This window comes from Castor canadensis, chromosome 10 (genome assembly GCF_047511655.1).
Source record: "Castor canadensis chromosome 10, mCasCan1.hap1v2, whole genome shotgun sequence".
In the NCBI taxonomy this organism is placed as follows: Eukaryota; Metazoa; Chordata; class Mammalia; order Rodentia; family Castoridae; genus Castor; species Castor canadensis.
Genome location: NC_133395.1, coordinates 139426318 through 139498406, shown reverse-complemented (window position 1 = coordinate 139498406; position 72089 = coordinate 139426318).

Sequence of the window (72089 nt, the reverse complement as noted above, 5' to 3'; positions counted from 1 at the left end):
CACCAGTGTTGTTGGGAACACTCTATCTTGGGAAGGCTTCAAATAGAACAAAAAGGTGGCTGAAGGGTGAAATTTCTCTCTTCCTGAGCTGGGACGTTAATCTTCTCAGGTCCTTGAAGGCTGGAACTCCCAGTTCTTCAGCCTTTGGACTCCAGGATTTACATCAGTGGTGCCCTACCCCACCAGCATTTTCAGGACTTCAGTCTTGGACTGGAGTCATTCCAACAGCTCCTCTGATTCTTAGGGCTTTGAACCTGGGGTCTTTAAGAAGGGCCACATGGGCTACTCTTCCTTAATGATATTAAGGATTTTGTAAAAGAACCTTCAGGCACCATTCAGCTGGCTTTTCCTCTTGCTCTTCTTCCTTTTGCCATGTGAGCATGTTACTGGGCCCAGGTGTGGCTATTTGTTACATGATAGGCCAATTAAATACAAGGTGTTGAGGCGAGGAAGGTGACTACTCAAAAAGCTGGCTGAAGGAGAAGATGGAGGTCTCATGTCCAAAGTCTATCTCACTCCCCAGGACCAACAAGAGATTTTTTAAGAGAAGTTTTAAGAAAGTGGGCACAAAGAACTTATTTTTGAACTATGGGCCACAGATGCCATGGGAGTTGGTTGTCTCCAGCTGGACCTCTAGAGGTTTCTGTAACTCAGTTTTCTTGTTAGTGTAGATGGCCTTCTTAAGCTATATTAATATACCATATGGTTCCTGATGCCTGTGTGCAAGAATGCAGTTACTTAAAGGCTATGTATGTGTTCACTCTGTGTTTGTAACATCAGTCAGGAGCTAGTAAATTTTAGCAAGCCTCTGTCTTCTGGACTGGCAATTGTTTCTCACTATGGAGTTAATGCTGCTACAAGGACACAACAAGAAATCTCACCCCACATGAAATGCTGGCATCTCGATCTTGGACTTCCCAGTGTCCAGAACTGAACTGTGAGTAATGTGTTTCCATTCTTCATAAGTCACCCAGTCTGTGGTATTCTACTACAGTAGCACAAAAAAGGGTATGACATAAACTGTTACTAGAAACAAGAATGTTGCTATAAGAAATATCTAAAAATGTGGAAGCAGTTGTGGGACTGGCTTATGGTGGTGAAGTGAAGGTCAGAAAAATCTTGTATTGCTAGGAAGGAAGCATTCAGGGTGATTCCAGACAGAGCTCAGAAGAGAAGAGTTAGAAAGCTTGAATCTTCTTGGAGATAACCTAAGAACATCTTGTTGAGAACAAAATATGAAAATATAGACAGTAAAAGCCATTCTTAGGCAATCATGGATGGAGAGAGGAACTGTGTATTGGAACCAGGGTAAAGGTGAGCCTGGTTTTGAAGTGGCTGAGAACTTGGCTGAGTTACTTCTACTTCCTGGAACTTTATGGAAGGTAGAAGTTAAGGGTGATGTTTTAGAGCCAGGTGCAGTAGCTCATGCCTGTAATCCTAGATACTTGGGAGACTGAGATTAGGAGGTTCGTGGTTACAGCCTGTGCAAAAATGTTTGTAAGCCCGCATCTCAACAGAAAAACTTGGGCACAGTGGTGCACATCTGTCATCTCAGCTACTGCAGGAAACATGACTAAGAGGATTTCGATCCCTTTGCATCCAGGCAAAAAGCTAGATGACATCTCAAAAACAGCCAGAGCAAAAAAGGGGATGGGGGCAGTTCTTAAGTCATACAATGCCTGCTTAACTAGTGAGTTCCTGAGTTCAAACCCTAATACTGCCAAAAAAAAAAAATTGGCAATCTAGGCTATTTAGTAGAAGAAATCTCTAATGAAAGTGTTTAGAATGATACATGGCTTCTCTTAACTTCTTATAGTTAAATTTGAAACGAGAAAATTAATTTAAAATTGGAATTTATAATTAAAGACAAAACAGAACAAAAACATTTAGAAAAGTCTCAGGTTGGCCATATAAAGAATAAAAAATAAAAAGGAAAAATGTTTAGGACAGAAAACAAATGGTGTGGCCGAGGGACCATTCCATAGGGTGATTAGCATAGGTATAAGGAAGCCAGGTGTACTCAGGGAGACCGTGGGAAAATGGTCAAAAGTCTTTGAGGCTTCTCCTCCCATCATAAATCCAGAATGCTTTGACCTTGAGGGAAGAATGGCCTAAAGTGGAGCTCCACAGCACCTATGGGTCAGTGTCTCCTTAGGTCCCTTTTTCCTGAATTTCAGTGCAGGACTCCTCAGCCCCTGTCCCTAGCCATGGCTCAAGCATGCCCTTGTACACCTTGGGCTGCTGACCTGGAGGGCACCATCAGTGAGTTTTTGTAGCATCCCTGTGGTGTTAATTCTGCCACTGAAGATACACCGCTACCTCCATCTAGATTTTAGAGCATATCTATGAGAGCCTGGGGTCTCAGACAGAGATCTGCCATGATTGGGCTGCCTCAGAGAGTCCCACTAAGGCTTTGCATAGTGCAGACATAGGAGGAGGAATTCCCCGGAGACCTCCGATCAGTAGAGCCACCAGCATGTAGTTCCCACCTAGCAAAGCTGCAGCAATGTGCTTTTGATGCAAGAGTGATGAAGTGTTACTCAATTCTATCTACTCCCTACTCAGAAGCCAGTACTCAGGTGTGAGAGTTGGTGGAAGGAAATTGGGTTAATTCAAGGGCCAGCACCCTGAGAAGGTGTGGAGGGTGGTGGAGAGGAGTAGTGATTCAGCGCTGTTCCTCCACATCAAAAGACCATCTTAGGGAACTCAGGTATGCAAGAGGGTTTAAATAGTGCGAGAGAAGGAGGTTTGGGGGAAGACCACCTGTTAGGGGTCTTTATAATCCAGGGCATGTATCTTCCTTTATTTATTTATTTATTTTTCTGGCCAGAACATTATAGTTGACTTTGGCCTGCTGGAGCTAGTTCTTAAAATTCTTTAGACAAACTTGCTACTTTTCTGCAAGTTAACATCCAGCAATTTGTGTGTTGTGTGTTCAGGCACAGGGCTAGAGTAAGAGGTTGTTACACATTCTAATATTATTTAAGGGTCACCAGATGTCCTGGGGTTTGTAATCTAAAGAAAGATTACTTAGCAATTAATGTCTTAATCATTCAGGCACAACTTTTCTTTAGAATTTAGAATGCCAGGCAAAGGGAGGGAAAGTCAAAGAACATCTTGAAAAATGGCACCCACTGTTAAAAAAGCAAAACTGGAGGTGTGTGACTGGCAGGGATTTGAGGATCCAACAGTCTTGTTGCAATTTGGGATTACCTGGGATCTGTTACCTTTCTTCTTCTTTTGTAGTGGTTTTTTTTGAATGGGAATTTCAGTGCTTGTCCCCACCATTGTATTTTGGAAGCACATAACTTGTTTGATTTCTCAGGTTCACAGCTGGAGAGCAATTTGCCTCAGGCTAAAACATCCTGTGAGCTTCATCCATATGGTGTTCCAATAAGACTTTGGACTTTAGACTTTAAAGTTGGTGCTAAAATGAGGTAAGGCTTCTTGGAGTTATGGGAATGAATGAGTGTATTTTGTATGTGAGAAGGTCATGCATTTGAGGGGCTGGGGAAAATTCTGTGGATTGAATGTGTACCCTCTAGAATTTAGGTGTGGTCATTGTGATAATGTTCAGAGGTGGGACCTTGAAGAGATGAGTAGACCATGAGGCTTCTCCCTGGGAAATGGGATGAGTCCCTTTTTAAAGAGGCTTTGTGTGGCATTAGCTAGCTTGCCCTTCCACTTTCTTTGAGGATAAGAATGCTCTCACTGGACCAAATGCTTGTGCCTTAATCTGGGACGCTTTAGCCTCTAAAGCTGTGAAAAATGTATTTATCTTCTTTATAAACTCCAAAGCCTGAGGTATTGGGTTATAGTAGTACAAGAGAGTATAAGACACACCCGACACTGTCCTCTCTGCCTAGGGTTATGTTCCACCTGTACATTGGTTCTGACATCAATGAGAAGTTCTTGTCTTGTTTGAAGATTGACATCTTCAAATATAGTTTCTCAAAGTGTGGTCCACTACATGCATATGCCAGGGGGGAGAATGGAGTTATTAAAATGTGTAACCCATGGTCCTTACGGAGTCATTGAACAGAATCTCTGGGGCTCAGCGTTGCAATCTGCATTTTACATTCCATACTCTGGTGTTTAATTGTAATAGGATGTCTCAAAACTGTGGTGTTCAGGTGCCTCTTTTTCCCTAATCATCTAGCTGGAACTTTCTAGAGTTAGCTTATGAAAATCTGTCCTTCAAAGACTTGGGTTATAGGATTTACCTCTCTTTTCCTGAACCATTTGCAATAAATTCCCTCAAGAACATATACAAATTCTTTTAAGTTACAGAATATAAACTTTCATGATTTAAAAAAAGTCAGCCACTCTGTTGTGACTGATTGGTGATGTGCTTGTTGAGGGTGTAAAAGAGCCCCCTTCAATAATAACTGAGCTCCATTTCTTTCTCAGTATTGGCTATTAATGAATAAAAATAATTACATGGTATGGTCTAAAATCAGGGTGATCTGTAATTGTATAACGAGAGACAATTAACACCAACCTTGGAAACCATTATTATAATGAGCATTTGATATGAAAGGATTATTATATTTTAAAAGGTACAGGAGGAAAAGTCTTAATATGCCAGTTGGTTTCTGAGGACAAGCTAAATGGCTTAATTATCACTGTTAGAAATCACATTTTGAAACTGAAGTACAAATTGCTGATAACTGAACTTTGTGTGGAGATAGGTGTCATCAGAGAAAAAGAATTAATAGACATCCTGCTATCTGCTTTTCCTATTTCATCTCATTGAATTCACATAACAGCTCCATTGTGGGATGGAAACAGGAACAGACAGTATTCAGACACTAATGACAATGGCATGGGGTCCTGTGTAATGAGGGATACTCACAAGTTCTTCTGTAGATGTACTTGGTGATGGGCAAGAGACAGGGACCCCTCTGAGAGCTTTCTGTACTTTCACCAAGCCCCACCACTTCTTTGGAGAGGTTGTCTCATTGTCATCCTCCACAGCCCACTCCTTATTTCTGGTCACCTTCCTGATCTTCCCCGAGCTTGAATTTCCTGCCTTGGCTCTTTTACTCCTTTAAATCCTAACTAGTCCTCATGAATCCACTTGAGTTACTTCTTCCCCAGGATGATGTCTGGTAGAATCCTCACCCACTGTGGAGTCCTGTACCATTTCAGTCAGTCATGACTGTAGTACCTGACCTTAGTTATTCATGGATGTTTTCCTCATACAAGCTCTGCCACTTTAACTTAGAAGCACAATACTTTTCATATCAAGAACTAATTTAGGGAAAAGTGGATCAGGCTGTATTATCAGTTGGGATGTGGCTCAGTCAAGAGTGACAGAAAACTCAAAATGATAGTGGTATGCAAAAGGAGACATTTGCTTCTCTTTCATGTATACATACTCAGACTAGGGTTGATATAGTGCTTTATATTTGTTGGCAATCCAGGCTCCTTCTGTCTTATTGCTTGCCATCCTTAATACATGGATTCTATTACTAGTTTCAAGAGTTGAATTTACTCAAAAATAACTCATATTTATAGAGCAACTCCCATATTCCTGTATCTTACTCCCCTCTCCCCCTCCTCCAAAGGTAAAGTAAAATAAGACAAAAGCTTCCATATAAGTAGTTTACTTGGGAATGTGGTATTAAGGAGCCAGGAGTGAGGTACAGGTAGAGTATACCATCAGAGGGAAAACAAGTACACACAGGCTGCTGGTATATAATACCTTGGGACATTTCAAGGAACTGTTTTTTTTATTATTATTATTCATATGTGCATACAAGGCTTGGTTCATTTCTCCCCCCTGCCCCAACCCCCTCCCTTACCACCCACTCCGCCCCCTCTCTCTCTCCCCCACCCCCTCAATACCCAGCAGACACTATTTTGCCCTTATTTCTAATTTTGTTGTAGAGAGAGTATAAGCCATAATAGTAAGGAACAAGGGTTTTTGCTAGTTGAGATAAGGATAGCTATACAGGAAGTTGACTCACATTAATTTCCTGTGTGTGGGTGTTACCTTCTAGGTTAATTCATTTTGATCTCACCTTTTCTCTAGTTCCTGGTCCCCTTTTCCTATTGGCCTCAGTTGCTTTAAGGTATCTGCTTTAGTTTTGCTGCATTAAGGGCAACAAATGCTAGCTAATTTTTTTAGGTGTCTTACCTATCCTCACCCCTCCCTTGTGTGCTCTTGCTTTTATCATGTGCTCATAGTCTAATCCCATTGTTGTGTTTGCCCTTGATCTAATGTCCACATATGAGGGAGAACATATGATTTTTGGTCTTTTCGGCCAGGCTAACCTCACTCAGAATGATGTTCTCCAATTCCATCCATTTACCAGCGAATGATAACATTTCGTTCTTCTTCATGGCTGCATAAAATTCCACTGTGTATAGATACCACATTTTCTTAATCCATTCGTCAGTGGTGGGGCATCTTGGCTGTTTCCATAACTTGGCTATTGTGAATAGTGCCGCAATAAACATGGGTGTGCAGGTGCCTCTGGAGTAACCTGTGTCACAGTCTTTTGGGTATATCACCAAGAGTGGTACTGCTGGATCATATGGTAGATCAATGTTTAGATTTTTAAGTAGCCTCCAAATTTTTTTCCAGAGTGGTTGTACTAGTCTACATCCCCACCAACAGTGTAAGAGGGTTCCTTTTTCCCCGCATCCTCGCCAACACCTGTTGTTGGTGGTGTTGCTGATGATGGCTATTCTAACAGGGGTGAGGTGGAATCTTAGTGTGGTTTTAATTTGCATTTCCTTTATTGCTAGAGATGGTGAGCATTTTTTCATGTGTTTTTTGGCCATTTGAATTTCTTCTTTTGAGAAAGTTCTGTTTAGTTCACTTGCCCATTTCTTTATTGGTTCATTAGTTTTGGGAGAATTTAGTTTTTTAAGTTCCCTATATATTCTGGTTATCAGTCCTTTGTCTGATGTATAGCTGGTAAATATTTTCTCCCACTCTGTGGGTGTTCTCTTCAGTTTAGAGACCATTTCTTTTGATGAACAGAAGCTTTTTAGTTTTCTGAGGTCCCATTTATCTATGCTATCTCTTAGTTGCTGTGCTGCTGGGGTTTCATTGAGAAAGTTCTTACCTATACCTACTAACTCCAGAGTATTTCCTACTCTTTCCTGTATCAACTTTAGAGTTTGTGGTCTGATATTAAGATCCTTGATCCATTTTGAGTTAATCTTGGTATAGGGTGATATACATGCATCTAGTTTCAGTTTTTTGCAGACTGCTAACCAGTTTTCCCAGCAGTTTTTGTGGAAGAGGCTGCTATTTCTCCATTGTATATTTTTAGCTCCTTTGTCAAAGACAAGTTGGTTATAGTTGTGTGGCTTCATATCTGGGTCCTCTATTCTGTTCCAGTGGTCTTCATGTCTGTTTTTGTGCCAGTGCCATGCTGTTGTTATCGTTATTGCTTTGTAATATAGTTTGAAGTCAGGTATTGTGATACCTCCAGCGTTGTTCTTTTGACTGAGTATTGCCTTGGCTATTCGTGGCCTCTTGTGTTTCCATATAAATTTAACAGTAGATTTTTCAATCTCTTTAATGAATGTCATTGGAATTTTGATGGGAATTGCATTAAACATGTAGATTACTTTTGGGAGTATCGACATTTTTACTATGTTGATTCTACCAATCCATGAGCATGGGAGATCTCTCCACTTTCTATAGTCTTCCTCAATCTCTTTCTTCAGAAGTGTATAGTTTTCCTTGTAGAGGTCTTTCACATCTTTTGTTAGGTTTACACCTAGGTATTTGACTTTTTTTGAGGCTATTGTAAATGGAATTGTTTTCATACATTCTTTGTCAGTTTGTTCATTGTTAGTGTATAGAAATGCTAATGATTTTCTATGTTGATTTTGTATCCTGCTACTTTGCTATAGCTATTGATGGTATCTAGGACCTTTTGAGTAGAGTCTTTTGGGTCTTTGAGGTATAGGATCATGACATCTGCAAATAGGGATATTTTGACAGTTTCTTTACCTATTTGTATTCCTTTTATTCCTTCTTCTTGCCTAATTGCTCTGGCTAGGTATTTCAGTACTATGGTGAAGAGGAGTGGAGATAGTGGGCATCCTTGTCTGTTTCCTGAGTTTAGAGGGAATGGTTTCAGTTTTTCTCCAATAAGTATAATGCTGGCTGTAGGTTTGTCATATATAGCTTTTATAACATTGAGGTACTTTCCTTCTATTCCTAGTTTTCTTAGAGCTTTTATCATGAAATGGTGTTGGATCTTATCAAAGGCTTTTTCTGCATCTATTGAGATGATCAAGCGGTTTTTGTCTTTGCTTTTGTTAATGTGGTTTATTACATTTATTGAATTTCGTATGTTGAACCACCCCTGCATCCCTGGGATGAAGCCTACTTGGTCATGGTGAATAATCTTTTTGATGTGTTGTTGAATTCGATTTGCCATTATTTTGTTGAGGATTTTTGCATCAATGTTCATTAAGGAGATTGGCCTATAGTTCTCCTTTTTGGAGGTGTCTTTGCCTGGTTTTGGGATAAGTGTAATACTGGCTTCATAAAAGGTGTTTGGCAGTTTTCCTTCCCTTTCTATTTCGTGGAATAGTTTAAGGAGGGTTGGTATCAGTTCTTCTTTAAAGGTCTGATAGAATTCAGCAGAGAATCCATCAGGTCCTGGACTTTTCTTTTTGGGGAGACTCTTGATTGCTGCTTCAATTTCATTTTGTGCTATAGATCTATTCAAGTGATTAATTTCCTCTTGGTTCAGTTTTGGATGATCATATGTATCTAGAAATCTGTCCATTTCTTTAAGATTTTCAAATTTATTTGAATATAGGTCCACAAAGTAGTCTCTGATGATTTCCTGGACTTCCATGGTGTTTGTTGTTATCTCCCCTTTTGCATTCCTGATTCTACTAATTTGGGTTTTTTTCTCTCCTCATTTTAGTCAGGTTTGCCAGGGGTCTATCGATCTTGTTTATTTTTTCAAAGAACCAACTTTTTGTTTCATTAATTTTTTGTATGGCTTTTTTGGTTTCTATTTCATTGATTTCAGCTCTTATTTTTATTATTTTTCTCCTTCTATTTGTTTTGGAATTTGCTTGTTCTTGTTTTTCTAGGAGTTTGAGATGTATCATTAGGTCATTGATTTGGGATCTTTCAGTCTTTTTAATATATGCACTCATGGCTATAAACTTTCCTCTCAGGACTGCCTTAGCTGCATCCCATAGGTTCCTGTAGGTTGTGTTTTCATTTTCATTGACTTCCAGGAACTTTTTAATTTCCCCTTTTATTTCATCAATGATCCATTGTTCATTAAGTAATGAGTTATTTAGTTTCCAGCTGTTTGCATGGTTTTTGTCTTTACTTTTGTTGTTGAGTTCTAGTTTTACTGCATTGTGATCAGATATTATGCACGGTATAATTTCTGTTTTCTTATATTTGCTGAGACTTGCTTTGTGCCCTAGGATATGATCTATTTTGGAGAAGGTTCCATGGGCTGCTGAGAAGAATGTATATTGTGTAGAGGTTGGATGAAATGTTCTGTAGACATCAACTAGGGCCATTTGATCTATTGCATATTTTAGATCTTGGATTTCTTTATTGAGTTTTTGTTTGGATGACCTATCTATTGATGATAATGGGATGTTGAAGTCTCTTACAACCACTGTGTTGGAATTAATATATGCTTTTAGGTCTTTCAGGGTATGTTTGATGAAATTGGGTGCGTTGACATTGGGTGCATACAGGTTGGTGATTATTATTTCCTTTTGGTCTATTTCCCCTTTTATTAGTATGGAATGTCCTTCTTTATCTCATTTGATCAATGTAGGTTTGAAGTCTACTTTGTCAGAGATAAGTATTGCTACTCCTGCCTGTTTTGGGGGGCCATTGGCTTGGTAAATCTTCTTCCAGCCTTTCATCCTAAGCATATGCTTATTTCTGTCAGTGAGATGGGTCTCCTGTAAGCAACAAATTGTTGGATCTTCCCTTTTCATCTATTTCGTCAAGCGGTGCCTTTTGATGGGTGAATTAAGTCCGTTAACATTAAGTGTTAGTACTGATAGGTATGTGGTGATTCCTGTCATTTAGTTGTCTTAGTTGTTTGAAGGTTTGATTGTGTGTACCTAACTTGATGTTACTCTCCACTGTCTTGCTTTTTCTTATCCTGTGGTTTGGTGCTGCCTGTCTTTTCATGGTTAAGTTGGGTTTCACTTTCTGTGTGCAGAATCCCTTGAAGAATCTTTTGTAGTGGTGGCTTTGTGGTCACAAATTGTTTTAGTTTCTGCTTATCATGGAAGACTTTTATTGCTCCATCTATTTTGAATGATAGTTTTGCTGGGTAGAGTATCCTGGGGTTGAAGTTATTTTCATTCAGTGCCCGGAAGATCTCACCCCATGCTCTTCTTGCTTTTAATGTTTCTGTTGAGAAGTCTGCTGTGATTTTGATGCGTTTACCTTTGTATGTTTCTTGTTTTTTCTCTCTTACAACCTTCAATATTCTTTCCCTAGTTTCTGTACTTCTTGTTTTAATGATGATATGGTGTGGGGGTAATTCTATTTTGATCTGGTCTGTTTGGTGTTCTGGAGGCCTCTTGCATCTGTATGGGAATATTTTTCTCTAGATTTGGGAAATTTTCCGTTATTATTTTGTTGAATATATTACGCATTCCCTTCGCTTGCACTTCTCCTTCTTCGATGCCCATGATTCTCAAGTTTGGTCTTTTGATGGAGTCAGTGAGTTCTTGCATTTTCTTTTCACAGATCTTGAGTTGTTTAATTAATAGTTTTTTGGTTTTCCTTTAATTACCATTTCATCTTCAAGTTCTGAGATTCTGCCTTCTGTTTGTTCTATTCTGCAGGATTGGCTTTCCATTTTGTTTGGCATTTCTGTTTCGTTTTTTTTTCTGAGGTTTTCCATATCCTGGGTGGTTTCCTCTTTAATGTTGTCTGTTTTTGTCCTGAGTTCATTTATCTGTTTATTCATCGTGTTCTGTGTTTCACTTTGGTGTTCAAACAGTGCTTCTATGGTTTCCTTTATTTCTTCTTTTGCTTTTTCAAATTCTCTATTTTTGTTGTCTTGGAATTTCTTGAGTGTCTCCTGTACATTTTGGTTGACCCTATCCAGTATCATCTCTATAAAATTCTCATTGAGTACCTGTAGTATGTCTTCTTTTAAAGTATTCTTGTGGGCTTCATTGGGTCCTTTGGCATAGTTTATCTTCATTTTGTTGGAGTCTGGATCTGAGTTTCTGTTTTCTTCATTCCCCTCTGGTTCCTGTACTAATATTTTGCTGTGGGGAAACTGTTTTCCCTGTCTTTCCGTCATTGTTTTTGGTGTTGTTACTGTCCCTGTACTGTGTGCAATAAAGTATTTTCTAGCTTGTAATAATAACAATTGTAATATTTAGAATGGAAGGGTGAGCAGAGATGGAAAGCAAGAAGTTAAAGGAAGGGGAAAAGCAAATACACAGACTGGAAGAAGAAAACAAAACAACGTATCAGACAAGAAAGTTTCAAAGGTATAAACAGGGAGTGTTAGTGTACTAATCGACAGTAAGCTGAACAGGCATTAGAGAGACAGAGAGAGGATTGAAAATCAAAAATAAAAAAATAAAGATAAGAATAAAAATAAAAAATAAGTAAATGAAAGAAATATATATATAAATAAAATAAAATAAAATGAAAAATAGAAAATTTAAAAAAAACCCAAAAAACCAAAAAACCTCCAAGTTCAAATGCAATGAAGTTTCAGTCTTAATAATTTGGGTGTCCGTCTCAATCTCCAATCCTGGAGATGGTGCCTCAGATGTTGTTCTGTAGTTGTCTCATCAAAGGAGACGCATAAAGTAGAACAAAACTACACACACACACGCACAAAAAAAAACCCCACCAAGTGTCCCAAGTTCAAATGCAATACAGTTTCAGTAAGTTTTTCCACTTGCAGGTGTAATTTGGTTGTTCTCTCATCAAAGGTAGGGAGAAGAAGAAAAAAAAAAGAGTCTGGAGACAGTTCTGAGAATGGTATCTGCGGCTGTGGCTTGCCTGCCCTCTGCTGTCAGCCTGCTGTTGCTGGAGGCATTATTTATGCAGATCTCTGGGGTGAGCTTAGCACTCACCTGGCCCTGCAGGCTTTGATTACTCAGATTTCTCCTGTGCGTGAGCCTCTGCTACAAGCTTTCCCCTTTCCAAGCACACTGGGAAAGGTGACACTGCACCTGCGTTGTCAGGCCTGTGTGTTTATTTACAGTTCATGTGGGAGGTGGGTCTTCCCCACTCTCCTGTGCAGTTTTCCTCCCACCTCCACTTTTACAAGCTTTCCTGCTCCTGATTACTCGGCAGTGCTGCTGCTCCTGCCAGCCGCCATGTTTGTTTACAGTTCACATGGAAAGTGGGTCTTCCCTCCTCTCCTGTGGAGTTTTCCTCCCTCCGCCACTCTCATAAGCTTTCCGGCTCCTGGTTGCTGGGCGTGCGCCCCCGCTCCCGCCAGAGCCTCTCCTGCCCGCCCGGCTTGTTTATTTACAGTCCCGGGAAGGATTCCCTTCCCCCAATCTTTGGCACTCAGTGTGCCCCACCCTCTTTCCCATGTGTCTTTATTGTTCTTATTGCTTATTACTCAGTTTCTCTTTTTTCCCCAGGTGGAGGTCGTTCTGTCCAGGGGGCTATGCTGCTCTGGCCCAGGCTTGTCTGTGGGAGTTCCATAGTACCATGAAGCTCACCTTGTCCGTGTCTTCCCAAGCCACCTGGGCACGGGCGACTGGAGGCCCAGGGGCCCTCTCAAGGAAGTGTTAAAAGATAATTTTGCAAGTAGGGTAAATTCATGACTCTGGTACAAATATAAAACTGAGTATATGTTAAATATTTAACTTATAATTGGTGAGGAATCTAGACAGATAGTTTATCTACTTCAAAAGAGAATCCAAAGACCACATGCATTTATAGATCAGGAATTTTGAAGTGAATTTTCAAATAAATGAAAGCAAAACTAGTTTTTACCATAGCAGAAAAGGGACTCTTTTTGGATAGAACAGAATTTTTACCTATAGACAACAATTCTTTGACATTGTGGTCAGTCATCTATAATTTAGAGAGTTAATAACCCAGAGGGGTGTCCAGCAGTGTCTACACAATGTATAGTTTTCTACAGAAGCATTTCTTTCTCTGTTCAGAGCCTAAGGAAATGCTCACAACTCTTCTATCCCCATCCTCAGTCAAGGGCTTTTCACAACTTTAGGTTGGGCCCGTGTGAGTCCCAGTTGTTTCCACAGGTATCACTTATTGTGGGCAGTGAATTCTGGGAGCAGGAAGCTAGAGGGACATTGACTGCACATTAAGTTGCATCTCCACACAGCTGGCCTGAGTCCACAAGGACCTGTTTGCCGTAGTAATGGCTGTTACAGCTTGAATGTTCTCCATAGGCCCATATGCTGAACGTTTAGTAACTGTATTAATTAGACTTTTTGTTGCGGTAACAAATACCTGAGAAAATCAACTTAAGAGAAGAATTTGTTTTTCAGTCCTTGGTAGACTGGCTCCATTACTGTGGGGCTGAGGTGAGGCAGAACATCATGGCAGTAGAAGAGGAGGTTATTCATCTAATAGTGGCCAGGAAGCAGAGAGAGACAGGAAGGAACTATGGATGAGATACCACCAAGGACCTGTCCCTAAGTGACCTACTTCCTTCAGCTAGTTCCCACCTTCTGCAGTTTCCAGCACCTCCCAAATTAGCACCACAAGCTCCAAACTACAATGGTCACCAACATACTATTGCGAGGTAGTGGGTGGGGCCTAGTGGAAGGAAGCTAGGTCAAGGGGATATTGAGATATTGGTCCCTTCCTGTCTCTCTTTGCCTCTCAGCTGCCATGAGGTAAGCAGTTTCCTCAGCCCTGTACTTCTGTCACGATATTCTTTCTACCTTGCCATAGGCCCAAAAGCATCAGAGTCACCTGCCAATGGACAGAAAGTTTTGGAACCGTAGACTAAAAGTAAACCTTTCCTACCTAAAAGTTGCTTATTTTAAGTATCTTATCACAGTGTCAAAAAGCTAACACTGTGGATAGAATAAAATGTGCTAAGGGAATTTGTATTGGTGTCCTTTCCTTGTGGATACCAGTACCACAAATAATCCTATCATGCAGATGGGAAAACCGAGGCTCTGAGAGGTTGAGTTCAGTTGCCTAAGGTCACACAGCTACTTCACTAGGGGATTCAGGTTTCAATCTGCAGTCTGAATCCCCAGTCCCACACCTGACTCTCACATTCTCCTTACTAGGTTCCTTTTTATTTGTGAGACCAGGTTTAAAATACAGTCACTGCTTTGGGTAAGATGTGTCATTCCCTCATCATTGCCAGAGGAGAATAGCTAGACATATCTGAAAGAAAAATATAAACTCCCATGGAAACCCTGTTGTAATATCAATGGCTTAGCTCGAATAGTACATGATTGTGTCTTTGTGATTACTGTGGCCTGATCTCAGAATCCTGCAAGGGTCCCCATCCCTACTTGACCTTTACTGAAACAGCTGTAACCATTCTCCCATTTTTCTTCAAAGCTGGAAGGTACTGTAGAAGTGAGAAGGGAGTCATTTGGAAAAGGAGATGATGTCGCCTTAAACAAAATTGCTTCATCCATTTAGGAGGTCTTGGTTAAAGAGAAACAAGAAAGCAGCTTGTCTCTCACTGTCACCATCTGTAAAAATTATCATTCCCAGTTTTTATGGGGTGGAGCTGGAATGGAGGGCATGGATGCGTAGAGAGCAATTGGACGTGTAATCACAGCTGTCTGGGGACTTACTGCTAGGCCAAAGGAAGCAGGTAAGCCTGGTTATTTCTGTGGTGTATATTTGAGGAAGATTATACATAAAATGCAGTCCTTTACTGTGATTTTTCTTCTATGGAGATATTCTAAGTCTAAGACTCCTTTTAATGCCCCAGTGGAAAAGCCTCGTGTGGTTGCCCTCAGCCAGGCTCCTCTGACAATAAGAAATCAAGCAACATTTGTGAGTGTCTCCCACTTAGGCTTTGCTGTGAGTAAATATCAGTGAATTTAGAATTTGTCTGGAAGAAGAAAGGCACCATCCCTGTGGGGGAATTTTGTAAAATGTAGTGCTCTAATCCCTTATGTGGTGCTCTCTGACCTTGGACAGGTTGCTGAGATGTTGGTATGGCCATGGTTACAGATGTTCAGTAGAGTGGGCAATCCTTACCTCACTCAGAGGGGCTGGGGGAATGCAGAGGGTGGAGGACGCATTGGATACACCTTTAAACCCTTAAGCATCGTGCTGCTTAGGACTTAATACATGCTACCATCCCCCACCACCATGCTTAAAGAAAGAAGAGCTGAGACTGAATTACTGCTCTAACTCAACCAAGGCCGTAACTGTAGCTTATGTTACCCAGGCCCAAGAGGACTATGTCTTGCTGCTTGTCTTTGAGACACAGCACATGGTAATAAAATCGTATTGGTATCTGTCATATGATAGTGTGGCAGGTTTCTCTGGTGCTTTCTGTTCTTTATTCAACTGGGCCTCAGTGTCCATGGAGTCAATTGACCGTGGATAGAAACTAGTTTTTAAAGACTGCATGTGTACTAAGTATGTACAGCTCCTTGCATTATTCATTCCCTAGACACTACAGCAAAACAACTGTCTACATAGCATTACAGTACATTAGGTGTTACAAGTAGTCGAGACATGATTTCAGTATTGGGAGCATGTACTCCCCCCACTCTATGTAAGGAACCTGAGGATTTTATTGTGAGCAGGAGTGCTGGAGCCCATCCTGCCTGGATAGTGAGGGACAGCTGTATAAGCTTTGTTCACTTTTACTCTGTTTAAAATAATACCTGGAATAGTACAGTTGACAGATAATGTGTTAGCAATATCATTAAGGAGGAATTGTAAGTTTGGGTATACTTCTTTAACTGTTTCTGAATCTCTTCATGAAAAGAGAGAACAGACTTTGAACTTTTGCAGTCAAGAATATTTACCAGGATTATTTATTTTTTTTTTGCAGTGCTGGATGGAGCTCTGGGTCTCCTGCATACTAAGCAGGCACTCTACCTCACAGCCCTTTAGCAAGAGTGAAAAATAATGAACTTTGTTATTGTGTTTATCTTCACACCTGTGTATGTGTGACAACAGATTCCTGTGTTCCACTAATTGATAGGTAAGGTTTCCTTTTTTAAAGTAAGTTTAAGTAAGGGGTTAAAATAGAGACGGAGGGTATAATAGCACAGATGGGGCCAGACTCACAAAGGTAGTGCACAAATGACAAGCATTTGGAGAGATGCTAGTATAGGTGGCAAAGGGATTCCTGAGTGGGAAGGTGAGAGTCTAGCGGGGAGAGGGATACCTGCACAGATGAGCCTTCCAGAGAACGTCTATCTGCTTTCTGGCTATGGCCCACCCAGCTGTTTGGGAGGGAAGTTTATGTGAGTGCACGCATTGTGCTCCATTGTTAGTCACTCAGAGGATTTCAATTCCTTCATCTCATTTTCACTATTGGATTATAAAGAACAGACATGGAAGAGAAGTTCTCAGTTTGTTTGTTTAAGTTCTTGTCTTCCCTTCATGACCACGAACATTCTCTCTGCCTTCATTCCTGACCAACAGCAAGGCTAAAACAACACATGTCTCATTCCACAAAACACCACTCTTCACTGATTTCCAAGTTCATCCTTTTCAGCACTGCTGCTGTATCCTGCCAAGATGTTCTTCCTTGTGACATCCCAAGGACAGAAATGTGGTCAAAATCTTTGCATGTCTATGAAGGCTGCTCAGACCCATAAAGATGATTTAGTGTAAGCCGGAGGCTAAATGCCCCTCTGAGTGCTGCCAGTGACTGTTAGACACACTTCTAAACTCAAGGTGAAGAAATAAATGCTTTTCATGAAATAACTCTTAAACATTGTTTATATGCCTCATTGTTTTGTACTCCATCTCTCATTCTTTCTTGAGATAGCCGAAAAAATCCAGTGGGTGAGGGGTTGTTTAGGGTAGAAAGGAATCTGATGCAGTGATGGGATAGTGAGTCAGATGCCAGTGGGCTGGGGTGGCATCCACACTGCTGCAGCAAGTGCTTGCGAGAGGAGAGGTGAGGACTCGGATTCCTCGACTCACAGATGCTGGGGTGCCTCACCTATGTCTCCTAGCCGTCATCTTTGGGATGTCATTGGATTCTTATTTATTACAAACATCTGCATCTCTGCCTAGCACGTCTCTGACTGAGAGACGTGATGAGCCTGCAGGTGAGCAGGTGGAATTGCCTGGGGGTGGAGAGGAACACTCTAAGGAGCTATCCCTTCATCTATGATAGGGAGAGCTGGTGGGTAAATAGCCCAGCTTTGTCACTCTTCGTGGGATAGCTCTGAGGAGCGAGCCACACATTCCCAGCAGTTGTAAGTGGGCAGAAGGATTAAGTCCATTGACCACATTTACTAACCTGCTCATTAACACGCCTCTCCTGTCTTCCTGTTCTTCCCTGAGTCCCTTTTCCATTTTTTTTCTTCCCAAAGAAGCTTCCTGTGCTCAAACCCTTGTCTTAGATTCTGAAATATGGGACTAATAATACCTTCAGTGACTGCCTCATGCATGGGTTTTTCATGAGGAGCCACAGGAATATTGGGAAAATATTTCTGTATGGTTTTATGGTTAGAGAATATATAGTATGAGTGACAGCGTTAAAGTGCAAAGGATGGCCAGACCAGGAGTCACAGCCTTCATGCCCATGGTAGTAATTCTGCAGCTGTCCATGGTATAAAAATGGAGCATAGCCCTCCAGTTCTTCACAGACCTCACCCACTGCTTTGTGTTATGCCTGCTACTGCTAGTCACCACACCCTCTGTCTTTCCCTTAAAGACTTTTAACCCACATGTTCCGCCAGAAGTAAGTATGAGAGTTCTTTATAATTTTGATTTATTTACTTATTTTGGAGGGATTTTTTGTTTGTTTGTTTGAGATACAGTATTACTGTGTAACCCAGGCTGGCTTTGAACTCACAACCTTTCTTGCCTCTGCCTCCTGGGTTCTGGGATTACTGTTATGAGCCACCATACTTGGCTCCTTTATAATTTATATCACCAAGGTCTTGATGCTGATCTACCCAGGAGCAAAGTGATCAATTCAGAATGAATTCTGTCTACCCAGGAACACCTGGATTGATTTGTTCATTTTTGTGAACATTAAATTAAGCATCTATTTGATGCTAACTGTTACACCACCTGTGCTACTTAAAACACAGGGCTTAAAAATGTCTGCTCTGTTGCAATCATGTTGCAACATGGGGAGGCTATAAAGAATACCTAGACTTACCTAATGGGTTCCTATTTTCCATGGGAAAGACAGGAAACTGAATGAGACCATTCAAAAAAAAAAAAAAAAAAGTACAAATGACAGTGAAGGCAATTCAAAAAACTTCAGCCTTTCCCCACCAAAAGGAGGACATTTGATCCAGTAGCCTCCATTATCACGAGAAAATGAGAATTGTGAAGAAGTTAATAAGAATAAATATACGAGTGCTGAAAGGTCAAAGTGTTAGTCACTTTGCTGTCACTGTAATCAATACCTGAGACAATCAATTTATAAGAGGATTGGGAGGTTTCAGTCTTTGATTAGTTGCCCATTGCTTTGAGGCTATAGCAGTACCTCATGGTGGCAGTGCATAGCAGAGCAAAACCACTCACACAATAGCCAGGAAGCAAAAATGAAGAAGAAAACAGGGACTTACAGTCCATAATGACCCAAAGACCTCTCAAGTGACCCTACTTCTAGGTTCCACCACCTCAGGGTAGTGCCAAGCTGGGACTAAGCCTTCACCACATGGACCTTTGGGGACATTCCAGATCCTGACTGTAGCATCTGGTCACTGGCCAAGTTTGCCACTTTATAGGGCACAACTCCTTTGCTGTGCCCTGGAGTGGCATATAGCAAACAGGATGGTTCAGAGGAAAAGTCTGATTACTAAACAATCTTATGCCACATATTCTATAGAGTGTGATAGAGATAGACACACATATATACATAACTTTCATTCTCAGAGAATAAAATTCCTTTCTCTCCTTCCATCCTTTCTTATTCTTCTCCAATTTCTGTCTTTGCCCTGTATTTTTTATGAGTTTTGACAAATGTATAATGACACATACCACCAGTATAGTGACTTGTAGGTAGTTTCACTGCCCTAAAAATCCCATGCTTCACCTTCCCACACCCCTTCCCTTTCAACCCCTGGCATCATCTGCTCTCTTTATTATCTCTATAATTTTAAGGATTATTTTTATTAGTCCCATCTCCCAGAGAAGGAAACTGAGCCATGAAGAATTATTTGACTTCCTTAGGAGCATGTAGTTGGTGACTGAGAAAGGGGGCATTTTAACCCATGTCTGTCCAGTTCACCAGATGGAACCCTAGCATTCTGTCTCCAAACAAGAGCAACGAGCTGCCAACACAAATGTCCCAAGGTCCTTGCACTAAATCTGATGCAAAAGGAGAGCCTGGCCTTCCATTGATTTCCTATAAATAGTTGGCTTCTGTTTTATTCAGTAGCATGAGCAAAGTAGGGCGTGGATGGAAGGAGGAACAATCAGAAAGCAGACCCTGGTGATGGAAAACAACGCAGAACTTCTCTGCACTTATCTATTCAGCCAAAATTTGTGGAGCCCCTGTTGTGTGCCAGGCACTCTACTAAGTAAACATATATCTTAGTGTTTGCTACTGAGACCAAGGTATGACCACATATGGCAACTCAAAGAGATGCAGCTGGGAGGCTAAATGGTAGGTAAATCCTGGAATTGACATATGTTTTCTACCCTACCATGCCCTTAGCTTTGCAAATCAAAACCCAAGCCAAGGGCTTGGAACTGCCTAAAGATGGATCCTCAGAGGTTGCTAAAAGCTTCTAAGTGAATGTTCCCACTTTCCATCTGTCTCTCTAATCACAACCCCTGCTCTCCTTTAGTCACAGCAAGCTCCCACATGATGGGTGTGGGAGCAGACAGGACCCATTCCTGCCAGCTTTGTGTTAAATTCCAGCCTTCTCTGAAGGCTCCTCTCCAACCTCCAAAGGAACTAGGATTTGCTGGCTTAGGATCAAGTTCCCAACAGTATCTCAACGATGTCATGTGGTCTGTACTAATTAGACCCGCCAAATCCATTACAAGAGCCAGAGTGCTTAGGCAATTAGTGATGATTTGGCCAGTGTCCACCATCACCAGATGGCCTCTGCAAGTCCCCCATGTTCTCAGGGAAATAACACATGGAGGCAAAGCTGATGTCCTGTAAAGGCATGGACAGGATGTACATTCTAGGTGTGTAGCGGGAAGAAAAGATGATACCAGCAGGTCTTAATCATAAACATAGGTACTGTTGGTTCAGTAGTAGGTATGTGCCAGGCTCAGGACTAGACATCTGACACATTTTTAATTCAGTGCTAACGTCAACTCTGTGGAATAGATGCTAAGATTTCCCCCATTTTACTGAAAAGAAAGCCAAGACCTTCATAAACTGTCCAAGGTCACTGAATGAGAACATTTGAAGCCAGGATTCAAACAGATCTGTCCAGCTATAAAGCACATTCTGAAATCAAATTTTGTGATAACTTGATAGGAAAATCCTACTCACATGTCACTTCCTTAGCTTAAATCATGCCCTTCCTACACACATGGCACACACTAGGTTTTTATTTGTAGCCATAACTATCATATTTTTAATTTCTCTTTTCCCCCATTGTACAAAGTTCAATGAAGGCAGGACTTCATTGTTTTCTGTACTACTTTATTCCTAACACTTTGCATTATGCCTAGCATGAAAAAAAGTGGTCAGCAACTGCTTGCTTAGTGAATTTACTCTTTGTAAACAAACAGACAATAAAAAGAGAGTGAAGAAAAGAAGACAGGATTCATAGGAGTAGGGAGAAATCACCGGGTTTCATACTTACAAATATGTAGCAGTGGTGTGCTGGGAAGCCAGTCCTGCAGGAACAAATGCACCCTCATTTGTGGTGTTTGCCATTTCCACGTTGTGCGTCCTCCCTCCACAACTATCAAATGGTAGCAGTGAATGCAGACCTAGGGGAAGAGGCACAGTTCTGTCTCTTGCCAGCTCGAGCTCCACTTACTCAGGTTTTATTGGAGTCTAGGGAAAGCCATTCTCCTCTCTAACTTCATTCTTGTCCATCTTTAGGATTAGAGGTTTCCACATTCTCTCAACTCTGACACTCTGTGAACTTATATATTATGTCTTTCACTATTTTTCCCTTCACTAAATTGAGGTGATAGGGAGCAGGAAGTAGGGTAGAAGATGGGGAACTGAATCCCAAAAAGATCAAGTGAGGGGCACAGATATGGGCATAGCACATTTGCTCTCTTCTTGCCTTTCTCCTAAATGTCTTCTGGTGCTTTCAAAATAGGCCATGTTTTTACATGCAACTGAAGGAACCCACCTGTTTGCATCCCAAGTAAAATACATCTCACCAATTTCAAAAGTGAAGCCTTGCCAATGGATTTTGGAAAGCTAATATTTCTCATTAGAAAATAGCTAAAGACAAAGCATCTTTTACAATGTATTAAGTAGGAATAGAGAGACTCCAGGATTTTGTATTTGGGAAAGACAAATTGGTGTTATGAAGTAAGGTGACATCTCTCTTGCAGGCCGCTGTGCTCACTTGACCATCTTCTCCCCCTTTTCACCATTTTCTTTCTAGTCCATGGACTCTCCATTCCACTTAGGATGGCACAAAACACCCCTGGGAGAGTGAGAGACTTACTGTGACTGTAAGCTGTGAGAGCTGTATTTCTATCTCAGCACTATTTTCTTTTTTTTTTCATTTTAACTTTTTTATTCATATGTGCACACAATGCTTGGGTCATTTCTCCCCCCTGCCCCCACCCCCTCCCTTACCACCCACCCTGCCCCCTACCTCTCCCCCCCACCCCCTCAATACCTGGCAGAAACTATTTTGCCCTTATCTCTAATTTTGTTGAAGAGAGAGTATAAGCAATAATAGGAAGGACCAAGGGCTTTTGCTAGTTGAGATAAGGATAGCTATAGAGGGAGTTGACTCACATTAATTTCCTGTGCATGTGTTAACCTTCTAGGTTAATTTTTTTTGATCTCACCTTTTCTCTAGTTCCTGGTCCCCTTTTCCTATTGGCCTCATTGCTTTTAAGGTGTCTGCTTTAGTTTCTCTGCGTTCAGGGCAACAAATCTAACTAATTTTTTAGGTGTCTTACCTATCCTCATTTCTCCCTTGTCAGCACTATTTTCAATGGGTCTTAACATCTTAGTATCACAGGGCTGCTAAGCCACCAGTCTGAGTGTTCATCCTGCAGAAAACTGAAAAACATAGGTTTCTAGAAATGGACAGTTATTTTCAGGGAGTCACTATAATTTGCATAGTTCTGCATAGAAAGAAAGCCTATTTCAAGAGGTTGAGGGATTTGAAGGTAGAGAAGGAGCTATAAATGTTTGCCCTCTCATGAAACTCAATGAAAATGAATCATTTCAGAGTGCTGACAGTCACCTACACAGTCAGGCTCATTGCCTTGAAGTTTTCTCCACCCTTCGTCCATATGCACAATACATTCATTTCAAATGCAGAAATGAACCACCAGTATTTGCTAGGCATATTGGGGTGTTAGGTGAAGAAAATCTTTCCTCCAGGAGTTCTCAGCATGGTACCACAGTACAGATGTAAAGAAAATATCAAGCAGCAAGGTGATAGGAATGAAAACAGAACTATGTGGGAGAAACGCAGGGCTTCAGGGCATGCAGATAGGATAGAAGACTCTGGAGTCAGACCAAGTTTATTTACTGGCTGTAGGACTTGAAAGAGGGTACTTTATCCCTTTGAGATCAGTTTTCCAGTATATAAAATGGAATCACAATAAGCATATCTATCAGGTTATTTTGAGGATTAAGTGAGACAGTGCATCGGAAGTAGCCTCTGACAGGAAACACTCAATACCAATTATTAGTTCTTCGTCTTCAGACCAACATTTGGAGTGAGATAAATGGGCGTGGTTATGGATGGGGAGTGTAGGGATGGGGAAGTCCACTGAGGGTAAAGTGATGAAGATGAAGATGGGAAAGTGTGAAAGAACAAAGGTAGGTGTATAATGTTTAATGGGCCAAATTGGTTCAATTAGTACTGAGTGATAAAGGATGGTTTTGGAAAAAGATTGGAGCAAGCTTGAAAAGTATTAGTAGACCTGGTAAAGATAGTGACCTCAGCAAGAAGGCAAAGGAGACATCCTGGCATTTTAAAGACAGTGGTAAGAATTGTGTCTTCTAAAATTTGCATAAGCAGCATAATGACCTGGATGGGACCAGAGTTTAAAGGCAAGATTCCTGTTACAGGGCTTTGTGTAGAGATGCATGTTAGGAAGTGTTGATGTTGGGAGTAGTTGACATCCTGAAGGTGGGGAAGGACTCCCATCACAAAGATAGACTGAGGAAATCCGTGATGAAGACTTAGAGAATCCCACATTTCAGGTATGAACAGAAGTTAGTACTGACAATAACAAAAGATGCATGGGAAGGAGGGCAATTGAGGAAGAGAAAGATAGGCTAGCTTCATGAAAAAAAGGGAAAAAGATGTTCTTGGGAGGATGGAAGACAGAGACTTGAAAAGACACCAAAAACTAACACAATTAGTGGTTCATTGATGGGCTAATTAAAGCAATTTTATTGGAGTTTTCCATTATAGCTGAAAAGGAATGCATAAGGAAACAAGTAGTAGGTGTACACAACCCTTTTAGAAACTGAGATATAAGGAGCAAAGAGATAAAGCCAGTAACCTAAGGTTGATGGCAGTAAAAAAATTTAAGTTAAATAGCTTTAAAACATTGGGATATTACAATGGTTTTGAAGGGTAAGGGCCTGGTTGAGGACAAGGAATTAAAGACAGAAGGAGATGTGTGCAGAGCCTAGAAGAGAAGATCTAAAACAAATAGATAACTTGGTTTCAGTAGACAGACCCTCTTCACTTGGGTAAAGAGGGAATAAAATAAAAGTCCACAGAAGAATAGCTGAAATGGGAAGGGTACACTGACCTGTATTTTATTTCTATGGACTAGATAGAGTTGTTTCTTGAGTGGAAGAAGATAGAGAAGGAGACCTTTGGGGCAGCTCCTAGGGATAATGAGAAAGAATGTGGACCAAGGTCAAGGAGAAGATTTGAAAACCTCACTCAGAGCCCTGTTGAGAGCCCAAAACATGATGCAGCAAAGATGGCATAGTAGTGATTTTCTCCAGTCCATGTGGGAAGGCTGGTAGTAGTTGTAGAGAAAACATGAAGAGTGGATTCAGGGTTGTTGATTGGCAGGAAGCTAATAGCAGATGGAGCTATGGAGGATCTGCAAAGACTCAGTATTGACATGGCTGTAAGTGGGGACCAGACTGCCAGAGTAAGGGAGTTATATAGCAGGGCAATAGGAAGTTACTGAAATACAAGAATGTGTTCCTTGTTTTTCTATAATTCTCTCAGAATAACCCCATACCACCTGTGTCTGTCTTTCCCACTGTCAATGAACATAAATGATCAAAGATAACCAATAACACTCTAGAGCATTCTATACTAATGGAGGTGACAAAAATTATTAATTGAATAGTATCTACAGTGTCTATTGGAATGGTTAGAGATTTTTAGGTGACATGAAGTTTCTAAGAGAAGAGAAAAATCCCAGCTTTATCTTATGATTTTTTACTAGCTTTGGATGGATTGTCTCTGAATTTTTGCTCTTCAATTCTTCCCAATATTAGAAGGCTAAACACAAATTCTTGTAAGGAAAATATTCCAATTAGGTGCCTCAAGCATGGTTAAGGTAGGGATTTACCTCACAACCAGGAAGATACCATGCATATCTTACAACTGATCACAGAAATTTCTCCAAGAGTAGGTTCCATTTAAAGGTGAGGTTATTATCTTCTTGCTCTTCAATGTTAGATACAGATGGGTGGAGTTATGCATTATCTCAGTGTGGATGAGTTCACTAGATAACAGAGGAATCTGAGGATTACGTTCTTTAAATTATTTGACTACCTCTCATTAAAGACACATAATTATATTCAACAGACTGGAGAAGAAAATAATCTTAACAAAATACTTCAGTGCTATTGAACTTGTCATTGTTGGCAAGATGAGAAGTACTAGACAGACTACCTAAGAGGGACAGAAGTAGCTAGGTGCTGGTGGCTCATATCTGTAACTCTAGCTACTTGGGAGGCTGAGATCAGGGAGGATCATGGTTCAAGGCCAGCTCAGGCAAATAGTTCATGAGTCCCCATCTCCAAAATAACCAGAGTAAAGTGGACTGTAGGTGTGGTTCAAGAGGTAGAGCACCTGCTTTGCAAGAGCTAAGTCCTGAGTTCAAGACTTGAAATCTCAGTCCTCCCCCCCACCCCAAAAAAAGGGTAGAAGTCTTACTAAAGTTTAAATCCACACATGGTCTAGTTTTGTGATTAATGTTTATTATTTAATTATCGTGTTTTATGTGATCTCTAAGGAATACAACCTTTGACCACAGGTTGCTAGTCACAAAACTTTAAAACATGTAATTGTTATTGGATGATGCATTTGTTCATATAAACTGAAACATGATTGGGAAATTTAAATTTTCTCTTAGGCTGTAAATGAACTCACAATTTCTGTGGTGATTAATTTAGTCATTCTAAGAATAAACCCAATAAAGTATATTAATCGATCCTCCTCCACTGTGTGTGTACATATATATATAGATAGATAGATAGATAGATAGATAGATAGATAGATATAGATATATAAACATCTCTCCCTCCTCCTGGGAGGAGTAATGCATGTTCCTCAGAGAAGAGTGGGTGTTGAAAACTGAGAAAGGAGTCCAACTTTTCTTTCTATGCATTTCCTTAGACCTGGTAAGAGAAGCAAGTGTTTGGGGGAGAATATTGAATTGTGCACATCTGAACCCATTCTTCTGTCCTAAAATTTCTTTAGTAGCTTCCCATTCATTTTGGTTGTGTGATCTTGCCCTGACTTATTTCTGCAATCGTCTTTGCTCACCATGTTCTAGTCATACTATCCTTCAGCCCCTCACATATCTCCTTGTTTTCCTACCTTCAGGACCTGGACCTTCCTAAAGTGCTTTTTCATCTACTTCAAAATTTCTCATTTCTCTTCCTTGATTTTCAATTCAGATGCCAGGCCTTCAGGATTGCCTTCCCTGACCTTCTTCTGTTATTATTATCTCACTGAAATCCCTATTTGATATCTTCATAGCACCTATTGCAAATAAGGATTGTTTTATTTGTCTGTTAGCCTGATGGTAGGAACTTGGCCTACTTGTTTCCTTCTCATCATTGTTTTCCCCTAACTGAAGCTTTGTACACTATAGCATTTAAAAAATATTTGGTGAATAAATGAAATAATAATAAAAATAGCAACAACCTTTTATTGCACTATTTCTAGGTTCTAGGGCAACTTGTTAAGTATAATACATATGCTTAGGTCAAGCATTTCCATCGGCAATTCCTCAGGGAATGGTATTGATATTCTTATTATATAGATTATTACATAGTTGTAGGGAAATTAAGTGATTAAGTACTTTACCCGGTGATCTTTTCTTTCTTCCTCCTTCTTCCCCTTCCTTCCTCCTCCCCTTCCTTCCTCCCTCCCTCCTCTCCTTTCTCCCTTCCTCCCTTCCTTCTTCCTTCCTTCAATGGGGATTGAACCCAGGGCCTTATGCATGCTAAATACATGTTCTACCACTGAGTTATATTCCCAGTCTATCCAAAGATATGCTAAGTGGCTAATCTGGGAGTTAAATTCTGACTATTGTGTTGTAAATCTGCACTAGCCAAAATACTTTACATCTCTCACCATGTTTTCAAAATACAGTATGTTAGGCATCTAAATTCAAATTTCCCAGAATTCTATTCAGATATGATAATCTGCCAAATTCATAAAACCCTGCAGTTTGTTCCTCAGCTTTCCCAAGTCTGTACCTACCTCATTTTGGTGGCATTTTGAGCTGGTCTCAGTACTGAGTTTAATTATTCAGAATGTTTCTTAAGGCATCTTTTTCCCTCTGCTTCACATCCCATCTCCCTGTGGCCCCCATTAAAGCAGTGCTGAGATGCAAACAATCATTGTGAAATATGTATTTTAATAGCTATTTCAGCTGCATGGAAAATGTGCAGAATTGGAGGAAAGCAGAATCTCATCCTCTGCAAAAGCTAGCCAAAATGGTATTTTATCAGCCTGGATTTTTATTCCTTCCCAAGTACTCTCCGTCCCTGGAGCTGTTGTAATCTTGACTCATTAAAAGTTAATATAATTTGGATTGGTGCTATTAATTTCGTTTCTGGCCACTTCATTTACCCAGCTCAGTCTGGATTTCTATGCACCGAGCCTTTGTGAACACAGATCTATCCACCTTACCTTCATTTGAGATTCAGAAGGGAACAATCAACAGCTGATTGTTGATAAATGATAATCATTACAAAGAATACGGATTCAAATGTCAGCCACAGAATAGCTGTCAGCTATGTGTTGTTGGGTAATTCAGGCATGTCAGGAGGTAACAAAGAGAGATTGCTGTGTTGCCATCATTACGAAGCCCAAGGGAGGAGGGTTAAACATTAATACTTGAGCTGTGCAAGCATCAGAAACTTGACCACCAGGCAACTTTGGAGGAATGTTTAGCAAACTCAAATTTCTCAAGCATGTAAAGCTTGAGAAGAACTCAAAGCTACAAAGAACCACCAATGTCCAGAATCCCCACCAAAAGGTTAGGTTTGTCTTCTGTGGCACCTACAGGACTGACATGGGGTAGAATTTTGTTCTTCAGAATTATGATCCTTGAATGGAGGAATGGGGTGGGTTTTGGAAGGGAAGGGAACAGCAAAAGTAGGATTTTTAAATTAAAGAATGATATTAAGTCATACTGTGGACAGGTTTGATTCATTACTACCTTTTTCTTTCAGACTCATAAACACTTTGTTTATGTATTTTTTATTTCATTTATTTATCCATAATGATTTGCAGAGTTCCTCTTATATTCAGACCCTTGCTCCAATAGGAATGTAAAAATACATAAAAATTATATTTCATACAACAATTATATATTTCATACAAAATTATTGTATTTCCTACAATAAGTATATTGTATGAAAGTGAAAGAAAGATCAGAGCAATGGTTGTTAAATTATAATGGGCTTACTTCTGTGGCAGAAGTTCATGGGGTTGTCACAACCTAACCGGGAGTGTGTTAGGTGAGTGAGAGGGAGGGGGAAGAAAATGTCCAGATCTTGGATGATGAGACCTTCATTATTTGCCAGTTGGAAAAGGTAGACTGGGTTTTAGGAAACATGAAACTGCTAAGGCTGTCTGGGAAAGAGTGAATAGGTTCATTTGCTTGAAAAACAATGGTGTGTGAGCTGACACAGTGGTGCTGAAATCGACTTAAGCAAGGGAGCAGTACTGGACAGTCTGTTTTCTCTTGCTCATAACAGAGCACACAGAAGGCTACGGGTCATTTATAAGCAAAAGAAATTTATTTCTAATAGTTGAGGAGTCTGCAAAGTCCAAGGTTGAGGGACTTCATGTTGTGAGCTTCTGGAGAGGGTCTTCTCACAGCACCACAACATACAGAGGTCATCATGGGGTGAGAAGACCTGAGTGTCCGGGCTCAGGACTCCTAACCTTATTATAAAGCCATAGTTTATTGGATTAGGTCCCACCATGATAACCTCATTTAACCTGATTTACCTCCCAAAGCCCTCATTTACAAATGCTATAGTTGGATTAAGTTTCTTCTCTCTTAATAGGTCACATGAGAAGTTAAATCTCAACATGTGTGTGGTTGGCTCATGCAAGCCATAGCAAGTGTCATGCTGAGACGTGCTCTTTTTTTTGTGTTTAGGATTAGTGCTTCTTACAGGTTGTTTTACTTTGTTTTATGACAGGGTCTTACTATGTAGCCCAGGCTATTCTTTTTGGGGTCCAAGGTTGGGCACCCCTCAGAGGAACAAAAAGACACTCACGATAATGTAAGCCACAAAGTGAGGTTTATTTCCAGCCAGCTGGGGTCCGGGTATCCGCCCGACGCAGTGGGTTTCAACACGGACCCCGAATACAAAATTCAGGCTGCTTTTATATTTTTTTAGACATTAGTCACGGTCACACAGCAATTTTTATGGTCCCTGGGGTCACATATTTCTGATATCACCCACATCCTGGTGGTGGGGCAAGATTACTTGAAGATTATTTATCAGGAATTTGGTAAACACCAGGTGTTTCAACTCATTGACTCACATACCATTTTAGCAAGATTAACCAGAAACAGCCCCTGTTCCCAGAAACCATCCCACCTCCCTTAGTTCCAGTAAGTGGTGGCTTAGGTCATGTTAGCCATGGCCGGTTTCAGGCTGAGTGGGCTGCAAGCCTCAAAGGTACCCTAACATTTGTACCCTAACATCCTCAAATTTGTAATCGTCATGCCACAGCCTTCTGAGTGATATCACTACAGGTATGCACCACCATTGTTGCAGGTCTTCAAAAATGGCAGTAATCTCTTTATGCCATGTTTTATATAAGCACCCTATTGGAGTATTTGGTGGATAGGTGGTATGGAAGAAATATTCAGGTCTTTGAAGCTGGGACTTTGGTAAGAGACCAGCTAAGAGATATTGAGGGCCAATATTTTTGTTATCTTCTGAGATGGAGATTATAAAGCAAGAATAGGGGTAAGGAGGTTAAGTTGAGTTTGGAAAGGTTGAGTGTGAGCTCTATATGCGTCTACTGAGGGTGGTAGAGATATTTTGAAATATGGGGTTAAAAGTTAGTAGAGATGTCAAGGAAGAAATAGAGTCTTGAGTAATTATGTAATATGTGTCCTGATAGTTAATAGATTTATGGAGGTAAGAAAGCCTTGATCGGTGAGAAGAAAAAAAGATAAAAGCATGATGAGTACATACCTACTGAGGTGAACAGAAGAGGGCATGCCTATAAACTAGATCAGAGTGGCCTGGAAGGTTTGAGGACAATCCTGATGTAAATTCAAAGGAAGGGCTTTTGTCTCTCAACTATTTCAGCAAAAGTTCCAATAAAGAAAAGTCTAAGTTGATTCTTACAGTAAATATATTTCATTTTATATCTGGGTTTACAATTTACAGTAATTGCCTATATTGAATTTTAGTTGTACATCTACTTTATGCTATTGGAAAATAATGAGCTCTCACTGTGGTGATACTAGTGGTTATTTTAGAAAAATATAGGATGTTGGAAGGTCAGGATGGGAAAACCTGCAATCATCAGTATCTGAGTTTTTCGCACGCTATCTCCTCTTTCACTGGAGGCTTCATGTGGCGGGAATTCCAAGGGGAACTCAACTGTGACTGAGGTTGGATTGGAGAGCATGTGATCTCAGCAGAAGCTTCTGTCATCAGGGCTGTCTCCTTTGTAACTCTTCCATGTTGGCTCTCATGCTCAGCGGCTGGTAGACCCCAGGAGCTCATAGAAGCCCTGCTAGTGTTCTCAGTCTCTTTCATATGTGCAGCAGCTCTTCTGGTCCTCTCTGCTGGACAGTTCTTCATCTTCTTTTAAGTGACATTGTCTAATAGGTTGCCAGACTGGCCTCAAACTCCTGGGCTCAAGAATCCTCATGCTTCTACCTCTCAAGTGGCTGGAGCTACAGGCATGTGCCATCTTTAAAAACCCTAGAGAAAGAACAGCTTCCGGCAGGCCTACAATGGTGCCTTCTAACTACTGATCCCTGGTTAACAAGCTTTTCAGACTGCTAGCATTTATGTCTTAAGCTAGTTTAAAAATTATAGCAATGGAGGAGGGGATTCAAAATAATTCTTCTCCCATACACTTTCCCTCAAGTTCAACCCAATCCCTAGAAGGAACTACCTTTAACAGTTTATTTTGTATTTTTTCACGTATGCATGACGAAAAGACAGAGACCCAGTCTCTACCCTGGCAGTACACAAATGGCTTGTCAGTCTTCGTATTGGGATATATGCTGTACTGTTTTTGTCTCAGCCTCTCCAGAAGTTCTCCAGGTATTCCCCCATATATTATCAGGCTAACAGAGCAAAGTATGTCCTACTGAGGACCCTAGAACAGCAATAGATTGTGAAATAAAAGTCTTTGTTAGGAAACCCAAGACTCGAAAGAGAAGGATCTGCCAAAAATGTGTAACTTTTCATGTGGCAAAGTTAACTCTAATATTGTCTAATTCCAGAAGAAATGACATCACTGTTTGCTTTGTGCTTCTGGTTCTCACAAAACCTTCTCACATTCCTAGGTGCTTAGCCCTATCTCTGAATACCATGGTCAGGCTAGGTTTCTACCATCTTACAACCTCATAGTGGGGATTAAACTCTAACATGAGTTTTAGAGGCAACAAATCATATTCAAACCATAGCAGTTAGTTTGATACCAGAATATAGTCTGGTGTCACGAAGTGAACCTGTACTGAATTCATATGAATCTCCAGTTCAATGTTCTATGTGCTTTTTATCAATTTCTTCACCTTCACCTTGGTCCTTCCTATCATTTCTTATACTCTCTCTTCAACAAAATTAGAGATAAGGGCAAAAAAGTTTCTGCCTGGTAGCCAGGGGGTGGGGGGGAGAGGGAGGGAGTTGGGGGAAGGGGGGAGAAATGACCCAAACAATGTATGCACATATGAATAAAAGAAAAAAAAATTTTTTTAAATTCCTGCTTTTCTATTAAATTTATTTTACATAATTAATTATATAAATTAATGGATCAATAATTATTAATATATTTAATTGATAGTATATTATTATCAATTAATAATAATAATTCCTCACTGAACTTCTTAATTCAATGAAGGAAACCTATAAAGAATTTAGGACAGGGTTTTTGTAAGACTATTGTGCCAGGTGCCTGTGGCTCATGCCTGTAATCATAGCTACTCAGGAGGCAGAGGCAGAAGGATCGTGGTTCAAAGCCAGCCTGGGAAGATAGTTTGTGAGACCCTATCTTGAAAAGCTCTTCATAAAAATAGGGCTGGTGGAGTGGGTCAAGGTGAAGGCTCTGAGTTCAAGCTTCGGTACCACACAAAAAAAGGAGAGAATATTCTGTATATAGTTTATAATCTAGATCAATGTTACCAATAGTATGGAATAACCACAAATTTGAACCACCCATGTAACTTTAAATTTTCTAGTGGTGGCATACCAAAATGTAAGACATAGTCAAAATTAACTGTAAGAATGTATTTTATTTCTGGTCCAAACTATGATCAATTGAACATGAACTCAACATAACGATTGCTAATGAGAATATTACTGTTTTGATACTATGTACCTGAAAACTGGTGTGTACCTTAACACTGGGAATGCAGCTTCAAATGCTCAATAACCACACATGGCTGGTGAAGTGAATAGCACAATTCTAGAATAGTTTTGATTTTATCTCCATTGTAATCCTTCAAATATTAAATTGTCACATGAAACATAAAAGACCAACCTGGCATGAAGTGAGAGGGAGGGAGTACCTTGGCCGAGCTTACTTCCTGTCACTTTAATGCTCCTTGGTATGAAAGCCAAAGAGGATTGCAGTGAACATCCTAGGAAGATAATTGGTAAGAACATAAATGCCGTTAATTTAGAGTATTTTCCCCAGAAATGTGGTAATTCAAGATTATAAGTATAAAGTGGTACCCTTTATCAAAAGTCTTATGAAAGTTAAAAAATTTAATTCTCAGGTGAAGGGAAGGGAAATTTAAAAAAATTAAAAAGTGAATGTGAGTATAAGAGGATTCCAAGATGTCCTGTAGAGGTTGCCAGGATTAATAAAATACTATCTGTGCTCTTCAGAGGGAGACACTGAGGAATTTAAAAAGTTATTAAGAATTAAAGAAGTATTTTCATGATAAAGAAGGAACGCCAGCCTATCATGCAGACACTCAGCAGATCAATGGTTCTTGAATATCTACTAAAAGTATGAAAAATGCACATTTATTGATGGTTGGCCATGTGTCACCCATTAGCACATGAACCAAACAATCCATATTGTAGATGTGATTATACTCCCCATGTAACATACAAGGAAACTGACGTACATAGAAGTTAAGCAACAAGCTCAGGTTGCACACCCAGAGTGAGATATCTATAGCATTATCTATGGCAGTCTGATTCTACATCTGTACCCGGAAGCCCCCCTGGCCATGTGGGAAACAAAGATGAATCACAGGTTTTCTTTTTAAACTAGAGGCCCAAAGACAGAGATATGGTAAGCATATAGCTGATAAAATACAGAGAATGAAAAATATACGAGGATAGGAAAATTTCCAGTGGGTTTTGGTAGTAGCTGGTGGAAATATTTAGGGTCTCTCTCCTGGCATGGATTCACTTGTCATGACTATAGCTATCACGAGTGCTTGGTGCCGTGATTGCCCCTGAATCACTGGCTGGTCTTCCTGCATAGTTTTTCAGCACATTGTAAATAGACAAAAATATTAAAGTGGCATAGCTTTAGGAGCAGGCCTTGCAGCCAGCAATGTGCCTGACATCTTGATGTTTAGGGTGAGAAAAACCACCAACATTCCAGCTAGGATAAAGTCACTTTTGTCCTAACCCATACTTGTGTGCCTCTTTCTAACCCAAACTGTGGAGATCCAACTGGTCTTGCTGCCACCTAGGATCAAGCTTCTGTCAATAAGTCTCCCAGTAAATTACACTTTGAGTAGTACTGGATTTGTCCCCCTTTTTCTTCAGTCTCATGGTACCTTAGGGCCAATACCTTAGGGACCCTATTTTTCTGGAACACTCCTTATCTTACAAATGAGGAAAATCAAGCCCTGGCAATAGTTCATTAATATGTCTAATTATTAAGTGACAGAACCCTCATGAGAACCATTTTTTATGTCTCCTAGACATGTATTGAACCAGTTTTAGTACCATCTGAACAAAGTGGTCACTACTGTTTTACTAATATCACATCTTGACTTCTTTCCTTTTATCCAAGGGCTCCATGCAAAATCTTTCCAGTTTTCCATTTTGTTGAACAGTGTTAGGCAAAGATTTAACTGAACCAGATCCTATGTAAATCATATCAGTTCTACCCAAAGATAATAACTCAGGAAGTAAATACAGTGACTATGAGGAAAGAAAATTGTCACTGCTACCCATCACTTGAAAATGTGTGGATGGCAATTGAGGGACTTTCAGCTGAAAAATGGGAGGATTTATTGCTCTTTGATTGTCATCTTACATCCATAAGGGTGGATTTTATGTTTTTACAGATATCTTGCCCATGAAGATAACTCATTTACAATGCAAGTATAGTTTCTCTGATTACCTTGGGAAATAAATCTGCAGATGTTGTGTTGAAACAACGTAGACCCTAGCCTCCAGTTTTCAGTATATAAACACTCTATCATTCCTTTATGACTTTATGTCATCTGTAACTCTTTGTAGTGGCATATTTGGATTCCATAAGGCAGTATTTCCCAAGGTGTCCTTAAAGTTTTCTATGGAGGATAGAGAGTTCCAAAATCAAAGACACTGGAAAATGTGGGTTAATGGATTTGTTTACTCCAAAGCATCTCAGGAATTTTAACATGTTAACATAGAATTTTAATCTGGAAGAATTTGTCAAAATACCTGATCAAAATTTGTACCTGTATCACACCTCTTTATTAGATGAGTAATGTTTTTTGGCCTAAATTTGAATCATATGACATTGACAGTAGTTGGTCAGTTTATCCTACAAAAATAGTGACACCTACAGTTCTATTTAAATAGGTAGAGTGCAGTGCATTCAAAGTTTGTGTAAGAGCAGTTTAGGGACTTGCATGTGACTTTGATTCCATGTGACTTAACCTAGGCTTGATTTGATAGAACTACTAATTCTACTTGCTGGATTGTCCCAGATTTTGGTCCTATGTGGGGTGGACCACACACACATACAAGTGAAATGTTTTGATTATTAATGTTAGATTAATATGATTACAACCTCTCACTTCAAATAATCTACCAGGAAAAAAACCAACCCCAAAGTTTGAGAGATGGACCTAAGCTCAATACTCCATTGATGGTTTCATTTAATTTAGGGGGATCGACAGTCATGGTGGAATTAATGGTGGAAACTGGTGACAGTTTTAGAAGGTGACAGTTTTGGTAATACTGTGCCACTGGAATTTACAGTCCACGCAAATCTGAAATACAAAAGCTGAATTTACTTCTTGTGCAAACAAGAAAGTAAGAAGAGATGCAAACCTGTGCTAAGGAAAGAACGTTTTGTGTAGGTTTTTGGGAGTTGTAAGTTTAAATGAAGCAGTATTTTGAATGAGTAAAAGTAAGAAGAGGGCATGGCTATGAGAGGAAAGGCAGAATAAGGATTTTCAGAAATCATCTTCTCTATAAAGGCACTGAGAACTACCAGGAATGATAAGAACCAGCTTTTTCAGACCTCTGTGTATTAACCAAAGGCTTGTAGCAATTTGAAGGGCTTTTATTATTTTTAATATTTAAAATGAGAACAATAAACCTTGTGGCATATGTTAAATACTCTAATTCAGCACTTTGAAAAATCTAAAAACTATTTAAAAACTAGAACGGACTTGAATAGACATCTTTCCAAAGAAAGAATGAATATATATACATATGCATTCATACATACATATTCATATATATACATACACACATAAATGACCAATAAGCACATGAAAAGGTGCTTAACACAATTAGTCATTGGGTAAGTGCAGATCAAATCCAGAAGGAGGTATCTCTTCACACCCTCTGAGATAGTTAGATTAAAAAAGATGGATAATGATGGGTATTGATGAGGAGGTGGAGACACTGGAACCCTCACACTTTGCTGGTGGGAACGTAAATGTTCAATCACTTTGAAGAACAAAGGGACTCCGCCCCTTTCTATTCTTCTCTCTGTCTCTTTTGCTTATGGCCATGAAGTGAGGGCCTCCTGTCTTCCAACCATGATGTCTTGTCCTGTGACAGGCCCAAAAGTAGTGGGATAACTGATCATGGACTGTAATTTCCAAAATTATTAACCCAAACACACCTTTCCTCTTTTTACATTGATTATCTCAGGTATCTTGTTATATCAGTGGACAACTGACTACCATATCTATCTTGAAACCATTATTTTAAGTGAAAGAAGTCAAATGCAAAATAAACATACATGATTCCATTTATAAAAATGTTTTAAAAATAAGCACTCGGATAGTGACACTAAGTAGGTTAGTGTTTGCTAGGGGCCCCAAGAAATGGGGAATGGTGAGTGGCTGCTATTTGGTGTCAAGTTTCTTTTTCTGGAATGCTAAAAATATTCTGGAATTAGAGTGGTGTTGATTTCACAGTTGTGTGAATATACTAAATCTATTTAACTGTACATCTTATGTTTTCTTTCTTTTTTCTGTTTTGTGTTTTCTGAATTGTATACTTTAAATAGATGCATTTTATGGTATGTGAATTATATTGTGTGTGCACACATAAAAGCAAAACATAAGGAATAACTAAACATATTTTAAGCCATAAGAAATGTGATATTTTATTATGGAATAATAGTAAACTAAACATAGAATATCACATTTAAGAAGACCTTAAATGCTTTATTTCCTTGAAATTACAGGGTCAAAATAAATGCATGGTGTTGTGCCTTGCTTATTAGCTGTGGCATCCTAATCTGTGGAAGCCCATTGCACCGAGAAAGCTGAGAGTTGGCTCGTGTGCCACAGAATTTCATGACCAATACAAGGCAAGATTGTTGGGGAAATTCACTTTCCCTGTGTTAAGGTGGCTAAGATAATTCAGGCAAGAGGGGAACCTTCTATTGCCAACTACTAGGTTGGAACATAGATCATTGTTTTTTCAAACAGTAGTAGAACAATTATTCTTATCTTATTATTAACCAGACATTGCCATTTAATCTCTGATTTAGGTCATTTAATTTTCTAGCAATTCTGTGAAATATGTATCATCCTTGTATTGCACATTCAGAAACTGGGCCACAAGGAGGTGAAAAAAGCTACCCAGGGAAGAACGTAGTTCCATTGATGGGGCAAAGTGTCCCATTTTTCCTATTACCTGGGATTCACACCCAGTCTTCTCCCTTTGAGTGGAGCAGGCTAATGATTTGCTTCTAAGCAATACAATACAGCTAAGGTGATGGATGGTTTGCATGATTGTATTACAGAAGATTGTAACTGTCTTCCGTGAGGCAGGTCCTTCTCTCTGGCTATGATGCAGCATGTGGCAATGGTGGGGAGGTCCATGACAAGGAACTTAGTGAGGGCAGTCTTCAGACAGAAGCCAGGAAAAACAAAAATGACACTCTCAGTTCTACACCTGCAAGGCAGGTGTACTTGACTTTGTACATGTAAGACTGAATTCTGACAATAGTCACATAAGCTTGGATCCACATAAGTGGATCATTTCTTGGTTGAGTCTTGAGATGAGACTATCGTTCTGATGGACACCTGGATTTTGCCTGGGAGACCCTGAATCAGAGGCTCAGCTAAGCCATGCCCAGACTTCTAATCCACAGAACCAGAGATGAGCAATGTGTTTTATGTTAAGCCGCAAGGAATGTGATATTTTCTTATGCAATAATAGTAAACTAACATGTTCTACCCACTAGGAAACACTGCTTCCAAAGTCTAGGACTGTATTGTCTAATAAAATAGCCACTAGCTACTTATGGCTGTTGTAATTGTTATAGTGTGTGTTATTTAAATTCACTGACATTTAAAAAATTTGCTTTCTTAGTCACTCTAACTAGATTTAAAGTGCCCAGTAGTCAAGGATGGCTAATGCCCACAGAATGGGATATAGTTGATAGTTATTCATGTGGCTAGATTTTGTGAAGGTATAGTGAGCTCTGGATTAGTGAACACTGAACCATAGTTTTAAGGGGAAATACAGGGCTAGAGTCCCAAGAGCTTCTGCTCATTACATTTTCATCAGTTAATTGATACCTTGCCTTGCTTTACATATGTTTTTGTTTAGATACCTTATTTAATCTATATTGTTGAGTAATTAACATTGAACATATTCATCTCATCTAGATCCTATGTTTTCTCCATATGACCCATTATAGCCTTCTTGTACTTTGGAACCCTAAAGAGCATTTTGGTGCCACATTTGGGGACTAACTAGCAAAATCACCAATGCAAAGGGCAAAAACATGGAAAATGCTGCACCAAATAGACCCCAGAAAGGATACTTATTTACAATATGAAAGGAGAAACAGAAGGCAGAAGGAGACCTTTGCAGCTTCAGCAGGGAATGTGTGTGTCTGGTGACTCAAATTTGTCACTGCTATATATGCATGTCCATTAATGTCCGTGAAAGTGTGAATATGGAGTTTGGTGTACAAATAAATGATGAGTAGGCAAATTCAGAATCCATGAGGATTGTCTGTGCAGTAGACCCTTGGTATTGGCGGGTGTATGGGAGACCTCCATTGAGGAAAACCTGAGAAGACTCAGGAAGCAGAGCTCAGTACTGTACTGTGGATACTTGATAGTTTTCCCCAAAATGCTATCCAACTTCCACCAAACAACAATAAAATTTTGCTTTATCACTCAAATTAAGCATACTCCATACCCTTTTTGGCCTGGGAGGATTATCATACTTTTACCTTGCATTTTGGGCACCATTTGCTTTTTGAGAGGCAGATTTTCACAAAATTGAGGGCAAGGAAACACTCAGCAGATCACACAATGATTTAAACAGAACTGATGATAACATGGGACTGACTGAGAGCTGGTCTGCATTTGCTGATTGGTGTAATGTACCACAGAAATGTACAATTTTTGTTTTTTAAATTTATTTATTAGTATTTTTGACTGTACTTGGTCAAAAACCACATGTAATAAATTTGTGAATAAGGTGGGCTCAGTGCTTTTCTATCTTTATATAAACTCTATTGGATGCTTTGATCTAGAGAAGCCAGTAGACTTTTCTGACTTCCGGTACCTAACCTTCTAAAGACAGCCTGCCAACCCAAGCAAGGCCTTGGGAAAGAATGGAGTGAAAATGACATGCCTGGAGGAGCCGAGCTGTTCATCAGTCCAAATCCAGCCTTCTTGCATATTACGAGTTTCTTTTTCATACTCATTTGTCTTCAGTAGCTACTGCTGTTTCCAGGACCTTAAAGAACTGTTGGACTTTGCCAGAAATATTGGCAAGATAGGCATTCTTCCTGAACTGGTTGACTTCGGCTTTAAACTCACTGTTCATATTTGTACTTGCAGTTTGCTAAGCAGCTTTATTTCTCAAAAATCTCTGAAGTTTCATGATGACAATGTAGCAGACTATTGATGTTATTTTTTGTTGTGTTTTTGAGATAGGGTCTCACTCTATAGCCCAGTGTGGCCTTGAACTTGTGATCCTCCTGCCTCAGGCTCCCAAGTGCTGGGATTAGAGTCAGGCACCCCTTTTTATTGGTATTTCTAAGTTCAGATGTTGTGTAATGTCTCAACACTTGATGAGTGTTTCTCAATCTTGTGGGTCCATCAAAATATTCTGGAGAGTATGATGCATGTTCTCTGGAACATCTTGCAAAATTATGATGACATAGGAGGTCCACAGGTCAAATTTTGAGAATTATCACTGTTGAAGATGTGGAGAAATGTTCTGAAGGTGGATACATCAACTGATGACTTATGTAGTTTGCAAAGAACTTAACAATAATGGATAGGCAAATCTCTAAACACAAAGGGCTGTGATTTTAATGTGTGCTTTCTGGTCAATGAGAATCGAGACTGGATTTTCAAATGTAATTTGAGAATTAGTATCTGGGTGAGAGCATGAAATACCTGACATTGGGACTGTTTCAGGAAATCCAATGTATGTACTACCCAGAGCTTGTGTGAGTTTTTGAGAATATCACTGGGATCTGAGCAAGTTTACAGTACAGTCATGTGTTCTGGGCTCTCAGAAGGCATCTGTCTGTTTGCCACGGATGAAGGCTGTGTCTCCAGTGCCTTGCTCTGTAGCTGGTATAAACATTCATTTAAAAATTATTGAATTGAATCAATCTTTCCTTTCTCTGCTCACCTTCCTGCAGTTATGTCATTAAGCAGCAAATTAATCAGAACAACCCAAATTGGTGGAAAGAAAATAGAAATAAATTACCCAGGTAAACAGAGAGAGAGGTGTGTGTATTGCCTGCATTCCCCAAAGTACTTCTCTAGTCACCATTTTATTTAGTACATGTTAGAGAAGCCTTAATCAAACAAACTTTCAGTTGCATTGCTGTAAGGAACAAACCTCTTTTATCCTGAGTTTTCAGACAGCTGCTTTCTGAGAGGTCTAATGCAAGGAATCTTTTATTGGTGTCAGATGCATGTATTAATTGAGCAATTTCTTACCACCTTGATTGCAAACCCCATGACACACCGAATAAGATTTGCCTTAGAAACGACCCTGACAGGGTTTACAAATCAATTTCACTCACAGAGTTTGGGCTTTTGTTTGGAAAAGGGTTTTCATGTTTTGCTCATTTTGTTCCTTCCTGGCACCAATCTGAACAGCATCCCGTGAACAATGCTACACCTAATTTGCTCTTGCAAATGAGAGCAATTAAAATAACTCAACAGAAATGATGAAGGCTCTCAGATGATTAACAGGCCAAGAGTGAGGCATAATGACTCTGTTTATTCCTCCCTCATCTGATTTGCCAGTGGCCCTGGAGTTCAGGTGGTAAGTGCTTTGAGCCACATTTTGTCTTGAATGGTTCCGGTCCTTACTGAGAAATGCAGATGTTGATCTAACCTCCAGTGATGGGGGAACATGAGCCACTGATGCCAGGCCATCTTTATTTTTAAAAAAGACATATGCAAGCAAACTGCAGGCATCCACTTCTAAATTTGTGGTCTAGATTCAAGAAGCGGTGTGTGCATGGGTACACACCTGCACATGTGTGTATTTTTACAGTTGCCTTTCAGTACACTTGCCTTTCATGTGTAGTAGAAGGAGTTACTTGAGTGATGGGCTGTATAGTGTCATATTTCTGGATTTCACTCTAATCTTGATCACTTAGCTTTAGCTTCTTTGGCCCTGGTATTTAACCTCTAGGGACCTTTATTTCCTTGCATATGATTCTGGACTTTGTGATAGACTGACCTGGGACATTTTCCTCTCTACCTCACCTTGTCCTCCTCCCTGAATTGCACTCCCTGTTACGGTCATATTTTGGTGCTTCCAAATGCCAGGTCTTTTCTACCTCTGGCGTTTGTCTGTGCCTCTCTGTTGCTTACAGCCCACCTCCCACCACCTCTTCACTTCCTAATCACCTGACTCTCCCCTATTCCTTCCTCATGACTCAGCTTATATGTTACTTAATGACACTTGATGCCACCCAGACTAAACAAAATTGACTTGCTATATATGGTCATGTGTTGTCCTAATGATGCTGTTGTCAACAATGGACTGCATGTGTGACATGGTCCCATAAGATTAGAATAGAACTGAAAAATCCCAATTGCCTAGTGACATTGTTATTGTCACAGTGTCATAGCACAGGACTTTGCTCATGGGCTTGTGTAATTCTGGTGTAAACAAGTCTACTATAAAACAGTGGACTCTGTTATGCCAGTAGCGCCCTCATCCATTGCTTGCTTACCATGTCTCCACTGTGTCAGGAGACCACGTCCAGTGACTGACGACATGTTTAGGTATGTACTTGCACTCCATGATGCTGGCACAGTTCCCTCAGATTGCCTAGCAATATATTTCTCAGAAAGTATCTCTATTGTTAAGTGATACATGACTCTACTCCTTTGTAGCTACTTTTATCATTTTGTGGTGGGATTATTATTTTGTACATATTCAAACATGGAGACATGTAGTATTTACCCAACAGATTTGTACCACAACCCTGTCTGTCTATCTGTGTTCTCTTCAGTGTGCTTATTCATTGCTTACATCTTTTAACAATAGCCTACCCTTTCCAAGAATATAAAGTTCATGAACATAGTGACCTTGACTGTTTTGTTCACAGCTGTATTTCCGGTTCTGGAGACAAAGGCCTTGTCATGGAATTGGAACTCAAAAATGTGTAGGATGGCTAGATGCCTGAGTTGCTAATGGGAGAATACCCAGTTTGCAGGGTACTCTCAGAAGATTGGAGACAATGCATACAAATCAACTAATGCAGCAAGAAGTACTCATAGCACTCAAGTAAAGGTGGTTATTACCAACATCACTGAAAAGGCATATAGCAAGGAAGACAGGAAGTGCTTCTTCCAAACAAATAACTGAATGTATTTCTAAAATATGAATACATCTGATGCAATGCACTATACCATCTACATAAACAGTTCTACACAATCCATGCCACCACCCTTCACCTAGACCCTGTCATCCCCCAAGATGCTCACCTGCTCTACACACAGAACATTGCCAAGCTCACTGAGCAGTCATACTAGTTAATTCCTCTAGGACTTTGCACACATGAGTCATTCCACCTGAAATAGCATGTAGAGTGGGCTGAGACTGTTTATAATGTGAGTTGGCTCCTGCCTCACCCCGCAATTAGGGATGTCCCAATTACAGGTTAGGTTCAAAACATCTCCACTTTTAGTTCAGGCCCACTGAAACATAACTCCATCATACTCTTCATATATTGTCAGCAGATGTTAGGGGTAAGTCTGTGTTATTGATCTTTCCTTCTCAACTTTCAGAAACACGCAACTGAATTTGTTGAAGGTCTTTGTATTAAAATGGAAGAATTGGGCCTGTCATCTGAAATCTCTCTCAGATTCTGAGCCAGCATCAATTATTGTTTCTTTACCCATTTTATTTGTTCTGAATGAAAACAATTATAACAAGGACAAAGCAGTTTTAATGTAATACTGTGCCTGAAATGGAGATACCATGTTTGCCTGGGAGTAAAGAGGAAAAAAAAAACATTAAATAGGATATAAGTTTTAATAATGAAATGCAGTAATCCCACCTTGTTCATGGATTTATTACACATGATTTTGACCAAGCATAGTCAAAATATAAATTTTAAAAATCCAAAGAAATTTCAAAATCAAAAATGTTAAATTTGTATGCACACTTCACGCAGTTCAGTTGAATTGGACAAGTTCTCAGTCAGTCCTACTTTGCTGTAAGTTTCATTTAAATGATTATATGATCTGCTGAGTGTTGTTTCTCTGCCCTTAATTGTGTGGAACTCTCCCTCCCAAAAAAGCAAATGGTGCCCAAAAGGCAAGATAAAAGTTAATGTGCTTAATTGAAGTGGTAAACTGAAATTTTGAGATTTGTTGAAAGGCTACATGTCTTTAGCAGAAAATGGGTGGTGTGATGGGAAAAATGAATCAGGCAACCACAGTATTCAAGATAAAGGACATGAGATAAGTTCTCATTTTTGGTAAACAGTATTAATGGTACATCAGTAATTTTCATGAAATTAATGTAACCTATTCTATGTAGTTTCATGTTATGAATGCTGAGACCTCCTTTATATACAGTTTAGGTAAAAAGTCATTTTTGCCCACTGAACTCTGCATCCCAAGCATTTGCAGGTTTTCCTCATCAGTGGTCTCCTTGGAACCACATATGCGCACATACCAAGGGCCTACTGTAGTATGATTCCACTGGCTGTAGTGTTACTGGAACTGGTGACAGTCCAGGGGAGGAGGTCTCCAAAAGGGAGGAGGCCTTTGCCTGGCCCGTGGGTACCAACTTCATGATGTTGTCACAAAAAAGAATTTTAGGACACATTGAGGTAGAGACCAAGAAAGTTTATTAGTAAAGCAAAGAAAGAGAAAAAGATAGTACATTGCCCAGACATGGGTGTAGGTACATCTGATGAAAGGTACAACGAGTGCTCTAACATCAGGGGTATTTGGGGTGAAAAAGTAGGTTGGAGATTTGTCTCAAATTCACCATAGGAAAGAGTGCTTCTCTTTGTTCTGGTATTAACATGGTATATTTTATCATTTTTGCTGTTAAATGTTGTAGCAGTTGGGCTCAGAGACTTCAAGGTTGGCTCACTCATTAAATTTGGGTCATATGACATAGATATTTGAACCTCCCTTTAAACAAAAGATGGGTCCTGTCAGATGCTCTCTTAAGACAGCTGTCCATTCTTGCAATAATTATTTTTCTTTGTAGACAATTTTTGTACCCAGAGGAGTCATTTTCTTAAGAGTTCTTTCCCAGGATATGTGTCTGTCTTTAAGATATCCTTGCTCAGTTCTCAGAGCTCACTAATTATTTTTGGCCAAATAGGCAAGGTTGAGGGGAGAGAGCTGCTCTTTTTTCTTTCTTTCTTTCTTTTTTTTTAATTAAATGCTGCAGATTGTCAAAGAAGTGTGAGGTTTAAAGTAAATAAAATAGTTGCCTATGCTTTAATTAAGCCATTCATTAATACAGTGTTTAATCTTTGAATTCCTGCCTACTGTTTCCCAGGCCTCATTTTCCCTGATCTATCCAGCCTAACAAATAGTAGCCTGCTAGTCTTCCTGCTTTACCAAAACCTCAGCAACTTAATGTCACAAGTTCCCTCTTACAGAAAGAAACTGAGGTCCAGAACAATTGAGTGGTCAGTTAAGGGGAGAGTTTCCATCCCTGGTCCATGTCTTGGACTCTGCTCTAAATAAAATGGTCTGTGCTGTAATCGTATTAAAGTGGTAACTAGATTCAGTGGTAGTGAGCTGCTGTTTTGTGGCTTGCTAAGGAAGTCTCATTTCACTGCCTCTGATAATTAGGTTGGTGATGAATAGGAGTGATGCTGACAAGGTTAAAGGGGGGAAAGGTTCACTTTTCACTGAACTCTGGTATGATTTTAAAAAACCATGCCCTTCCTGTGGTAAACAGCAATGGACAGTTGACCTCAGGATGTGGGAACAATAGCGAGTGGCAGAGATTGTGTCCAATCAGAAGAGCATTCCTTGCCTGAAGGAGGTATCTACTATTAACCTCCAGCCAGTTATTCCATGAACATGACCCTAAATGTCACTTCTCTGTGTGCTCAGATCTTAGCCATAACTCTAGATTTTTAGGTGACCTTTCCCATTTCAATTATTATTCATAATTAGCTATAGCTAATGGCAATGTGTTTATTTGTAAATGTACTGAGGATCAAATCCTCCAGTATCATGAAATCTTGCTCATTTCCTCTTTCATTTGTATATTACAAATGAATTGAGTCCAGACCCTCCACTGTGCACTCTTACCTTGAGTTAGGTGAACTTGAGAGCCAAGTGAAGTGCATTATTCATCCCAGTGAAGGCTGTGTAGACAGCTGCTCAGACATGATTCTAGCCCCACTTACTCCATGCGGTCTCTGTGACCCCTTCCTCAGATCCTCAGGAAGTCAAGCTAAGTTAATAAGGTCCCCATATCAGTGGACAATCTCATTCTGCCTACTTGAGGCTAGTTTTTGAAACATGGTGCCGACTTTCTGCCAGACCACAGTGTAGATGCTATGTTAGTCAGATTTCCTTTACTGCAACAAATGAGCTGAGACAATCAGCTTAAAAAGAGACACTCGATTTTGGCGCATGATTTCAGATGTTTCAGAACATGGTCAGTTGACCTATTGCTTTTGGGCCTGTGGCAAGGCACCATATCATGGCAGGAGTACATGGTGGAGGTAGCTGATGACCTCATGGAAACCAGGAAGTAAAGAGATATAGAAGGGGCCACAGTCACAATGTGCCCTTTGGAATCACACTCCCAAAGACCTAGCTTCCTCCCACTACCCACCCCCGCAGCAAAGGCTCTGCTATCTCCCAGTACTACAATGCATTGGGGTGCGAGCCTTCAACCCATGGGTCTTTGACACTCAAGATCCAAACTTTAGCAGATGCTTTCTTCATCCATCCAACTCTTAAAGAATCCTGATTACCTGCAGGGTTCTGAAAGGTCTTGCCAAAGGGTTTGGTGTGGCTCTGTGACAATTATTGGTGCTGTGTGTTTTGTGTGGGCTCTGGAGAGCCAGGATCTTATGTATTGTGGCTCTAGATAATATTCTTAAATTCTTTGATTATTTTGCTTCTTCCAAATTTTTATTCTCTCTACTCTTCCCAATATTCTTACTTTTAATTCCAGTTTTCTATCTGGGTGTCCATTTATTTTATTAAGAGAGATTTCAACATCTTTTAGCCTTGTAATTTTTTAAGAACTTTTGACTATTTTAAAGGTATTTTCTTATTCATATTTCTTCTCTAAGGTAGTATTCTTTCACAAATGCCATATCCTTTCTTCCCTCAGACATGATATTAGTTATCTTTTAGTTCTTTCATGCTTTCTGTATTACCTCTTTTGCTGTATGTTTTTTTTTTCTGCTTACTGTTTTCCATATTGCAGGCTCCCCTTGATTTTCTAGTAGTCTTTTGTTGTCTGACAATATTTAAGAATGAGGCAAAACCTTCATGTGAGTCCCGTACATCTGGAGTAGCAGGGATAGGGAAGTGGTTGAATGGTGGCTTCTCTGTTGAATAATGTGGCAGGGGACCAGCTGCTTCATTAGGGATCTCACAGAGTCAGTTGACCTTTTCTCTGTCAGACAGACAGGGCCCTCGGAGAACAACCCCTGACTTTGTTGCTTTGGGTGGTGGTGACTGGGGTGACTGTGGATTTGAGTCTCCATATGGAGGGTGTCCTTATTCAACTCACTTTTACTATAGCCCCTTGAGCCCAATTCTGTGCTTCTTCCCCACTTTCTGTTGAACTTGTGTTTCATAACTTAGAACATTTCTGATTAATTTCACTACAGTAAAATAAAAAAATCAATAGCGGCTAGGCAGTTCAATTTGAATTTCTGATGAACAAGGAATAATTTTGTAGTACAAATTATTTATTATCCAAAATTCAGGTTTCACTGGGCCTTCTGTGTTTCACCTGGTAACCCTCTTAGCATAGCAAGCCTCCAGATTGTCGGCCCCTTCTCCCCTTTTGGACTTTTGCAAGGCAGCGTGGCTTCTTCCTCTCATTGACATACTCTCTGTAGGCTCTTAAAATTTGAATGTATCTGTGCTGCTCCCGTGTTTTATTTCATCCAACAAGCAGTGCGTTCATTAACTGAGATCCTAGCTATTTGGCAGACTGAGATCAGGAGGATTACAATTCCAGGGCAGCCTGAGGGGTAAAAAACTGTGAGCCCCGATCTCAATGGGAAAAAGCTAGGTGTCTGTCCCCTCAGCTACTTGGGAATCATAAATGGGAGGACTGTGGTCCAGGCAAGCCCATGCATAAATGTAGGATCCCATCTCCAAAACAACCATAGCACAAAGGATCGAAGGCATGGCTTAAGTGGTAGAGTCCTGCCTAGGAAGTCTAAGCTCTGAGTTCAAACTCCAGTACCATCAAAAAACTTTTTTTCAAAAAAAAGAGTGATGCCACTGATCACTGTGAGATATCACCAATTAATTGTAAGAGCCCTCCCAGTCTCAAAAAACATCAAAATATGAAAAAGATATACGTTTTAGAATTGACAAATATGTTAATTTCCCCCATTGCCTTTTACTCTGGCCAAAATAAAATAACATTCCTTATTTACTGTTATCTCTTCTTTCATCCTCTTTGTCCTGTAGATTCGTACCTTTTTAAAAAGCCCATATTTTCTCACCTTAGAGGAGATGAGGGCAGCTTGTGTTCATTATTCTTATCTTCTTTAATTGAATGGAAATTTCAGAGAACTCTGTTCTTGAGCATGAAGAGGTACAAGCTTTGGCATGTTGTTTCCTTCTGTTCCTACCAAGAGTTGTGGCTGCACGGTGCAATGGATGGTGAACCAGTAATCCCACCCACTGCACACTCCACCTCCCAAGCCAGGGCCAAGTCCCTGCCAGATAGCTCTGGCCACAGCTGCCAGTGCTTAGGTAATCACTTTTCCCCACCACTTTGTGCTGAGATGCTATCCTATTTCAGAACTTTTGAGGTGTGAGCAGCTCATTTTAAAAGACAAGGGATCAGGTAACAAGCCTCCATGGCAAGCAGCACAGTAGGAGTGGCAGGGATGAGTTCTCTCGCTCTGTGCTTTTGTACACCCCTCAAAATCTCTGTGGCTCTCTTGTCCTCTGACCTTTCGAATTCGCCTTTTATCTTTGCACCTTATCTTTTCTGTCCTGCTCAGTGTTTTTATTTTCCCTCCAGAGTTTGATCTTTGTATTTTTTTCTGCCATTCATTCAGTTATGTACCTGAGACTATTCTTGGGTGGCAGGGACATAGCAGTAACCAAAGCAGACAACAGTCACCACTCACAGGAATTGACATTCAGGAGGACTGGGGGAGACAGACCAAGAATGAAAGAGGAAAGTGGAATGTATCAGAAGTGATCAATGCTATGGGGGAAAAGAGTGTTTAGGAGCATGGGGGAGGCACAGAGGCGAGGGATTGCTATTCCAAACACCATGGTGGCCTGGGAGACCCTTCTTAAGTGGAGATCTTGTCTCAAGAGTCTGGGGGAAGAGCAAGCTGATGGTTAGACAGGCAGGGTGAATGTTTTAGGCAGCATATATGACTGCCCCAAGGCAAGAGTATCCCAGAGAAAGTCAAGGGAGAGCCTGGGAACAATTGGTGCTATCTAGAGTAAAAAGGGGGAGATTGGCCTCCAGGGGCTGTCCAGAGCAAATGTGCCTTAGTCATCTTGCAATGTCTTCCACCTTCTATTTGAACTGATGGGAGAGCTCCCAGGCCTCCACCTCTGCATTCCCCTCCTGCCCCCAAGTGAGTATGATCTAACCTGTAGTTGCTCAGGGTTTTATGCAGGCCACCTGCACCTTCTCTCCCTTTCTAAACATCATCCCTATTTCTATAGTTTTCTCTGAAAAAACCATGTATGATGCTATCCTTTTCCACAGTCCAAGATCCAGCCTTTCAGCTCAAACCCAGTCCCTTCCTCATTGAGGACTCCAATTTTGGGATTGAAATTTACACCTCACCAATCACCTCTGGGACTGGAGATCATGAAAAATCTCACGTGGTGTTCTCACTGTTTAATTTTTAGTTTAGGAATTTAATCTGACAAATATCCCTTTTATCTCATTTATGGTGACTAACGTTCACCAACTTTCCCTTGAAGTAAAGGGTAAAGTAAAATACTATTTTAGGGAGGAAGGAGAAGTTAAATTAGTTCCTGAGGTACAATTATTAAGAGCAAATCTAATGTTACAATATAGCAAGTGCCAAGAATAATGCTGGCACTTGGAAAGTAAATTTATCGATAATACAGCCTGTATTCTCTACCAGTATTGCAAGTGTTATCAGAAGCACTTTAGGGGTCTCTCAAGGTTAAAAGCGAGCTCAGAGAATCCCTCTTGATCACATCTGTTTAAGAACTAAAGTCATAAAACAAAAGGCTGATAAAACAAAGCACCCAGCTATCATTAGTTCTTAAGGAGTCATGTCAAAAGGGCTAATTTAATCATTCAGAGCTATTAAAGTAGAAATTAGGTTTCCACAGAGGCAGTGACTTTAGATTTGGCAGGATTCTGATCCTCATTTGCTCATCTTTTTACTCTGAAAAAAATAGACTTGAAAATAATAATATTCTTTTCTCATTTCCCAAGCTGTAAACCTGGGTGATGACCTTTCAGGTCCAGGTGTTTTGAGGAGAGGCTTGTATTCTGGCTGTGAAAACATGAAACTAAGTGAAATAAATCCTTGTTGGCATTTGTTAGGGGTCTGAAATTAGGAGTCTGCTTTTTTTTTTTTTTATTGGCTCACTTTGTAGGTGGAATCTAACAAGCCATATATCTGAGCATACTTTGCAAAGAAGTGGAGTCACAGGCTGTTTTACATTTGCTGACTTCCCCTATACAGAATAAAGTCACCAGTGTACACTCTGGGTGGGGAAAAGGATAAGATCTTTGATCCTTATCTGCTCTGGGTCCCTGTTATTCATCTTCCCATTACTATAACAAAATACCTAAGTTAATCAGCTTAAAAGGGAAAAGTTTTGTTTTGGCTTGTAGTTTTGGAGATTTCAATCCAGGCATTGTTGGCCCTGTGGCTTTTGGGCCTTTGATGAGGCAGGCCATCATAGTGGGGCACATGTGGTGGATCTTAAGGCCAGGATGTAAAAGGGGAAGAGATCAGAGTCCCATAGTCCCCTTTGAGGGCACATCCCCAGTGACCTAAGACCTCCTACTAGGCTTGACTTTTTAAAGTTTCCACCATCTACTAATAGAAACATGCTAGGGATGAAGCATTCAGTGATCCAAACTGTAGAAGCTTCCCTTTCCAAAGGCAGAGTTTATTGAGGGCAGATAGAGGCAGACAAGGACCCTTTACATACTCACCAAGGCCTCCCAGATATGAGCCACAAGCTGTGTTCTCTTGGCTGCTATGACTTCCCGAGAATCTTTCTGCTGCTCTAGAAGTAGAGATTATGTTGTTGGCCGGTATGGACCGTTTCCTGCAGCACAGGGAGATGCTGACAAGTTAACAACAGGCACATACAACAATCAGTGATCCCCCACCACCACCCCAGCCCTACCACACCTGATGCTCTGCTTTCCTTGAGTTTGCTCCAGATGTTGCAGTGACCAAATTTGCTCTTAGCCTACCGTGGCCCCTCAGTTCAGACATCTAATTAGGTGATCCTGTGGTGATAGTGATGGGGGGAGAATTGGGGAAGCTATAAGTTCATGTGTGACTAAGACACATAAACCATAAAACAGTTCCCTCTACAGTATTGCATGTGGATTTTCTGTCTACACTTTGCAGAATAATTTTCAGCTTTCCTTTCTTCCTCCCATTCTTTTTCCATTTATTGGCTTGCTCAGCCTGATGGTGGCTAGGGAATGTCTCTTGTATTTCCCACACATTTGAAGAAAATACAGTGGAATGTTAACATAGGTGGAGCTGTCATATTCTGTATTTTACCATATGTCTTATACATTTCATAACTGAAAGTAAAAGGAGAAAGGTAAGCCAGGGAGCCAAGCGGAAATCACATGGGTAAGTCGATTAGTTTGCCTGAGTGTTAGAGAAAAATTTTAGGGAGACTTTCCAAAGTTTGTTCCTGTACTTGAGAAATATGTGGCAACAGGTGTCCCATACACAGAGAGAAAGATCTCATGAAGACACGTATATATGTATGCATGTATATACTTACTGCTCAGTATTTTAAATATATATGTGACAGTGTCCTAAATCATTAGCTTTATCAAATACATTTTTGTGTAAATAATTCAATACAGAATGTGAGATTCCACTACTGTTCCTCAACCAATAAGAGGAATTACCATAAATAGTGTTTGAGGCATAACTTTTCACATCCTACATATTTACAAATGAGCACATCCCCTCTCCCTACTAATAAACTCACACTATATGAATTGTTCTAGGACCTGTGTTTCCCTTGGATATATTCAGTACATATAAGCCTGCCTCTTTCCATCTGATGATTCAATATAATTTCATGGAATTGGAAAAAAAATCCCCCATTGGGTAGCACCAGGACATTTTATATCATCATCCCAGGGACTAATCTTCTGAAAAGCATTTTTGTTTTAACACCTTCATACCTGTCACTGTTTTGGTTACAGAGCTGTGTGCAGGTGAAGTTGGATGTACATAATTACAAAAGATGTTTCTCTATGTGTACAAGATCCTTGTTTTAAAAAGACACTCAAAACCCATCTTAATCAACCATTTCCCAAGAGTTCAAAAAGTTTAATGACTTCTACCAAGTGATCTGGAAAGTTTTGTCTCACCATGATTATACCTGTTCTTCTTTGCAGTGAAAGGTATGACATATTTTTGCATATAAATGGAGGTGGAACTCTGATTGAAGTTAGGAAATACACAATTAAACCACATAGTGGGGCCAAAGCAGTTTCCTTTTCTTTGTAAAATGTAGCTTTATAGGTATGAATTTAAGAAAACAAACAAAAAAAATCCCTCCCAAATTAATTGGATCCAATAATGTGGAGGTTGCCTAGCAAGCAAGCTTCATGTTTGAAAGAGGATGAGAGTTGTCTAGTCCCCGGGTACCTCTTAAGGTACTAGTTGCCTGAGAGGTGTAAAGAATCCTGTGCTCTCTTTTGAAAGTTTCTATTTAAAGATGCATGTAATCTGTACTACATGCTACAACAGTCTTTCCTCTTTTAGATCAGGTTCAACATTAAAATCCATCTCACTTGACACCTCTTCTGTGACATTTTCCTGACCATCTTCAAGGACCCTCAGATTCTGGGCCATGTCTGCTTTCTCTGCACTCCCCTCAAGTTATGCATTTCACTGCCTTCATACTCATTTGATGTCCTGGAATCATTGGCTTTCTCATTTCCATTTATCTGCTTGCTCAGCCTGATGGTGGCTAGGGAATGTCTCTTGTTTTCCTTTGTATTTCCCACACATAACTCCATGCCAGTACATTGTAGATGCTCTGGAGTTTGTTTGATGGATGGATGGGTGGATGGGTGAGTGGATGGGTGAATGGAAGAAGACACAAATGTATGAATGAATTAAATATCAGTCAGGCCTCAGGAAAGATGCTGTTGAGGGAATCTCAAGCTGAGTTATGGGACACTGAAGCAGTTTAGCAGGAACCAACGTTTTATTGTGCCAGCACAGAACTAGCAAACTCATGTCCAAAGGCTGAGCCTTCAGAACAAAGAGGTCTCACCTTATACACCCTTGAAAACAGGTTACAAAGGCAAAAAGCAAAGCTCAACCCACTTGTGGATGCCTGTGACTTATTTGGCTATTTCATTTTCCCAGTGCTATGTGACCTTCTTCATGTTTTAATCCTTTAAGTTTTATCTCTCTGCTTTGCCATCCCTTCCCCCTGCCTCATAAGGAGAACACAGCCTGTCCATTTCTTTTCTGGTTCTCCTCCCTGCTACAATACTACCCATGATAGTGGTTGCATTGGTAACTCTGTAACATGTACATAAATAGTGGGATAACATCAATACATACTGTTGGGAAGGACTTTGCAATAGCCTTGTCTAAAGTTATGTTCTGAAGAGTTGCTTGAACTAAGTTGCCTTTCCCTACTTTCTGCTTTCTGCCCTACAGGCTGCCTAGCAATTGTGGCTGATTCCTAAAGTGATCTCCTGTCCTTGTCTGCTTGCTGGACTCTACCTGTGGCTTAATGCTCTGTTTATTATTGCTCAAGTGCTCTTTCTCCCCTTTCATATTGGTGTGGAGTATTCTTCATCTTAGGTTGCACAAGAAAGGTTTCTCTTGATTCCAGTGGCTGTCAACATGTTTATTTATGAATGCAATAGCCCTAGAACTCTCCTAGTTAATCCTTAAAAGAACACTATATATAGGGCTGTTTCCTGAGGTAGAGAGCTGTAGAGGGAACTCATTTCTCATACACAGGTCTTCACATGCAAGATATTAGAGGGACTCTGTTTTGATCAGAGTTCTGATAGGAAGGAGATGGCACACAAATTGTGTCACTTAAGGAGAATCTTAGAAAGGGATTTTTAACCAAGTCATGGTCAAGGGGTAAGGAAACCAAAAGATATGTGTACTATTGTGAGTCTGTAAGTGTAATGGAAATGGTTATCAAAACCTAGAGAAAAGGAAATAAAGACAGACAGTGATAGCTCTGCGGAGGGCTGCCTGAGAGCAGCATGCCTTTACTCAAGCCATGGAGACTCTGTGGAGAGGCACCCAGGGACTAAATGTCCACCTGTACCTTCCTCTCTGCTCTGGTCCCCAGCTGACAGACTTCATTGGCAAACCCAACTGTAAACCAGCTGAGGCACAGAGTAGGGAGGAAAGTAGTACAAAGGGGATCTGGAGGGGCTTGTGGAAGACAGGCCACCAGATCCCCAGAAGAAATGCAGATGTAATGGGCCCTGTGAATGGAGGCCACACTTCCTGTAGCATCACTCCAAAATGATGTTGGGGGTAGCATTTTGATACTTTCTTATGCATCCTCAACTGCTTCTGCGTATATGTGTATATGTATATGTATATATACATACATACAAACAAATGTATGTGTAATTTATTCTTGTTCTTCATTGGCATTAATCCCCTACCAATTTATCCATCCAAATGCAACAACCTTTTACAAAGAAGAAAAGAAAGAAAAACAAGTGCAGATTTCCTTTGTATCATTGTTACCTACATGAAAAAGTCCTACTTGACCATGGCACTTGAGAATCCTCAAGCCCTGGCTCTTATTTTTCATTCTCTGGGTAGCTCCTCTTTATTTCTCAGTACTTATTAATTTCAAAACTGATTGGTTGTGAGCAAAGAAATCCATGTCAAGCTAATTTAAGAGAGGAATGAACTTTCTTGGATAGGTTACTGCTGAAGGAGGACAGGTTTGTGAGCAGCTTCTAGAATCCCAGTATTACAAGACTGTGGACTTTTTCTGAGAACACCATCATCCTTATTGTGAATCAGCTCCCAAACCCTTCCCTGGGATTCAGTCCAAGTTCTCTAGAAAGAGTGTCTCATTGGCTCAGGTCGGGTTAGGTGCCCAATCCTAGTCTAACTAGATATGGCTGATAGAGATCCAAAGTAGCCATGTTATCCCTTGGAAATTATTTGTGGATGATGGTTGTGGGACTGACAGCCCTTACAGAAATATGATAGATTATGAATTAGGAAGACACCTCACAAAATTATCCACTACAAAGTCACAGCCTTACTGTGCTCTTTCTCAGTGAGGTCTTCTTAGATTGCTATAGAATCTTCTGTATCCTTTGCCATTAGACATTTGGTTAGGAGGCTGGATAATGTTGCAGGCAGGTCTGGTTTTGAATTGTACTGTTGCTTCTTACGTGACATTGGCCAAGGCATTTAACCTTTCTGAACCTCTGTAATAGTAAACATACTTATGTCGTAAAGCTCTGATGGAGATTACATTCGATTCTATAAATACCATGTGTGGCACTTGGCAACTGCTCATATAGGTTTACCTATTACTTTCAAGGCCAAACCCTAGGGAGTACTTGGAAAGAATGAAGTCTAGTTTTATGTTCCTTTTGGTTGCCACACATACTATTTCTGTACTTCCTGCCCAAATACCACATTGTCCATTCTGTCCTACAACTGAAAATATCAGACTTATTTGCTCTATCATTTATTTCTTTGAAATCATTATTTCCTGTGTATACCTAATTTGGAATCTCTCTGTATGTCTATCTTCTGATTTGTAAAAGTGATTAGCTATTGTAGGATTTCTTTGAAACTCAAGGAGTTAAACGGAGTTAGAATGGTTCCTGGCATAGAGTAAGTGCTCCAATGTGGCCCCCCAATTGCTGTGGCCATTGCTATTGATATCGTTGTCCCTTTGGTCTTCTTGAATCATGTCCTTTAGCTGTCTGAGGATCAATAGACTCCTCTTGTTTCTTGTCCTTTTGAAATAGTCAAAAAGATGAGGCCTACAAGTGGGATGAAGTATGAGGAGATAAACGTGAAGCTTTATTTCAGAGCTCCAGTCCTTGGGAATTTTCCCCTTGGGAGAAGAATGATGGATATGTACTTTTCCTCTCTTTTTAAATTTTTTTTGCAATTTTCCTGAGCCAGAAGCAGTAGTAGAATCCACTAGTACATTTTGGTATTCCCTTGCTATGTTTTGGGGCAACTTGTCTGACTGAGTTATACTTTATAAGGTTTAAAATATGACTTGAGTCTCCATACTAATTCATCCTTGAATCCTACAAATGAAAAAATGAAGAATATAGTAGAATCCTGCATTTATTAGGATTCAGTTTAGCCATATATGAAAACAAAATTCAGAGAGCAATTGCCTGAATGAGAGAAGAGTTTATTTTCCTTCTCACATTGCCTTGTCATTGGCAATTGAGGACTTGTATGATAGCATGGCCTCCACATTCATGCTACCCCATGGTTGTGAGGTGGTCACTATAGCTCCAGCCATCATGTTCATGTTGCAGGAGCAAGGAGTAGGGTAAGTATTTGATTTCCCACCAGCTGAGCCCCTTTAATGAGGTTTCTGAGAAGTCTCATACTTCTGCAGCTTTTGCCTGCTATCTCCAGGGAAAATTAGAAATACAGGCTTTATCTGGAGTTTCCCCAAAAGCTACTCACTATTTGGAGGTCTATCTATACCAACTACATAAGCAGACCAGGTCACAAGTATACTTGTAGTTGTGGACTGTGGAATCAGACCAAATTGAATTTGAATCCTGGCCTTTCTGCTCACTGTCTGGTATGCATATACAAGGCAGGTAACTTCATCGAGCCTTAATTTATCAGGTGTCAGATGCAGGTAGTAATAGAACCACTTCATAGTGCTATGGTAAAGACGGTAGGAACATATGTACATGAGTTATCTGATTTATTCTTTTAAAACGAGTGCCAGTCATTTTTTTCCTTTTAATGTTCATTGTGGGTCTGACATCGTACCAGCTTTCATCCTAACAACAATCTTTCAAAGTACTTACAAATGATTAAATCAGAAACCCTAAAGGGTTACATAACTTAACCAAAGTTACACAGAACTGAAATAAAAGCTCTTCCCACTCCAACATACAACACAAAAGTAGAGCACGGACCTTTGATTCAAACATTTTTGTTCTTCTTTCAAATTATATTGTTTCTTTCAGATCCAGGATGCAACTAGCTATATAGTACACACAAGTGTATATTATAGCCAACCAGGCTCTTAAGGCATTATGATTCATTGGCTGTATTCATTCAGCAAGAATCAAGAGCAGCCAGAGATGGTGAACTGGCCCTAAGCCTAGACTTTGGGATGGCTGTGTGTTGGGAAAAGAACTGGACCTGCTATAGAAGAAAAATACCACAGGCTTTCTGTTTAAGGCTCAGTTTCAAAGTCTCCTTGCTCCTGGCTCTTTGTGTCCTGATTACATACAGAGTCTTTGACTTAACTGACCTAGTCATATGGCCAGATCCAATTATTCTCTATCTTCTGATATTAACTCAGTTTGAAAAATATGAATGGAGCATCTGCTGTGCCAGTTATAAGGTTGATGTGCCCCGATATACATCCTTGGAGAATATTTACAATGGTCACAAGATTTCTATAGCTGGAAAAGACTCCATGATAGCGAAGTCTAGGATTCTTTCAGTGAAACAGAATATAACTAACTCTATAGGTGGAAATCTGAGCAAGAGAAATACTTTGTAAGCTGAGCCCTTAAAAGTAAATAGGAATTTGGCAAAGAAAGAAGGATGGAAGAAACTTCCAGGCAGAAGGGAGAGCACGTGTCTTTGATTCTTGACCTATGACTTCTTTCTTTGTTTATTACTACCCTTGCCTTCTGACTTTTGCCTTGACTCTGCCAGGGCTGGCTTTTGGTCTCCTGAAAGTCCGCAATCAAACATGGAAGCCACAACTGCAAACAGCAGGCCACTGGGCTCATGTCTGCTGGAAGCCAGTATTAATAAACCATTCTGCGGGGTTGTTCTGAAATAGAGATGGCAGCAAGCCTTCACTTCCTGTCCAGTGCTGATAGTTTGTTGGTGCAGCATGGACAGATGAGAAAAGGACACAGTAGAAAGTGTTCCATGATTGACAGTGATGCTTCCTCAGTTTCAGAATCAGAGTTCTGGTGCACAGGGTTTGGCATTCTTTGGTCCAAACCCTCTTTCCACCTTCCCATTATGATTGAGTAGAACTGTGATGCAGAGCTATTGAGATAAGTATGATGCAGGCTGGAAAGCGCAGATGACAGCTCCTCGGACCATCTTGGTGATTCCTACATCCTCATGCTCCTTCTGAGCTGCTACTCCTAACACACCCATCAATAATAAAGCACCTCTTGGGGATGTCTGGGAAGAGCTGGGAATATTGTCAGTGGGTGCATACTTGAGGTTGCTACTGCCTGAATGGACCTCCTGTGACCTCATCCTTGTAAGTGCTTCTTCCTATCCATCTGGGGATGAAGTCATTAACAGCAATCTCCTTTGTGAAGAAATGCATTCTATTATCTTTCTGTTACAGATTTTCATCCTTCCTGTTTGTTGAATGCTTTCTGACCAGCTAGCACCTCCATTTGCTAGTCTACATTCCAACATCATAAATAAATTAACAATTTTTACTTTCTATCTCATCATACCTGTGCTTGTCTTCACTCAGTTTCCTCAAACTAGAGCCCTTGTTACCTCTACTTTATCTGTCTGTTTAAATTTCAAACCAGCTTGGTCTCAACCATCTTTTCCATCTTTACCTGTCCATCCTACCTAGTCTGCCTCTCTCTCTCTCTCTCCCCTTCTCCCTCTCCCTCTCCCTCTACTTCTCTCTCTACCTCCACTTTCTCTACCTCCAGTGCCATCTCTATGCCTTTTATGGGCTTTTGGTGTTCTTTTATTATGGCACATACTGCCATATTTTCTGTAAATGAACCATATGCTGCAGAAGACAGTGAACTTCCTGAATGCAGGAACTGAGCTCTTTTATCTTCTAACAGGCATTTAAGACTGTTACAACCTCAGATGTTGTATTTAATTAATGAAAAAAATCCACTAAAAGTCTCTTTTTACCTATACTTTTCACTAGTCTCTGCATGTTGGTAGGCATGAGGAGATTTCTGATTAATTAAAGACAGTGACAATTTTCCTGTTTCATATGTTTATCCTTAAATTATTTTATAGATAGTAGGAAGAAAAGGCATGGAACATAAAAGTAAACATTTTGAATTATTTCAGTGCAACTTGGAGGGACAGGAGGACATTTAGAATTTTTAATGAAGAGCTGCTATTTTTTGTCACAACAGGGTTCCACTGAGGCTGGTGGGGTTCCCTCTATAACCATGCACAGACTCTTTGTTTAGTTCATTATACAGGTAGCTAATATAGGCCAATGAAAACTCCGGAATATTGGAAAGTAACTGCAATATGAGAACTGGAAATGAATACCAGAAGTTGCAGATCTTAGGGTCCGTAGGCAAACCCTTCAAAGGCTAAGTATTTGCCGTACAGGGGTACGGCCTAGCAAAAGCAAAACTATTTGCTATCTGGCCCTTTGCAGAATAAGTTTGTGCATTGCTGCTATATATGTTTCTAGTCTCAGGCAGATGTCATGTTTCTTGGATCTGCTAAGTAGAGTTTCTCTACTCAGCATGAAATACTCAGAGTATTTCATGTTCTAGTCAGGAGTGTCTTAGCAAAAGATAATTGAAATCCAAATTAAATAATTACTTGGATAGGTAATATTCACAGTGCATTGTGAATGCACCTCGAGTTTCTCCAATAGAGCTGTAACAATATGTATTTTCCAGTATAAGTCATGTCTAATACCCTGCAAGATATGCTTGACATTTTCTCTGCCCCAAACAACCTCCTAATCATTAATTTAATAACTTTGGTTGAAAAGAGATTATTTATTAACCTTGGATAGGGAAATCTGTCCATTTCAAAATTTATTTCTTTTTCTAGCATTAAATCAAGTTCAGTCAGTGCTTTCATCTGAAAGTACTTTCAATGGAAACAAAGCCACTGTTTCCTGTCCTTTGCCATTTTTCCCCAATTAAACTGAAAATGTCCTGATAGAACACATCCCTTTTAATTCACAAAACCTGTTTACTTACAAGTGGGCCTGGATTGCCTGTTCTCTCTCCACCCACTCGAACACCTTACTCATGTGGCAGCTAGTGCTTTTTGGGGTTTCAAAAGATTCTAGATAGCACTCATCTAGACAGTCTTCCTACTTTACTTTTGAATCCTTCTCAGCCCTACCCCAATCACAGACAGACATAGATTCCAAATTCTCTGTTTCCATTCTCCAGTAGACTTCCAACACTGTTTTGCGACAGGTAATTTGCTCACCTGCCTCTTTTCCTAAACTGTGTTCCCTGTAGTCAGAGACTTTGTCTTGTTCCTCTATCTATCTTTATCTATTAGCAGAGTGCCTGGAACAAGGTAGACATTTTATAAGTCTTAGCTGAATGAGATGCTTTCAAATCATTCTCTCAAAAATTCTGTGAAGTAGGCAATTATTGCAATCCTTCACTTTTCACCAGTGTAGAAATTAAGGCTCTCAGACATTAAGTGTTACAAACAGAGTCTGATTTAAATCCAAAGCTTCTGACCCAATACTATTTTCCTTTCCATCACATTCTTCTGTCTCTATGGAAAGTACTAATGAAACAATTGTTATTTTATTAGGCTGAATCATATATTTTATGTTAAAATGGGAAATTCATATGTTTCAACTTAATACAGTCAGCCTTCTCTATCTGTAGGTTCCATATCCATGGACTCAACCAACCTCAAATTGAAAAATATTCAGAACAAGAAGTCGTGTCTATATTGAACATGCACAGAGTTCCCCATGTCATTATTCTCTAAAGCAAACAGTATAACACCTACTTACATAGCATTTGCACTGTAGGAAGTATTATAAGTCATCTGGGGATGATTTAAAGTACATGGGAGGTTGTGCCTAGGTTCTATGCAAATACGAGGCCATTTTAAAGAAGGAACTTGAGCATCGTTGGATTTGGGTATCAGTGGGGGCAGAGTGGAGGCTGTCCTAAAACCAATCCCCAGGGATACTGAGGAACTAAGGTACTTTTGTCGTTGCCTTATTTAGGATGTTGTTGCTTATTAAAAGAGTACAGCATCCAATAGGCAAAGAAAATGGTCTGAAAGTTTCAATTGGCCTAACTGGTCAAAACAAATGTACATGGAAGACCAGTGAATAAACATTCACATTCATTGACCACCCATGTAGAAGCACGTCATAGGATGCATTGTTGAGTGTGAGGGCTGTGTATGGGCATAGATACTCCATGACCTCACAGAATTGAGAAGTCATGAAATCACAAAGTCATGGAATCATGGAGTCCCCAACTTTGCATGCAGTTGTATCACGGCATGCGAAGTTTAAAGATCAGAACTTAAATGTCAGTTAAGCCACATCCTCACTGTGTGAACTCATGGGGATCAGTAATCTCTGCAAGCTTTACTTCATATGCAAAATTGGGAGAATAATTCCCATTTTACCAGGTTACTCTAAGATTTAGAAAAGATTATCTGTTCAAGGCCTCACAAATTGAAAAGTAGTGTATAGTCCTATGATGATTTTGTTGTGGCTTTCCCCTACCTACAAGGGAAAAGCCAGCAGGCTCAATCAACACAGCATTAAAATATAAATACTTGAATGAACAACCTGATGTCTTTAATGATAATACATGAGTATCCTCCTTTGAACGGAAGGTCCCCTCTGGCATGAATAGATTGTTGCAGGCAGTTCATTCCCTATCTTTCCAGCAGATGAACTGCTTGTCTGAACTCCTGAAACAGGAATGATGAGCCTCTGAGGAGACTAAGGGACTTCCTGATTAACTCATCTGTTTTTGTCTCTTGTAATGAGGAGTTACCTCTGAGCCCAGAGTGTTCTGCATCTCTGTGGACTGGCTGTGCTCACTTTACACACAGTGGCAGGTAGGCAGTCGGGTCAATGATTGAGAAATTTATGATCTGAGAGCCAGGAAGAAGAAATGATATTAGGAGTTAAACCATTAGGAAAATAATACATGAACACTGCTATCTCCTTCTTTACATGTTTTAGACACTTCTCAATATGACGTTGATATCTCAGTGGTTCTCAAAGTGGGGTTCCTGGGCCATCAGCTGGGAATTTGCTAAAAATACAAATTATTCTAAGTATACCCTAGATTTACTAAATCAGAAACTCTGGAGTTGAGCCCCCCAAATCAATGTTTTCTGAAAGTTTTTACTGGTACTAATGTATGTTAGAATTTGAGTGGCACAGTATATCTTCATTGAAGCAATTTATGCCTCTTTAGATAGGATGGGGATAGCAGATGGAGCACTGATCTCCTGAGAGAGAGAGAGAGAGAGAGAGAGAGAGAGAGAGATTGATTTTCATGATTCATCCCCAGGTTATTTGAGCTGTTTGTGTTTCAGAATATATAGAACAATGTGACATAAATAATGATTCTATCATAGTTGCTCTTTTAGAAACTGTGGCCAAAGATTATTGGCTTTAAGCAAGATGTGATATAAATATTTGCACATACTTGCTTGTGATACTAAATTATTAGTGTATCTTCTTCCTAACTCACTGATCTCATTTTTATGTGTAGTTGAACTCTGTAAGGGTGGGAATATTTGCACCGTGGCAATTGACAAAGGCTATCAGGGATTATTTGCCCTGGAGTGTTAGTTGTTAAATGTTTCCTGGAATGCCATAGACAGATACATTTCTTAGGTTGTGATATGCAGAGACACCTTTCAGTGAAATTTCTTTAGTAGTTCATTTTTAAAATTTGACACTTTATTAACATTTATTAATTGTACCTATTAATGTAATTCAGTGTGATATTTTAGTACATACATACATACAGTGTGCATTGATTAAATTCAGCATCCCTTTATCCAACCTCAGCCCCCTCACCCAGATTTCTCAACTTCTAATAATCACTAGTCTATATTCAACTTGACTTTTATTTTTTGTAACTTCCACATGAGAGATAACATGTTACTTTTGTTTCTTTGTCTAGCTTATTTCACTTAGCTTAATGTCTTCCAGTTCCATCTTTTTTGTTGCAAAGGATAGAATTTCATTCCTCTTTATGGCTGAATAATATTCTTTTGTGTATATATACAAAATTTTCTTCATTAATTCATCTCTGAAAGTACCTAGTTGGTTCCATATTTTACCTTTTATGAAAAGTGCTGCAAAAAAACACAGGCATGCAGATATCTTTGGTACGCTGACATCTAAGAGATTTCTCAATTTGAGAAAGGATTTATTAGGAAGGTTTCCACTGTAAGAAAGTTGGACCAATATGGGAAGGCCAAGAACATATGAGGTAGCAAGCAGAACCCCTTTGGAGTTTTACTTTGGCTCAATCCCATGGAGAAGTTCTGTAAACAGAGTTAACTAATCATAGACCTGGGATGTGGAATATTTGTACTCTTCACCTGCCATTGGTTAAGGGCTGTCCTTTGGGAAACATGTTTTCAGGTCCTTTGTTTTTCCATATGCAAAGGTAAAGCAAGTTTTGGTAGGTGGAGGGAAGGCCTGAGACAAAGAGACACAGATACTAGCTGTTTCAAATGAGAGCAAACAAATATGGTCAAGGGATCCTGGACCACGTGCCCCTCACCAGCAGCCATGCTGTTGAAAGGCTAGTCCCCCTCAACGCCTCACAGGCATTCAAGCCCTGGGAATGTATCAGTCTGGAGGAAGAGTAAATCCAAGACTGTGCCCAGCTTTCTGCCTGTCTAATAAGCTCTCAGGCAATGTTGATGATCTGCTCATGAATCACACTTTGGGAGCAAAGTACAAAATGCCTTCCAAGTGTTTTGTACAGGAAGTCCCTGTTGTATTTGGCTTGTTTGAGTTAGTTTTCATGGAAACAAGGCTTACCTAAGAGTCTGAAATAAAACAAATTTCCTGCAAGACACTGGGCCTAACTGCTGAACTTCCCAAAACATTTTATCAAATATTTAGTTAATAGCACTTCAGATTTGCAAGGGAGAATTCAGATCCTCTAGTCCTTCATAGAAGGTAAACTAAGACCAGAAAAGTACCTAGTATCATTGAAGCATGCCATAGTGGTAAATAACCAAAGCCATTGTCCAGCTACTCAAACAATCATTTTCTCTATATCCTCTGGATTCAAGTTCATTCATTCTTAAACAAGCATTTAAGGGGATCTTGTTTGCAAGTCACCATGGATGTTTTCATTGGGGACACAAAAATGAGACTGAAAAAAAAAAAGCATGACTCTTGACCTCAATGACATTGCAGTCTAGAGTGTTTGCTTATGGAAATGACTGGAAAAGTGGCCTCAAATTGACCCAACATCTGCAGTATTTTACTTGGTGAGTGTTTAATGGGGATACTATGTGAATTACTCATAAGTTGCATTTTTCTTGTACAACCAATTTAAAGATATGATATGGCTGCTGACAACACAAACTTAACAAAGAAAGTAGAAAATTGTTTTTAAGTGATGTGAAGGCAGAAATGATTTTTCATGTTAAGTGTTCTCTTTATTTTATATTCTTCAGTGGATGCTAATAAGACATACCAGTGCAGACCGCCTTGGGCAAAAATAAATATTATGCACTTGCAGTAATTAATTTATGGCAAAGAGTAGTCAGAAAAGTGAATTTGTGAATTTCTCAGGGTGCTTGACAGCTTCTTATTGAAGCAGAAATTAAATGCAGTCAGTACAATGCAGAAAAGAGTGTTTAGTTATTACCACAAGGGTTATATTAAGTAATTTGGGGTACTTTTCTCTTCTACTCAACCCAGGGTTTACATATTAATTTTACTGCAACACGAGTGCAGTATTTTCTAAACTTACTAAATAAAGAATCGACTGAAAGACTTCATGAAAGACTTCTTCCAGAATGCCTTTGGGTAATAGTATGTAAACAAGCTCCTAGGTCTGTTAACCCTTACCTGGGTCTTCACAGAGCCCCACTGCAACTGTTTCAGTTGAAATATTACTAAGGCAGAAGCAACTCATAAATGGGTTGGCAGGCAAATAATGTTAGAAAGGGGTTTGAGTATTTCCAGAATCCCTTCCCCCTAGGTGCCAGTCTTGCTAGGGGCAATCTCTCTGTCTTTTGTTAGGGGCAATCTGACTTCGTTCAAGTTCCCAGAAGCAGCACTGAAGTAGAGAGTCTTATGCAAGTGGTTTAGTGCAAGGTTGTGCTTGAGAGAAGGGGATGCAAGAAGGTGCTGGGGCGAACGTGTGATTTCAGGGTGAGTCTGGCCATAGACTGAGGAGTTGTGGAAGGTCCATCTCACCACATATTTGGCTAGGGATCCAACCTTTGTGCCCCATGTCAGTGACTCAGTGAGTGAGCGGAGGTAGAGGGGAGCAAGGGAAGGTGGTTTACTTTGCCAAGGACAATTCTAAGAGGGGAAAGCAGAGGTCCAATATATAACAGCCATGAAGGGAATCTTGGTGAGGTACCAGCATCACCCACCACACTCACGTAGGAAATGAGGACAATAAAGTTGGTTTATAAACGAAGGGTTATGGAAAATAGCAAAAATAATGACCTCGTACTTATTGAGCCTTAGATACAAAACCATTTGGACTTCTTTTTATCACTAACCATTTTCTTCTTTAGGAAAGTTTAAAAAAACTAATACAGTCATGACCCCACACTTCTCTAATTATTTCTGAGCATAAAATGCACCAACAGGAAGTAAGTTGATTGTTACAAGATTGGGGAAAATTGACCAGGGAGGAATAGGCCCATGCATAATAACAAATTGGAAGGAAACATTGTATTAAGCAGACTGATCCTTGGTCAGGAGTTGGTACCATGGTGGTAAGAAGAGCACTTCTTTTCCCTGTGGAAGTCTTCTACAGAACAAAATTGGCTCTTCCTACAATTTTCAGACATTACGTAGGTACGAACCAGAGCATGAAAAGTCCTGGTTTAAGGTGGGTAATTAATGCTGCCATCTGTCATCAGCCACAGCCACCCTGAAAAACCCAATTGCTAGAAATATCCTGCTTAGGAACATGGCTGCAAAGATTGGTGTCACTTTCCTTCCTTACCCACTATCATGTCACTAAGCAGGTATTTGTTTTTCCTTTTTCAAAATCACCTGTAGTTGACAGGTATTTCACTTCAGTCAGCCTGAGGTACAGGTCAGAGAGACTTGGGCTAAGCTTCTCTCTCTTCTGTCTCTCTCTAAGAAGCTTTGAGGGGACCCAGAGCACTAGACACACCGTTTTTCATAGGCTGACCCATTCTTTCTTCCCTGCTTTCCCGTTGTTAATCTCTCCTTTCCCTCTTCTCCTTTCTTGCTTATTCCCTTTCCTTTTACCTCTATTACTTTTTAAATAACTTCCCTCCTTTATTCTTGTCATCTGTCTGCCTTCCATCTTTCTCCTCTCTTCTGTCTTATCTATTTTCCACTCCTATGTCTTTCCTCTTTCTCACCTTATTTCTTATGTTAAACCACCCTGACAGCTTTCCTCTCTCCTTCTCCCTAATGTCCCTTCCCCACCTCCTTCCTCTTCCCCCTTCCTCCTGCTCATGCTCTGCCTCCCTTGCCTCACACCCCTCCTCTCTTCTTCCCTCTCCCTTTCTTTAGCTTGCACAGAAAGTCTGTTAGTTCCTAGCGAGTCAGGACACTTGATATATTCAGACTAGATCCTCTGACTTCAGTCTGACCCAGAGGCTCAGAACATGAACAAGATTTGTTATATTTAATTTAGCAAATGGACACAACTAAATTCCTAAATGCCTGTTTGATCATTCAGCTGAAGATTCAAGAATGGGGTAGAAGGGTAGGGACTTCCACGTGGCTCTGGTGTTTCTTCCACAATTGCTTATCACAGGCTCAACTCTGTTGGCCCCAGTGTTTCCGATAAGGAACTCCATCAGACTTAAGGATTCTTTGTCACACTCCCCATTCATGGAGAATTCATGGCATTTTTTGCAGAGCTCACATAATGTGATGTACATACCATCCCACCAGCCAGCTTTGAGCAGCTCTGTCTCAGCTGCCTGACTCATTATGCCTCCCATCTGTCTCTGATGCTCTTCTGGCAGTCAAAGATCTCGATGTATTATGCATCATATTAAAAAGATTATATAAGCACTATGCTATCAAAACCAGGGGACCAGAAATAATGGGAGCATGTCTTTTAAGGACTTTCCCCTCCATTATAATGTCAAGGAGGATAATGGTATGTGTTGGAAAATTCTAAATGTGAATCAGAACAATCATGGATACAAACCTCTACTCAAAACCTTATAATGACTGACTTTTATGGCTTGGTTGAAAAAAATGGTAGTGCAGTCCTGTGCATCATAGCACTATAATCAATGGTGGACTGCTTCTGCAACCGTGAGCTCCTAAGAGTAGATCAGTGAATGATATCATAGACACCTTGGCTTATATAAGTGCACTCTGAGATGTTTGCACAATGAAAAAATCACCTAATAAGGTATTTCCCAGAATGCGTCCTGATCGTTAAATGATGAATGGCTATATTATACATCCTTTGGCCAGAGCCTCCCAGAATCTTTAACCAATTTTGTGATTCAACAAAGTCCTGTAGTTGCTAAAGATGTTTCCATAGAGGTGTAGTTTATGTATAAATAGATGAAAATTGAAGATAACTGTCTCTTTCATGGGGGGTTACATGATATATGTAGAGGGACATATTGGTCATGTATGTATTTAGAAGGAATAAACATGAGTCCTATTTTTGCATTGTTAATTTGCTGCTCTGACTAGGTGAGTAGTGATCTTACCTCAGAATGTTCATTGGTTATCCCAGGAAAACATCACTCGAAGCTGCACCCTGCTTACTAGGGTGGTCTAATTATTAGTAAGATTCAAGCTAATTAATGCACAGCAAGCTCTTATGACCAGTAGGCATAAACTCTATGGAGCACATGCAAGTGTGGTAGAGAATATGAACACCAGGAGTTCAGAGGGGCAGGGCATCAGAAAGCTGATGGGGGTAGTTGCTGAATTCAGGAAATGATAGTCATCAACATTCAAACACCCCAAACACAACCCAAGTAACCCAGCATAATTATATAGTTTCAAGAATTTAACTGGATAAGTTCCATCCTCCAGCTCTACCATCCCATTTTGGTTATGATTCAGGGATTACCTACTGTTAAGAGTAGGAAATGTACTTTGGGCTCTTGTGGTATAGGAATGATGCCAGGAGGCAAAACAATTTCATTTTTCATCTTCTTCAATCCACACAGTGATGCCCCCCTCCACTTTCTTTCTGCCTCTCTTTTCCCTCACTCCCACCCCTCACCCCCCTCTCTTTTTCCTTTCTACATTTACTTTCCAAAAAGGAAAATGTTCTTTTGCTTCACCTGTGTATCAGTCATTACATTTTCTTACAAAGCTCCCTGTCTAGCCAAATATTTTAGTCTTGCTTTACCCAAATGCATAACTATCAGGAGAAAACATCTGATTGGCTCTACTGTGTTCATGGTAATATTATACTTATGGGTGTACTTACTTATTTTGGGAGGGGAAAATAGTTCCAGGATATATATATGTATATATGTATATATATATATATACATATATATGTATATATATGTATATATATATGTGTATATATATGTGTGTATATATGTATATATGTGTATATATATGTATATATGTGTATATATATATATATATATATATGTAGGAAGATACCTTAAAAATGCCTACCACATAATTACAATATCCCAAAAGTGAGATGAAAAACAACATCAGAATGATGATTTTGGAATGGAATTATGAAAGATGAATGGATCTGTAATTTTTTCCTAGAGGCCTTACACCCTCTATGAGGATATGGGATTATACACAAATTTTAATTTATAGGAATCTAACCCATTCCTCAAGGTAATATTTGCAATGGCAAAAATCATTTCCATTTGACACCAAAACAGCTAAAGTAAAGAAGATAAATCTGTATGATAGGTTTAAATGGATGTTTTTGCTTTATTGAATTAAGTTTTTAAAATCATATTGAAGAATGAAAAGTATTCCCAAGTTTTGATTCTTTCTTTAATATAAGTTCTATCTTCTCTCAATATCTAAGCTAAACTATCTTCTCATTTCTCAGCCCTCCACTTACCCTTTGAAGAAAGTGTGTTTAATTCTCTACCTCTGAGCTTGACTTTCAGTATCTTTTTCTTTCAATCATCTGTACCCCTGCTATGTTAGCAGTAGTCTAACAAACATTCAATGGTTCACCTACATTTTTCAGAACCAAGCCTTCTTTCATTGCCCTAGCTTTCCAGAATCTTCCTACTTACTACTTCCTTATTTTCTTTCTATGTTAATGTGTGTTCTGCTGTTTCAACAAAATGCCCAAGGCTATAAACTTTATAAAGAAAAGAGATTTATTTAGATCACAGTTTTGGAGGCTGAAAACCTAAAATCAGGTGGCTTTATCTGTTCAGCTTCTTGTGAGGTCCCCCTGACTACAACACAATGGGGTAAAATAGCAGAAATGAAAATGGCTACATGCAGAAGGGAGAAAGCACACGAGCTGGACTTGCTTTATAACAACTCATCCTTATAAGAGCTAACCCATTCTCTAAGGCCTGCATTAGTCTTATCTGAGGGCAGTACCACCAGTGACCTAATTGCCTCTTAAGGATATCACCACCTTAACATAACCACACTGAGGAACATGTCACCAACACATGAACTTTTAGGGGACAGACCACATCCAAACCAACTTCTTCTCTACTATACTATGCCCTTATGCCTCTATATAGAAAGGATGCCTCGCCTTCAGCCTCCAGGGATGGTTCTTATTTGGCTTGACTCAGAGGGTATATATATCCCATCCCCTGCCTGGTCATCTGGATTAGTCAGGGAAGTGTTCTACAAGTCATCAGAGCCAAAGAGATGCAAGGAAGCATCTCTGAGCCTTCTGGGAATGGGAAGTGGGTTTTGTTCTCAGGTTCTTACTGGAAGTCTCCCATGCTGCAGCCATATTGCTGCCCCAAGAAGACTGGAGAAACTTGCTGGAACCTGAGGATGAAGCCAACACTCTGAAAGAGAGAGGAAAAGTGAGGGGAAAAACAGTGTTGCTGTTACAGTTTGACCTGTGTGATCACACACCTTACCTACAGATGGCCACTCTGACATTTTCAATTTTAGCAAGATGGCCTTTCATAGCATAGAGACTCATAACTGATAAAATGACCTTGATAGTACTGTCATCATTCTACCTCTATAAATGAAGGTGGAGATGGTAATACCTACCTCCAAAGACTGCTGGGAAGATTCAATAAGAGTGTATTTGAAAGTATCTAATAACATGGGTTCTTAATACATTAATTGTGTGTGTATTTTTTAAGAAATAGAAATGTCATAGGATTTGGAGTCAGAGTAGACTTGTGTTCAAAGCTTATTCTGCCATTTTTAGGTGGGAAATAACCTCATAGCCTTGATGTCCTCTTTTGAAAAACTGGGTAATAGTAGTATTCTCTTGAAATGTTTTATTTGTCATTTTTATAAACATACTGCAGTGTCTGGTATGAAGTAAGTATGTAAGGTATGAATGACACAGATACTACCTACCTCCATCTTCCACTTCCATAATTTCCCTTTCTACTGTGTGGAACTGTCTCCCAGATGTGCTACACTGCTTGAAGGAATACTGTAAGGATCTAAATGCTTGTTTATAATATGATTTAACAACATGACCATAATGAAAATGACTGAATAATTAGAATGATGCAAGAAGTATACTCTGAGTATATGCTAGCATCTTATCTTTAGATTAACTATGTCAGCCATTATTCCCCAAGAAGTCTTTTCAGTTTACAAGTAAGAAGCGACTTGACAACAGTCAAACAAATATCACTCCGAAGGCCAGAATTTGAATATAAATCAGTTTGATTGCTGGTATCCTATTAACCTGACATCAGAATGCCAAAAAGAACAGAAAGGAGAATGGAAAAGAAAAAGCCAAGTCTACTGTGGAGACAGAGGCTAGCCTAGGTAATAAAACTAAATTTTCCCAGGCAAATGAGGAGAAATTCACCTGTCTTTACCTGGTTCTGGTTGCTTCACATCCCTCATATTCTCTCCTTCATATTACCATGCTGGTCCTGAAATAATTTCAGAGTTTCCCAGTAGCTTCTGAATGAGCCTCTGCACTGTTTTGCCTTCTTAACCATAATATATCACATTGCTCCATTAGGAAATGAATCAGAGACATGCATGCCAGATTTGATTTAGAAGATTTTCTGCTTCTCCTCTTAAAATCCCTGGTTCTGTAATAAATGTTAGTTTGCATTTTCTCATAAAGGTACTTTATAGAGGAGGTGTTTCACTGTAATTTCATTATTTTTCCAACTGTAGTGAAGATAAATTTTGATGTCTTTGTTTGTTCTCATGTAGTCCTTTGTGTACATTTAAAGATGTTCTTTTTTTAAAAAAGAAAAGGTAAATATACAGAGATGAATTAATATATAATAGAAAGGAATCAGAGCCAGAAATTACCCCTGGCGTCTGGCTTGTGGTGAAGAATATAGAGTCTGTCTGCTCTTGAGTTCTATTCACAGCTAATTCCCACCCTCTTCCCTCACCTGGCAGTTTGGGCTGTGCAAAGTCACCCTGGAAGCAACCTGGTTCCCAAAGTACCAGCTCTCCTGCTTCCTGACATATCCTGGAATTTTTCTACTAGTTAGTGCCAGGGCTAGGTAGGTATAGGCTCTCTGTTGTTTCCATGCCTCTCCACTTGGTTAAGGTGGAGTGGGTTTTGGCACTTGAAAGTTATAATTTGAAAGGCAATCAGTATTTATACTATTTCTAATGTGAGCAAGAATCATATAAAAATAATAAAATAAGTAATAACATTTTTGAACACTTATGTGTTAGTCACTTTGCTAAATGATTTGTGCATGTTACTTCATTCATCCTCAGAACTACTCTTTGAAGTCAGTACTTCTAGCATTCTATTTCCATTTAAGGAAGTTAAGATACAGAAATGTCAGTAATTTGTTCCGTAATTTAAAATGGAGTTTGTGTTGTCAAATATGAGACCAGAGATGTTGCTTCTGTCAACTACTGACAGTGAGGGATGGTTTGATGGAGCCAGGAACTGGGTGCAGGAAGGGGCTGGATTCAAGAAGGAAAATCTAGAGGGAAGGCAATTAGGCATACATGCCGATCTAAAGTAGACATTGTGTGGGCTCAGAAAGAATCCCATGGGAACACGGATGAAATCTTGCATTATGGATGTCACGTATGTTTTGGCTCGGCTGGAACACACTAGGCTAGAATTCTTTCTTTCTGATACATATCACCTGGACATTGTGGTATATGAGTCAGATATGTCATCCAGCATCATGGGTGCAAAGACAGAGCTTTTTGAGTAAAGACATAACAGGAAGTAGTCAAGTTTTTGTTGTTTTATTTTTGGAGATATTAGGATTTGAACTCAGGGCTTCATGCTTGCTAGGCCTGTGCTCTACTGCCTCCAACCCTTTTTACTATAGATTTTTTGGAAATAAGGTCTTGCTTTTTGTCCAGTCTGGCCTGGATTGTGATCCTCCTAGTTTAGGCTTTCCCTTGTAGCTGGAATGACAAGGGCAGGCCACCATGCCCAGCTATTTACTGAGATGGGGTCTCATCCCCACCCCTGCTGGCTGGAACCATGATCCTCCCAACTTCAGCCTCCCAAGTAGCTAGGATTACAGGTGTGAGCTAGCAGTGCACAGCAAAGTGGTCAGTTTTGTATGAGTGGTGGTTGGGATGTAGGAAAAGCATCTTGGTGGAG